General features: G+C 32.1%; 2 protein-coding genes across 5 annotated transcripts in view; one reads left to right on the top strand and one right to left on the bottom strand.

Annotated features, from left to right (window-relative positions):
* Positions 1-17140, bottom strand: part of LOC134685077 (oxysterol-binding protein-related protein 8-like) — a 62981-nt gene extending 45841 nt beyond the window's left edge. The window contains exons 1-8 of the mRNA XM_063544485.1: positions 17039-17140; positions 12614-12684; positions 10996-11090; positions 8465-8545; positions 7024-7212; positions 5877-5999; positions 4247-4331; positions 1654-1845 (exon numbers count right to left, since the gene is read on the bottom strand). Coding sequence (XP_063400555.1) covers positions 1654-1845; positions 4247-4331; positions 5877-5999; positions 7024-7212; positions 8465-8545; positions 10996-11090; positions 12614-12665 — 817 coding nt within the window. The 5' untranslated portion in view covers positions 12666-12684; positions 17039-17140. The remainder of the gene's footprint in view (positions 1-1653; positions 1846-4246; positions 4332-5876; positions 6000-7023; positions 7213-8464; positions 8546-10995; positions 11091-12613; positions 12685-17038) is intronic.
* A 17476-nt stretch (positions 17141-34616) lies between these two features.
* Positions 34617-54195, top strand: LOC134685076 (proton-coupled zinc antiporter SLC30A1-like). Of its 4 annotated transcripts, none has more exons than XM_063544481.1 (10): positions 34617-34802; positions 35187-35430; positions 38526-38818; positions 46299-46527; positions 47534-47728; positions 49170-49311; positions 50409-50452; positions 51049-51128; positions 51485-51667; positions 53733-54195. In XM_063544481.1, the coding sequence occupies exons 3-10, from the start codon at positions 38642-38644 to the stop codon at positions 53937-53939; spliced, it is 1257 nt and encodes a 418-aa protein (XP_063400551.1). In that variant the 5' UTR covers positions 34617-34802; positions 35187-35430; positions 38526-38641; the 3' UTR covers positions 53940-54195. The 4 variants fall into 4 exon arrangements, with proteins under 4 accessions (XP_063400551.1, XP_063400554.1, XP_063400553.1 ...); XM_063544483.1 differs by lacking the exon at positions 34617-34802 and adding an exon at positions 34812-35017; XM_063544484.1 differs by lacking the exon at positions 35187-35430 and having other exon boundaries at positions 34796-35017.
* The last annotated feature ends 17894 nt before the right edge of the window (positions 54196-72089 follow it).

Here is a 72089-nt window from a genome sequence, read left to right as displayed (position 1 = left end):
GTGGGGGTTTTTGAAAATATTACCCAGAATGCCTAAGATTCTCAAACAGTGAATTATGTTTATCCATTTGAGTATCTTTTTTAAAAATGTGTTGCAATTGACAAGAATTGATTGTGTGACAGTGTATATATATATATATCAGTGTTGGACAATGTGACAGGCTAGATGCAAACAGCTGCAAGGTCAAGGCCTCAATAAGTGAAGGATAAAGGTATCAATTATTATAAACTCGGGAAACTTATTTGAACCCATATATTATAAAATCTGAAAACTGATAGTGTAGTTGTTAAAATCTTTGAATGAAAACTTACTGAAGACTCAAATTTATTTTCTACTCAATATTCACTTTTTAAAAATTATCTCCTTTTTTTATTCAAAATATCATTGGTAATGTTTTTGAAGTCACAAAATGACTTTTCTAATTTTCAACAACAAAAATTGACAAAATATGTATACAAATAAATGATATATGACTTAACAGTTTTGTGATTTTACTTTTTACATTTACATTAGGCATCAAAAAGAATTATAACAAGAAAAATAAATTATATCTATTATAATTTTTGGTTGTTATAAAAATCATATACAATATCCCAAACCTTCCAATAACTCTTATCATATAAGGGGGAAAATTCTTTACCATGAGCAGAAATTCACATAAACTGAAAGAAGGGAATCAATCATGCTAACTAGCCTGTTCTGAATAATTCATTCTGAATAACTTAAGTTAGTAAGCAATATTTAATGTGATCACATGCCATACCAGGCAGGCAAACTAAAAAATCATGCAGAGGCAAAGAATTTATTCCTCTGCCATTCAACAACATAATACTGATAAAGATAAAACTGAATCCATGTTTATGTGAGAAATACCCAATAGCATGATCAAAAGAAAATTTCTGAAAGCCTGGCAAGAGTTATGGCCCATTACTGGGATCTGTATAAGCCAGAGGAAAAAGGAATTATCATTTTAAATGAACTCACCAAAAACAGATTCTAAAGATGAAAAATTCAGAAACTTTAACATGTGACAATAGATTTTGTCTTTTATTCTTTTCTTAATCTATTATTCAATAAAAATTTGGATTTATATTTTATTTATCCTTTTTAACTTTGTGTTAAACTAGTGATTCTTACAGCTGAACTACCTCTACTATTAAACAAAATTTCCCAGCCTTTCATGATTGATGATTTTAACCATGTACAGTGTTAAAATGTTACAATGTATTTTTTATCAGCATCAACAAACAAAATCAACACTGCATACATGTTAACACAGGTCCTAACATTAAACTAGCATTGAGGTTTCCATGCTAAAATACTGATCATATGGTAACAAAAATACCAGAAAGTATAAAAAAAATACAACACCATTTTTTGGATAACAAAGAAATTTTTCGAGGTCAGCATATAATTAGTATACTCTGAACAGTGTGTACTGAAACATATGCATAACTTGTTAGACTGGTTAATTACAGCAATTTGAATTTGTTATTTTTTACAATTTTTCAATATCACACAGATGCAACTCAGAGCATAGTTGTAATATGTTATATCAGCTATATAGGAACTGTAAAATGGTCCGTAAATCTGAAATCTTTAATTTATATCATTAGTCCTAAAATTTATAAAAAATACCCTTATCATCTATACCTTGGTCCTCAAAATGTTTTTCACAATCACTTTCATTTAGATTCTCGCTTAGCTGTTGGTTACTGTCAAAGTTTAAATCAGCATCAGGCTGACTGTCTTGTGATGTATCAAGGTCAATGTCTTTTTTCATTGACCTCATTAACAGATTTGTACATTTCAATGATAGTTCCAGTGCATCCATCCAGCATTTACCTAAAATTAAACAAAAATACATGCATTGCTGTCATAAGCATACTACAACTTGTAGAGGCGAGACAAAAACTATATAGACAGAGGCTGAAGGACGCCTTCCGGTACAGGAGTTTCTTGCTGCATTGAAGACCTTTTGGTGACCTTCTGCTGTTCTATGGTCTGGTTGTTGTCTCTTTGACACATTCCCCATTTCCATTCTCAATTTTAAAAGGTAATTAAATAGCAACAGTTATCTCCCCTTACACAAGGCTTAACAAAAGTGCACTCGCTGAAATGTCTCGCCTTCTATACTAACCATTGATATTATGTTGATAGTCCTTAATATGAGCTTTACTACAACTACCACATAACCTTATGATGATTTAAAGAGTTGATTTCAAGGTCAGATAAACCAATTGAGAAATAAATGTACACCTTACAAAAATTCAATTTCAATACACTAAATATATTTCACCTATTGCTTATCTATAATATTAAACGAGAAGACCTCATTTTGGGTGTCGCTTCTCTTCCTCCCACAATTAATATATCACCAAGCCTCTATGTCCTATAGGTACCGTCACGTGCATAGTCACATTTGTCATCCATTCTTATGACTATTCAGTTTGGGTTATTTTGGGAGAAAAACCAAAAAAAAGGCATCCGGAAATTGTTTCCGCAATCAAATCGACTTTTAAGTCGGACAGGAATTCCGGTTTTACATTGAGAAACAATCGTGTGATAGATTACAAAAATGAAAAATAAATTAGTCATTCAGAGAGTTGTTCATATCGAGGTTTTTAGATCGTAAGAACCACTATCAAGTTTAAACTTACACATAATTTTCACAAGTTCTTGGAAGGGGACAGAACAATTATTTTCGCGTTTATCTGCATGTATACTATGATTAATAAACATGTACTACAATAATATATAGAGACTCCCTATGTAATATAGCAGTGATTGCCATGGAGAAGAAACTTAGAATTAATAGTATATAGAAGATTAAATACACTTTTATATTATAGAGATACATATATTCATAGTTTAAAGAACACACTGTAAATATCTGAAACCATATATCCCCAATTGGGAGTGCTCCAATATATAACGGAGGAATCTACCTGAACAGAACAGAACAGAACAGAACACAGAAACAAATTAATAACGGACTTTGAACAAACGAGAGAGGGCTTAAAAATATTGTCCATGTACCTATATGACTTTTGATCTCATTTCTTAAATTCCCCAGACATATTTTTTTTACAAAAATTCATCCTAAAATACTTTCAACCAAGCTTAAAATCCCTGCAATTTCGCAGGACTTCCAGTTTTGAATCTGCTCATGAATTTCAGAAGAGTACTCGGGGACAGGACAATAATTATTGCGTGATAGAAGCTCTCTATACAATAAAGCGCATAGGAGAAGACAAAAACGCAAAAATACGGGAATTTAACGGGTGGGGTGGGGGGGGGGGGGTTAATAACGGACTTTGGTAAGCAAGGGAAAGGGCTTAAACCGTTTCCAAGTACCTATGCATTTTGATACCTTTAATTAAATTCTCCAGACATGAAGTCTTTTATCAAAATTCTCCAGACATCAAATTTTTTACATAAATTCTCAGTACAAAAGTTTACACAGTTCAACCAAGCTCTCACGCTATGCTGACCGAGTTCGCGGGTGTGTTCTAGTAGTTTCTGAAAAACAGACTCAAAGTGGTATGGGTGTCTTCCTCCATCTTGGACTGTAAAAAACAGAGAACCAACGGTCCAGATTTTCTATCAAGTCAGCAAAATTTGATGCAGGAATGCAGATATTTAATGTGAATTTCATTTAAAAGAACCAATTTGCAAATGTTGATTATTTTTGGTTGTTTAAAAAAAAAATAAAAAAATTGTCATTTTAAGGGGAGGTAACTCTAAAAATGTGCATTTTCTGACGGATTCTTCATGGAATTTTTCTATTTTGTATTTTAGCTGTAAAAAAAGTATGGTGAACCTTTCTTGTATTTTGATATTTGCAAAGCATTATTTGAAAGCTATCTTTTTCTGAAGTATTTAACAATTCTATCAATTTGTTTAGTTTTAAATCACAAAATGGTGTTTATTCCTGTAGCTTGTGAAAATGCGCGGCGACCTATCATTTCTATTATATTTTTCAACATAAATCGATAAATACTACGTTTTGGCAAAGTATGAACAAATTCTATCATTTTTATTTCACTCCCATACCACCTTAACCAAGAAATCTAAACACTTTCCAATGAACCCTGAAAACGAAAACATATGCATATCAATAATGAATAGGAATGTGTTTTTACTATACCACATAAAGCTTTAAAAATAAACTCAGACAAAACCTAATAAATCACGACTGAATATGACACAAAGATGTACTATACCACCAATTGTTAACCTTTACCTGCTGCTTCAGACAAAGCCCTACATATCAAGTAGGAATATGGCAGTGGTTGAACTATTGCACCAATTGTCTCCCCTTTTGGTCCCTGAAAATAAACAAATAACTATGATAATCAGAAAATGCATATTTTACAGGAAGAATAAGTTAAAACTAGAGTTGTCATAGATTAACCATTTAACCATTTGTACGACTGAATAACCAAAAAAGCTAACCAGTTAACCGCACTTTTTTTCCATTTTAATAGAATTGATATCATTAAATAGTTATGTTTTAATTTAAACTAGATGTGTCAAAGCGACACAAATGGCCGATCCCAAAAAGTTGAAAAATCTACAATTTCAATATAAACACATGTGGACACAAACAAGATGGTAGTCTCTCATATAAAAAATCAGCTCAAAATAGAGAATAGAGAAATATCTGTATAACTATGATTTTCAATATTTATCAGAGTCCAAAGCCCATAATTTCAGCGAAAATAGGTGGAGTGGAATGAAACTTACGCTTGACCTAAAACTCATCATGGTTAACTCACAAACCAAATATCAGCCCAATATCTGAAGGCGTTTAGAAAAAAAGTCTGTATAACTGTGATTTTCAACAATTTCTCAAAGTCCAAAGCCCGTAATTTCTGCAAAAATTAGTGGAGCAGAACGAAACTTGAATTTGATCTGTAACTCATCATGGTTAACTCACATATCAAAAATCAGCTCAAAATCTGGAGGGGAATTGAGAAAAAATCTGTATAACTGTGATTTTCAATATTTATCAAAGTCCAAAGACCATAATTTCAGCGAAAATAGGTGGGGTGGAATGAAACTTAAGCTTGACCTAAAATTCATCATGGTTAACTTACAAACCAAAAATCAGCCTAATATCTAGAAATAAAGTCCTTATAACTGTGATTTTCAACAATTTCTCAAAGTCAAAAGCCCGTAATTTCGGCAAAAATTAGTGGAGCAAAACGAAACTTAAACTTGATCTGTAACTGATCATGGTTAACTCGCATACCAAAAATCAGCCCAATATCTGAAGGCGTTTAGAAAATAACTCTGTATAATGGTTTGTTGCGGAATGACGGAATTACATAAATACAGAAAGACGGAATTTCGGACAAGGGTAAAACTATACGGCACCGACAACTTCGTTGCAGGGCCATAAAAATGTTGTTGTTGTAATTAATTTGACAGATCAATTGCCCAGTATATTGATTGCTATTAAAATTACATAAAATTAATTAGAACTTAGCACAGCTTGGGGTTCGACCAATTTTCGTGGTTTGAGGAAAACTTGCATATTTGTTGATAACTAATTTCGTTGTTTTGGCAAAGTGTGCATACATTCCTTAAAAAAAATTGTAATTCTTTGAACATTTGAATTCGTGGTTCACCTGTACCCATGAAAACCAGAAAAATTGGTACACAACAAATATATATGAATCCACAGTACTAAGTTTACACCTAATTATGTTTTTATACAGTGCTGTAACACATTAAAATCATAAAAGGAAATGTGAAAAAAAATTCTCAGCCCTCTATGTAAGTTGTTTCGATAATAATTTCAGTCATCATAAAAAATGACTTTAGTCATATAAAAAAGAATCATTGACAAACTATTTGTATTATAATACCTTAGTAGCCCAAATAGATTGATCCAGAGGATGAAATAATTTAAAACAGAATCCATCTTTCTTTGACGGCCTCTCTATCAGTCTACATGTATTCAGCAGTACAGTACCAACCCAGTGACTACTCTGCAATACAAAAGGAAATAGGATTCTAAACTTTTATCAATACAAAGCTTTGCATTTGCACTTTTAAATTGGCAAAATTTATTTTGGCGAATTTATTTTATCTGCGAAAATATGCAGAAGTTAACATCCTGCCAAAGTAACCCGCTTTACAGTAAAACATACCGTATGCCAGGTTATTTTCACTGGTGTAAAAATTCACGATTTTCATTGATTAAGGCATACATACAAAATATTTTGGTGGTTATTATTTTGGCGGATTCTAAACTTTTATCAATACCTTTGCATGTGCACTTAAAATTGGCGGAATTTATTTTGGTGAATTTATTTTATCTGCGAAAGTTAACACCCTGCAAAAGTAACCAGCTATACAGTAATACATTCACATAATAAACATGACTCAATTTGCATGTACAAATGACATTTCTAAACTAATATTTTTGTTGAAATTTTCAGATTTGTTTTATCTTTTATAGACTATTGCCTGCATTTTGTCTGATGAGGACATACATTTTGAGGCCAGAAATTGACCTCACTGTACACAGGTAAGAGTCAAGTGAAACATTACTTTTTATTGCATAGCCCAAATGCCATTTCTGGGAAATTATGAAAAAGATACACTCTATTCCAAAGAGGGGGCAGGACCTTTTTCGGGATGTCAAGATATTTAAGCTCGGGATTTCAGGATTTACCCTTTCGAGATGCAGAAATTCTTTTTTCGAATTTTAGGATGTTGGGATTTAAATTTCTTTAAATTTGGGACCGTAGGCCTTGAAGTCATGAAACTTGCGAGTTAGTTTTTTGTACTCATACTCCAAAATCAACCAATCAAAATGCTGGATATCATGTTTCAAGCATTATTTTTGTTCTCCTAACACTAAGCAAAGTTTTATGACTTCAACTCCAGTATTTCATGTTTTTAAGCCTGGAATTTCAGAATTAGGACACCTCTGACCCCTCCTCTTCCAAATATCTATTTTCATTGCTTGACTATAAATTTAAAATTATCTTTCATGTCTTTCCTCACCTTTTGTTTTTCACTTTTGTACAAGACAAGCAGACCTGGTTTAATCACACACCATAATTTGGTCCAACCTTTTAATGTCCCCCTCACTTTAAGCCAATCAGCCAACACAATGACAGAAGCATCTTTTAATGTACTCAGCAATTCTTTGGTCGCTTGTTTCTTTTGGTTCCTATAGTATTTCTTTTGTACCTTTATAAATATCATAGTAGGACATATAAAATTATATATTTTATTACATAAGCACACTTTATAAAAGTAATAATCATTAATTTAGAAATATTCATGTAGATTTTATCATTGCAAAATTTGAGACAGAATAGGCTTCTGTGGTTGTCATTTGTTGCTGTGGGACATATTTGTATTTCTTTCATTATTTTGTACATAAATAATGTTTTACATTTGTCATTTCAAGGTCTTCTACAGATATGATCTTTGCTCATTGTTGGAGGGAGTACAGTGACCTATAGTTGTTAATTTCTGTGTCATTTGGTCTCTTGTGAAGGACTGTCTAATTGGCAATCATATCACATCTTCTTTTAAATATTAGCAAAAAAAGATGCTAAGAAATTTTCTTCAATTTTGACAACATTATTTGTATGCATATATAATATTGACAAACAGATTATTCAACATTACTACTGTGGATTCAGTATTATTCGTTGCATACCAACTTTTCATGGGTTTCGTAGGTAGAGTTGAATCACAAATTCAACTGTTCACCGAATAACATATTTTCAATATGCTATGTATACAGAGATTGACAAAACCATGAAACCAAATATCCACGAAAATGCAAGTTTTCATCAAACCAAGAAAATTGATACCCACGAAAATAAATGAATCCACTGTGTAAGAGAATGTGATTTACCTACAAATGAACCAATAGAAGAAAGAATAAGGATGTATACAATTTATATTGTTCAGGTAAATTTTTGATATTTCTTTATACTGTAACATGTGTAAATCAACTAATTTTTGCGAGCGATTTATTTTCGCCAGTAGAAAAATATCACAAATATGAATCGCTGTGAATTTGTAAAACTTCGATTTTTCCTTCCTTGGCTACATCAAATAAACTTGAGAATCGCGAAATTAAATTGCCACGTAATAGGCTAGAAAGGGTTAATGCAAAATATATTCGCGAAATAAGTTGGTTTACAGTATTTGATTCATTAAATCTATTCCAAATAAATATAAATGGTTGCTGTGCGCTATAAATTCCCTTCTTATTTTGTGTCTTGTAAAACAGTTAAGTGTCTCTTGTGGATTATTTATTTTTCTTAGTATAAATTATTAGAAGATTGAGGAAAAATAGTATTTTTGTTGATACTTGACTGTGAGGTTTTTGCAAAGTTTGCATCTAATCCTGCCCGTATTTTGTAAATTCTGAAAATCAAAATTAATACTCCATGAATAATGACTCTACATTCATGTAATTTACCTTCAAAGATTCTTTCTTTAACAATTTAGACGAGCTGTTACCAGTTTTATCCTGGGACCCCTGAGACAACTTGGACTCTGACTGAAATAAAAAAGCTAAATTAGAAAAAAAAAACTTGAAAAGTCTTTGAAGACTAATTATTACTTTTAATTTGTAACATGATATAAACCTGATATTTTAGACTTGAATTCATAAGTGTTACTGTCAATTCAAAAATTATTGCCAGGTTTTTACCATTACAAATAATGCGATTGGATGGGTATCGCAAAAATAAGAGCTTGCATTTCTATAACTGAAACATAGATCTGTATGGAGTTTTTAGTCAAAATCCCGGATAGTTAAACTAGCATTATTGTCCATTCTTGAAAAATTGCAATAATAAATGCACACAATAATTTCTAAATTTACAGAAATACATTTGTTGTACATGTTATACATGTAATAAAACTTGTTTCAGATATAAATTTTGAAATCAAAAGCAAAAAGTTATTATAAATTAAAATACTCTAAAATGGCTTAATGTTACTTATATATATACCATTTAAAACAGGTAAATGGTATTATTTAAATGAGCACAAAACAAACACAAAATAGAAAATAACATATGCAACTCCAAAGTAACACTAATCAATGGTAAGCAAAAGAAATAATACTTTCAAACATTCCTGTATTATAGAACTCCAAGTAAAGAAAATCTGAAAATAAAAATGTGCTGGCCTACGAATGCTGGTCTTAGAGTAAAAGTATAAGGCCATAGTTATTATATTTTTAATTTTACAAATTTTTTTGACAAAACCAATGGGTAGGAGGACGAAAAAAAACCCAAAAAAAACTGCTGCTACTGATTTTTTTGTCAATATCAAAATGTTTTTTTTTTATTTCACCAGGAGATTTTCTACTAGTGTAACAACTTTTTTTCTTTTCTTGACAAGGTTTGAATTGAAAATCAATGTGCAACAACTTACTAAATCACCAAGAGCATAAATTTAGATTATTTCATGCAGTTATGAACTAAAATTTATTTTTTTTTGCATGAAAAACACTGGGTCGGAGGAGGAAAAAAAATAAAAATCAACATTTTTAATTTTAATATTTTTCCTATTTGGCAAAAATTAGGGTAGGAGGGTTCGTAAAAATAAAAATAAAAAACTACAGCCTAATGGTGACTGTATGAATGAATCCATTCATTAGTAGAAATTGAGTAAAATATAAAATCATTTTTTCAATTTAATTTAACTTTTTTCTTCAAATGCTTTTTCTTGATCTCAAAGATTAGATTATATCCAAGTTTTATAACAATTCACAACGGTAATGTTGGTTAAAACATTTATCATGTCAATAAAATCTATATGAGACTGTCTGTAAATGTAGACTGCAAAAAGCCAAGTACCTCGATCAGTAAAGAACTGAAATATGAAGTATCTTCAATCATATATAACTTAATGAGGAATGTGTCCATGGGCTACAGATGATGCCCCTGCTAGCATGTAACATAATAAAGGGACATAACTCAAGAACTGTAAGAGTGAAGCTACTAAAATTTGTGCTTAATCTGAGTTTTGTGGTAATAAGCATTGTGTATATGTTTCATAAATCATAACATTTGGTTGAGGCAAACTAAAGTTAGAGAATGGAAACGAAAATCCAGCAATTTTTCCTTTTGTAAAGGAGAATAACCCTAGAATTACAAAAATGACACCACCAAAGGAGTAGGTTCGGTCCTCAAATGGCCTCCCTTTTTAGCTTAAATTTCCAATTAGGAGTTATTGAGTCGACCAATATCACTATGAATCAGAGCTTAGTGACTAGATAGGAAATAAGCCCTTTTGTTGAAAATTGACGTTCCTGTGTTTAACTTTAATATGACGTCTCTTATCTAGACCTATTTGGATGTAAAAATTAAGGTTTTAGAATAAAACATAGACAAAAATAGTTCTGTTTACCTTTCTTACATGTCTTTAAGTCAAAATATTTTTTATATTGTAACATTGAACTTGATAATCAAGGCGACTTATGGCCCTTACTGAACTTACTCCTTTCCAACTTGATCTGTTTATTCTGGTAGTAAGCATTGTGTATAAGTTTCATATTACCGTATAGCGGGTTAGTTTTGCAGGGTAGAACATAATATAAATTTTGCCAAATTAAAAGTGTACACGCAAAGGTATTGATAAAAGTTTTGAATCCACCAATATAATATCCAAAATATTTCGTATAATTTATTCAGTAAATATTGTGAAATTTTACACCCGCGAAAATAACCCACTATTCAGTATTTTGTTGAGGCAAACAAAAGTTAGACAGAAACAGAAAACAGAAACAAAAATTTCATGTATGATAAACATTATTATACTGCTCAACTACTGAGGCAATTCTACAATGTTGAAGATAAGTAATGTTATACTTTCTATGTCACATGACAATGGTGAAAAAGGGAACTAACTCCATACAAATTACGTACTGACACTATTTGTTACCATGCAAAGAGAAATGATTAAGTGGACTTATTACTATTTATTACATACACTTACACTAGCTCTTGTTCTGGTAGGAGAAAATACAGGAGAGGATATCGACTGTGGTATACCGACAGATGACTCTAGGGAATGGTTGTCCTCACCGGTGCCTGAAAACAAAATGTGTTTATTTTAACCCCTTTCAAGTTATAATAAATCAAGTTATCATAAAGAGATAATAATACATAAGAGAACATGTTATTCACCAAGAGGTCATTAAAATAATTTGAATATCCTCATTTCTCCCCTTTATCATGCATTCTAAATTAACCATTAAATCAGATTGAGAACTGAATACTGTATAGCAGGTTATTTTGGCAAGATGAATTTTTGCTTGTTTTCATGGATGTAAGAAAAACACGAAAATAAATTCCATCAATTCAAAAGTGTACATGCAAAGGTATTGATATTAGTTTTGAATTCGCCAAAATAATAACTGCCAAACTATTTGGTATACCTTATTCAACAACAAGAGGCCATCAGAGAGACAGCAAACAGGATTTATTAATATTTATATACTTGTCCTGGCATTTTTCAATATCACAAGAACCATATAATGGATGCACGGTTTAAGTGAAATTCATCAGTAACAACATATTAAAATATAAAAAAAGCTTTGGTTGCATAGTTCATGAGTAAATGCAACAACATAACTGGTAACACAATTTTTCGATCTTTTACGAACCATAACTCCTCAATCGAAAAAGTGAAAATATCTATTATTAAACTTGACCTCAATTTTGTCATCAGTATCAAAACATTTGAACAAAGGTTCTTGGTTTGATTCCCGTTCCAGGATTAAAATTTCAGGGACTCAATTATCGGCTCACCCTTGACACAATTTGTGAGTATGGTCTTGAGGAAACGATGATAGATCGTCAGAAGGGGACGATAAATGGCTGACCCGTGTAGATTTCGAAAAAGAGTAGGCTAATGTCGCTACAAGGCAGCACTCGCACCCGCAAAGTGGAAAGGGATTAATACAAGTTGAAAAACTTGTTTCTCAATCCACTATAAATAAATATGTTTAAATTAATGCACAGACAGTACTGGAAATGCCATTTTTCAATCTTTCAAGAACCATAACTCCAGAATTGTAAAAGTCAAAATTGTCATTATTGAACTTGACCTCTGTTTTGTTGTCAGTAACAACATGTTAAAATCTTAAAAGCTTTGGTTGAACGGTTCATGAGTTAATTCACGGACAGGACTGAAAATGCCATTTTTCAATCTTTCTAGAACCATAACTCCAGAACTGTAAAAGTCAAAATCATGATTATTGAACTTGACTTCCATTTTGTTGCCAGTAACAACATGATAAAATTTTAAAAGCTTTGGTTGAACTGTTCATGAGTACGGACAACATTTGGCTGCCGCCCGACCGACCACCTGGCTGCCAGACAGACTGCCAGAATGGCTGCCCGCTGTACATTCGTACCCAAATCAATAACCGACATTTTTGTCAGAAAAGTCTGGTTAAAAATCTCCAAACTGACTGTATAAGAGAGGGGTTACTCCAGCCATGCTTCAGTGCTTCCCTATATAATCAGCCCACAAAAATGCACCAGACAAACCCACGCCTCATCCCCATTGCCACCCCCTAAATCTGCATTAGCTTTTAAAGACAACTTACCATTTACAGGATTTTTGCCACTCGCATCACCAGTGCTACCATGACGAGGCATACTTTGTGGTCTTCATTCACTGAAATATAAATGAATCTAATTTAGTTAATAGATATAAAAAAAAAAATACAATATGTTTTCATATCTTAAATGTCTCAAATAATTAAAAATCTTAGTTATGTCATACATACATGTATATATCATTAAAAATTTAATTACAAAATGGGGGAAGTCCGTAAAAAAACTATTAAAACTAAAAGCTATCATATTAACCCCTAGAAAATAACTGTCATATTCCTAACTTGGTATAGAGACATTTTATTATAACTTTTTAAAGTGTTTCCTTCCTGGCTATAATTAATAAAAAAATAATTTTAAATCCAAACATTTATTAGTATTTATTTTCCTTAAGCTTATTCCTTATTTATTTTTGTGTACATGCCACAAAAAAAATCATGTAAATTTATTTGACAACTACAACCCTACATAGTGCAAAATCTTAAATCAACCATCTAATGACTGTATTGATTTTATAAACTATAAAATATTTATAACAAACAATTTGTAATCCATTGTGAACATGGTGTACAAAGCTGGGAATAACTGTTTAATCATGATAATCAAATAATGCATAATTTATCATTTACACCTTATCAAAATGAGAGTCCTATCTGTACACCTTTAAACAGGTCAATACATGTATATAGCAATATATATCGTTCAAAATCAAAAGGAGAAGCATTTTTTTTGGTAAAAGTGTGTCATTTAGATAAATGTAACCTACAATGAAGCTCTTAAAATAAATAAGTGAAAGACATCTAGTCACTTGTATATATATAATATATACTAGTACATGTATATCAAAAGGATCAAGCTCTATAAACATTAAATTCCTTAGTAACAAGAATGTCTCCAAAGTGCCACAATCAATCACACAATCATTTTCTATGATCAGTGGAAATTGGGATAAAAACTCTAATTTGGCATTAAAATTAGAAAGGTCATCTCATACAAAGTAAGTTTCAAGTTGAGTGTACTTTAACTTAATCAAAAACTACCTTGAACAAAAACTTTTACATGCAGTGGGTAAGAGGAACAAACAGATGGATGAAGGGAAGTACAGAACAAAAACATAATGACCTTGGTCTGAGGACACACAAAACTAAATGGTTGTTCAGCTTTTAACTAGCATCAAACCATTTTTGTTTTGCACATATTTGGGTAAGATATAAAACAAGGACCATATGATTTGAAGAGAAAAAAGGGAACAGAGGGAGGGGACTGAGATGTATTTTCATTAACTAAAGGGATGGTAAATGTAAGAATGGCATATGAAATTACCTTTGATTTTAAAAAAACTAACTAAGACTTTACCAAATATGTGTCAAGAAAGGATTATTTCTTCAATAAACAAGAATGTGTCCATAGTACATGGATGTCCCACTTGCATTATCATTTTCTAAGTTCAGTGGAATGTGAAATTGGGGTCAAAACTCTAATTTGGCAATACAATTAGAAAGAAAATAGCATAGTGAAAATGTGTACTAAGTTTCAAGTTGATTGGACTTCAACTTCATCAAAAACTAACTTGACCAAAAACTTTAACCTGAAGCGAGACAAACAAAACAAAAGATGGACAAATGGATGCAGACCAGGAAACATACATGTAATGCTCCTCCTAATATAGGTAGATGGGCCATAAAAAGTTATAATTGGGATAATTATGATAAAGACATAGGTAATAACATGAATAAGAATTTCAATAAAGGGGGTAAAAAGATGATCAATAATTTGGAAGCAGCACATACATTTGGGCATGATGTTTTGACTTACCATTTTGACAAGAATAACATGACAGGTGTCACAAGTGTACCAGAAAGTACTGAACCTTCCAGGTAACCTGAGATCATTCTTTTTGGTAAGATATCTTCAGTTTTCTTTGTAAACAAGGACAAATTTTGGAAAATTATTAAGAAATGTATAATGAAAACTAACCTAATTAAAGAGGGTTAGCCATGCATGCATGACTAGTCTAAGGACCCCTTAGTAAGAGAGTTAGTGATCTTCATCAGTTTAAACTGAAATATCAGTGAAAAGTAACCTGAACCTTGAAAAATTATTACAAAATTAGAAAAATAGATTTTAATTATTTTAACACAACATGCATGACATGGGCCAGATAGTAATTGTCAACCAGTTGATGTTTTTCTGTATATAAAAATAGTGAAGAACCTTAGACCAATTTCGTTTGGCAAGTTTTCCTTGCAAATTTTTAATTAATTTTCCAGCATCAAAAATTATTTCAGAACAAATGTACAAAATAGTCCATTGTTTGTAATGTTTTATTATCATCTTTATCTTTTTGTTCATGTTCATCGTGTTCATGATGGTGTTGGTGGTTCTCTTGAAATTTTGGGTTTAAATTACTATTGTTGTACATGTAGGTGTAAATGTACATGTATTATTTTTTCTTTAAAAAAAAAACAAATTTAGTCATGTTAGTGGGGGATGGTTATAAATGCCATATCATGCATGTCATGACGAATTAAATAAAGAGTGCATCTAGCATTCTAGAAATCTTTTCAACATAAAAATAAAATACAATGTATAACATGTACAAGTAGTTAATGCTGAAAGTATGAGGGTTAAATTTTTTTTACAAATGATCTCTTTTCTTACAATTATAAAAATTCTACATGGACAGTAATTAATTAGAATAAAATATTGAAGTAAAGACAAAAACCAGTAGTCACAAGAGATCCTTCATGTCCTTCAAACTTTCAATTTCCTGCATTTATTTAAAAGTCAAGATTTGAATGAAGCTGTTGAGAACCAGGAAATAATGTATTATTATTATTTGTTAAAAGTAAGAATGAAATATTAAAATGAAGATAAAATGCAATAAGAGTATAGATTCTTTCAAATTTTCTATTTCCTGCATTTAGAATACATCATACTGTTGAAAAGTTAGTTAACAATGTATTGTTTAAGCCAATCTTCAAAAAAACTTTAATTTAAATACCTTTTTCCTGTTATGGCAACCCTTATATGAGTGGGTTATTGTTAATTATTAGTGTTAAGAATTTAGTTTAACAACATGAATCATGAATGTTAAATTATTTCTACAGCAAGTATTTCCGATTTTTCTATGAATTTTCCAATTTGATCTTTCGATGATTTTTTATGCCTTTTTCCCGAATCCTTTGTTGCTAGAAGACGCTTAATCTAGCTGTCAGTTGTTTCTAGGGTGCTCTATTCTAGGTCAGAGTTCTTAGTATGAATAGTAGGAAGCTACTCAGTTAGAAAAAAACACCTAAGAAAATCAACTACATATTGTGATTTTAAATTATATACTTTTTACAGGTTACACTAAAGACCAGAAAAGACCTGAAGTTTTTAATTTACAACATTTAAATTTTAATGAATTATGGATCATGTGGATATTAACAATTAAAAAAATTCCATCCAATAATAAAAAAGTTATTGCAATTTGAATAATTTTAATCGTATACTTTCGGGTCTTTTCAGGTCCACTTTCAGGTTTTTAGTGTAACCCACTTTTTACAGAATGAAGATGTATTGAGTGAAATTTAAATATTTATTCATCATTAAACACCATTTGAATGCATTTAAATAAGTTGGTTCAAGTTTGCATTGGTACAAGTTTGCAGTGATAAGAGTTGACATACAACTTATCGCTATTCCCAGCTGAACTGAGAATCAGTCCCGATTTATCTATTGACGTCAAATGTTACAATCGCTTATCCTTTTGTGGCATCAGATATTTCATGTATTTTGTGTATTATGACATCAAAATTTTACAGGAACCTGTGTGAAATCCAGTAAATTATGGGGGACAAATAACTATATTAAAGATGAATTGGTACAATTTGCAAGCCAATGGTACGAAATAACTATAATTCCATAAACATATTTACACTTTTGGTATTAAGCTGTATTTCGCCTCCGAATGACAGGCTTATATCCGAATAACCTTTTGACGTCAAGCAACAATCACTTTTTAGTTGTGACGTCATATGTTTTGAGTTATGAAGTCAAAGTTTACGGGAACCTGTGTGATGTTATGTAATGGAGGACAAATTTGCATACAAGTGTAAATACGTCTATTAAAAGTCATCATACAAAATTAATGTTAATATACACAATCGCAATATAAAATATGTACAAATCTAACTTGTATGATATGAAAGAAAAAAATGGAATTATAAACCAGTATTACAAAATGTGCACCAAAAAATTAACTTATGCAGAAAGTTGTGCCCATGCACACTCGTGCCATGATTAGCTTCATCAGCTCATGGGCATGGATGTCTATTTTTCCTACAATGACAGATTACAATTTCTGTAAAAATGAGAATAAATATGAACATGTCAAATGATTAAAGGTTGTGATAATTAGAAGTAACCCATACCAGCATATATACCAAGTAAAATAAGTTGTAAGTGATTTTTCTACTCCGATTTTGACAGCTTGTAAACAGGAAATCGATGACGACACCTAGTGGAAGATTTTGAGAAACCCAGTAGTTAGAACCAGTATTCGATAAGATTTGGCGCGTTGTAAAATGTGGAACTGTTATTCTATTGTTGTATCACAATATTTTTCACCTTGATAGATAGCAAGGATATGTATAGTGAGAAGGCCTTCTCACTATACAAATCCTAAAATAGATAGATACAGCTTTAAAAAAGTGCATCATAAATCTCGTAAAATTGTTCTTGAAAATAAATAAAAAACATGTTGCAATCAGAGACATATTAGTACAAGAATCATAATCTGCACAGAAACATGGCTAGACATGAATATTAAAAGCTCAGAGATTTGCCCAGAAAACTACACCATTTATCGGAAAGACCACACAAAAGGTGTTGGAGGAGGTGGCATGATAATTGTAAAATCATCTTTAAAATGCGACCATGCATCCGTACTTGACACAGACTGTGAATTAATGAAACTGCAAATAAGAAAAACATTTATATATGCGCAGTTTACGGGTTACACTAATGACTGGACCGAATGACAGGACCGAATGACAGGACCAAATGAAAAAAGCTAATAACTTTTTTATTATTCATAAGATTGATCTCAAATTTGAAATATAATAAGATGTCACCATTTGAAATTTAAAATTAAAAAAAAATCATATAAAATTTTATCAGAAAGTTGCAAAAACGTGACCTGACCATCGATGACAATGACAGGACCAATATCGAGAATGACAGGACCAAATGATAATGCTAATAACTTTTTCATTTCTCGAAGATTTTGTTTCAAATTTGAAATTTAATTAGATTTCAACATTTAATACATGAATATTAAAAGAAAATAAATATTTTTCTCCAAAAGCTTGCGAAAACGTGACCTGACCTACACCGACAATGACAGGACCAACATCGACAATGACAGGATCGAAAAAAATGCTGATAACTTTTTTATTTCAATTTTTTTTTATCTCAAATTTAAGTTATGATAAGACTTTAGCATGTTTGACATAAATATAATTAAAAAATGAGAGAAACAATATTTATAGCTTGCGAAAATGTGACCTGACCATGTTGACAATGACCTGACTAACCTCGGCAATGACAGGACCTAATGAAAATGCTAGATTTTTATATATAAATAGCATATAATAATTCTTTTTTATTTCTCAAATGATTTATCTCAAATTAAAGATAGAATATAAATATACGAGAATAATAAAATAATTTTTGATAACCAAAAATTGATATAACCAACGTTGACTACCAACGGTGTCCTGATCGTTGTACATAAAAATACATATTGTTGCAGTAAGGATTTGCTTAAAATTCATAAATCAGTACTGTTTATAATCAAATAAAAACAATACACCGTGGAAAAAAGTTGAGGTAATAAAACGTGATCTGGCCAATGCACACGTTGTCCATACTAATCTAATTATCAGTTTAATTAGATTAGATCTGATTTGATTACTGGCTTGTTAATCTAATTAATATCAATAAACATTCAATGTAATCAATTACTGATTAGATGGATAATTGGTGATCATTGTCTCAATAAAAGAAGAAAGGAAACTTGGTCAGCTTTTAAAATTTGAGTGAACTTAATTAAAAGAACTCATCAAGTTATAAATATGTGGCCTTTTTTTTCCCCTTTCATAAGTTTTCATAGTGCTATACAACCAGTGCTTTTTATCGTTTGGATTACTATATTGTTTTATATCAAATATTTTTGTATTACTTTCTAATATTTATTATTTTTGTATTTAATTGAGAAAAGACAAACATAGAATATAATATTTAGTGTTAATAATTTGAGACAAAGAAAAGTGTTAGGATATTTTTTGGTTGTTTTTTCATATTGTTCATTTCTAATCATGTCTTCATTTCCAGTGATTATTTGTGGCCATTCCCAGGCCAAGGGCAAGTATTTTGACCAAGCACCATACAAGAGAGCGCTACTCAGTACACCAACACCAGAACTTTCACCAGCACCAACTCCAAAGGTGTCGGCTGACACTCAGGTAATTGAAGAGTGGCCTGCTCTTCCAGAGGTATGTTGTCTTGTGTCTTCTCTTATTAACACTTCTAACCGTCAGTATGCATCAACCCCTATGGCTAACCGCTCGCATGCCTCCACTTCTTATCCTTCACCTGGTCCCATCTTTAACCGGTCGCATGATTCCATCTGTCATCGCTCTTCTGTTTCCACTTCTAACCGCTTACCTATTGCCACTTCTAACCGCTTACCTATTGCCACTTCTAACCACTCACCTTCTTCCGCTCCTAACAGTACACCTGCTACCACTTCTATTAGTTCACATGCTTTCATTCCTAACTCTCCATCACGAGTTTTAGTAGGTGGTGGTGTGACACTTTACACTGTAACAGAGCAGCTTTATCACAATGACATTGTAAGTATTTTGAGTAATCCTGACACATCTTGTATTTCAGACACGCCACCAGCGAAGCCGAAAGCCAACGAGGTCTATTTAATAAGATGTGAAAACTCCGATGATTGGAAATGTGATCAATATCCGTGGATACAATATGGGTTAAAAAAAGTGACAATTGGTAGTGCTGTGCTAGAAAAGAAATATTTCAAGATAAAACAACCAGGTTCTATAAGTCAACAATCAGGTAAGAGGAGTAGACCGGTTGGTTCACTTGAATTCAGAAGAACTGCGTTTTACTTCGAAGACAAGAAGAATTTAGTGCTAGTGCATTATGAAGGTGACGAGAATGTGTATACTCCTTTAATTCATGGAAACCGAAAAGAAAAAGAAAATGCACCGGAATATGTTCGTACCGCTCCCTCAGTGTTAAAAGCCATAGAAAAAGTTGTGCAAAAAGGTGACAAAACCGCTATGGATGTGTATAGAGACAGTATTTCAAACAGTGATATTCCTGGTGTACAACAAGGTGTAATGAACGCAAGAAACGTTAAACAGGTTGAAAACATTGTGCGAAAAGTGAACGAACAGAAGAGAATAAGTAAAGATGACATTTATAATCTGATGTTGTTAGCTTACCACATGGAAGGTTATATTCAAGAAATTACTGTGTTACCGGATTTAACTTCTATAATAGCTTTACCGGAGATGATATCTATAGTTAATCAGCTACTGGACGTAAATACTGAAGATGATCAACCGTTTCTGTTCTTCTACGATACAACATTTAAACTCGGAGATTTTTATGTGTCGCCTCTTGTGTTCCGTAATATTATATTTGAGGATCGCCCCATCATGCCAGTAGCATTTCTAATACATGGAAGGAAAAAAGAAAAGGTTCATTCGAAATTTTTCGATTTTGTGTCATCAGTGTTTCCGAAGTTAAATAGAAAGTGTGTACCGTTTGTGACTGACCGGGAACCAGGATTATCAAATGCAATAGAAAAGAATTTCCCAAACTGTGATGTGATAATGTGTTGGAACCATTTGATTGGTGATGCCAAATTCAACCTACAGAAGATGGGTGCAGATCAAACTAACATTGCATTTTATCTTTCTAACATTCGGGAATTACTGCGTTGTGAAAGTGATGAAGAATTCAAGGAGAAAAAGCAGTTGTTAACAGTGAAGTGGTAAAAACCGTTCGTCACATATTTCAACAAAATTGAAAAGGATATTTTATATCATTGTGGAAAGTGGATAATAAGTAAGTATGACAACCTTTATGATCCGTTTTCTGGAGTTACTAACAATCCGTGTGAGAGTATGAACGCCGTTATTAAACGACTGAACAAGTATAAGGAGCTTCCCGTTGATTGCTTTGTGTTATCCATGTACTACCTTCAGTGTTACTACTATACCGAAATTCAGAGAGGATTAGCAGGAGTGGGAAATAACCGTTTGAGACCAGTATTTATTCATGCACGCATTCCGAAAGACGAAATATGCATACCGAAACGTATTATTAAACCTGATGATATAGTGAAACATGTGATGTCCGAAATAGATTCGTTAAGAGGAGAATGTGTGGAAAAAGATCATGCAGAATCCGAAAATATATCTGAAAGTGTACCATTCGAAAGTGAAGAACAACATGTGAAAATTAATAGTGATGCTACCACGGAGCAATGTGAGACTATTCAGAGTAATGTTCCCGACTTTGAAGATATAGTGTCGTCTGAAGACGTTCCGAGTGTTGTGATTTCTAAGGATACGAATCTTTCACAAAAATCGCTAGCCCGTCTCACAGTCGAAAATGACAATGTTACATTTGTACAACAGCAGAAAGCATTTATGGTGAAGGGAACCCAAGGTACTGTATATGCTGTAACCTTACTGCCGAAAGAAACATGTCAGTGTCCATCGACTACGCAGTGTTATCATATAATGGCAGCAAAAATATTCATAGGCGATGAAAGTGAGAATAAACCGAAAATTATGAACATTAAAATGCTTACGAAGAGAAATTTGAAAAGGAACGACAAAAAGTCAGGAAGGAAAAAACCACGACCAAATGATTATGATGAGGTTATACCAGCTCCAGACTCAGAAATTGTTGAACAAAGTGTTCCGTCTGTTATGCCAGAAACACCAGGAAGGCAACCATCAACAACGGAAACCCCGAAATCGAAAAAGAAGCTTAAATTCAAACCCAAGGAACAGGATACCGATACGAATAGTTGTGCGACACCAAAAAAGAAAAAGATATTGAAATTTTCTGTGGATATAAAAGAGAGGAATATTCTATCGCCGCCAGTGTCCCCAACTAGTACCAATTCTTTACCGATGAAGAAACGTAAAGTTAATACAGACGTGCAGAAACCCAGTTATACGCCTTGGATTTCTAGTTTAAATTCTGAACACAAACTGATGTTGGAGAATAACTCATGGTTATGTTCTGAAATTGTGAATGTAAGTATAAATGTGATAGCGAAACAGTTTCCCCATATATCTGGATTTCAACCGACAGGATTATCGCCAGTTTACGATGAAGACAAACAGTGCTGGGTTGAAAGTTTCGGGAAATTCAGCAGTAAGGATACACCGTGTGTTCAAGTTCATCATACAGGAAAGTCGCACTGGGTAACCTCTTTTCAACATAAAAAGGAAAATGCCGTTTATGTGTTAGACAGTAAAAGTACAGAGTTTAAACTTACACCTTCGACGGAAATTCAGTTGTCAGCTATTTATGGTCATGGAAAAAGGAACTTACTTGTGAAACTACCTGACGTACAACAGCAAACAAATGGATATGACTGTGATGTCTATGCAATTGCCAACATGATGGAATATTGTGATAAAGGAAAATTCAACACTCAGAGACGTACCAACTTTATTGAGAAATATATGAGATCACATTTAATTTCTTGTTTAGAAAAGGGTCACTTTACACCATTTCCTCAAGGAATAACATCAAGTTCCGATTTTGTGAGAATATATGCTACTTAAGGTATGCCCGTGCCTTGTGCAGGATATCTTGGTAGTTTAAAATATTTTAATAAAGATAAATAAACATTTTCGCGGACTTCTTGAGGTATGCCCGTGCCTTGTGCAGGATATCTTGGTAGTTTTAAATATTTTAATAGACATAAATAAACATTTTCGTGGACTATTTGAGGTATGCCCGTGCCTTGTGCAGGATATCTTGGTAGTTTTAAATATTTTAATAAACATACATAAACATTTTCGTGGACTACTTGAGGTATGCCCGTGCCTTGTGCAGGATGTCTTGGTAGTTATAATATCTCATAAAAATAAATAAACGTTTTCGTGGACTACTGGAGGTATGCCCGAGCCTTGTGCAGGATACCTGTTTTAGTTTTAAATTTTCCCGAATGTCTATGAATTTTGCGTTTGTAAATATGTTTGATACTAGTTTACATGTATTACCTTTCAGTTATATTTTCAGGTAAGATTTTTTCCATCACATAATTTATTTTTAAATGCTTTCAAACATAGACGTATTTTTTATTGTGATATAATTTTAAGTTTTCAGTTTTATTTCTTGTTGATACATGTATATTTCTAATTATATATATTTGCACTTGTAATCCTACTTATTTTTATTTTTTTTATTTCAGGGTGGGGTACACTGCTAGCTAGGTCCTCGTCCTGTACCCTGGGATGACTATAAAAGTCATGCAGAATGTTAGCAAAACAGTTTAAATTATATTACAGAATCATTCTTTAGATTATACACAAAGTTAAAAAAGGAATAAAACTATTCTTGGCTTATGAATTGAATTAAAATGAATAAATTTGAAGTATTTTTTTTCTATTTTTTTACTAATATTTAAGTGTTAAATGTTGAAATCTAATTTAATTTCAAATTTGAAACAAAATCTTCGAGAAATGAAAAAGTTATTAGCATTATCATTTGGTCCTGTCATTCTCGATATTGGTCCTGTCATTGTCATCGATGGTCAGGTCACGTTTTTGCAACTTTCTGATAAAATTTTATATATTTTTTTTTTATTTTAAATTTCAAATGGTGACATCTTATTATATTTCAAATTTGAGATCAGTCCTATGAATAACAAAAAAGTTATTAGCTTTTTTCATTTGGTCCTGTCATTCGGTCCTGTCATTTGGTCCAGTCATTAGTGCTACTTATCGATGGTCAGGTCACGTTTTTGCAAGTTTCTGATAAAATTTTATATATTTTTTTTTAATTTTGAATTTCAAATGGTGACATCTTATTATATTTCAAATTTGAGATCAATCCTATGAATAACAAAAAAGTTATTAGCTTTTTTCATTTGGTCCTGTCATTTGGTCCTGTCATTCGGTCCAGTCATTAGTGCTACCCGCATATTACAGAAGGCATGCATCTGACGAAGAAAGCCTGAAATACTTTGAGTCATCAATCTCAAAAGTAAGTAACATTCCAAATTCAAACATCATTATTGGCGGGGATATGAATTTCCCAGGATGGGATTGGAAAAATAACACTCTAAAAGAGGGAACCCAATATGCACCCCTCCACCAATCCTTTAAAGATCTAATTGACAACCATCATCTTATACAACTAGTTGAAGAAAATACAAGGAAAGAAAACACACTAGATCTCATTCTCACTAATTCACCAAGTCTAGTTCAGAGGGTAGATGTCCTCCCGGGTATATCAGACCATGACTTGGTCTTCACAGAGTTTGACATGAATACCATCAAATTTAAGGAACAAGAAAGACTCATACCACAATATAAGAAAGCAAGTTGGGAAGGATTCAAAGAAGACCTTACAGCACTACATAGACAACTGAGTCAAATGTATAGATCTAAAATCATAAATGCGAATGACATGTGGGTCAGAATAAAGAATGCTCTGCTCAAGGGAATAAAAGATCACATACCACACAAAAAAACCAAAAAGAAAAATAAACACCCATGGATAAATGGAAATCTGAAAAAGCTGACAAAAAGACAACAACGGCTCTACAAAAGAATGAAGAAATCACAAGATCCGAAAGTAAAAGAAGAATATAAAGCCCTAAAGAAAGATGTACAAGGAAAACAACGAAATGCGTATTGGCAATACATCGAAGATATTATCACTCCTCAAAACGATGAGAAACCATTTGAGGGATCAAAGAAATTCTGGTCTTTTGTTAAACACAAAAGGAAAGAAAAGATTGGCATAACATCACTTATGAAAGAAGGAAAACTGTTCACTGAACCAGCGGATAAAGCGAACATCCTTAATGCACAATTTCAATCTGCATTCTCTGAAAAAAGCACTTTCACAAAAGATCAATTTATATCATCTAAGCGAATGAAAGCTAAGAATACATCACCAACTATGAAAAACATAACCATAACAACAGAGGGCATAGACAAACTACTGAAAAACCTGAACCCAAACAAATCACCAGGTCCGGATGGAATATCACCTAGAATCCTCAAAGAACTACATAGTGAGACAGCACCTCTCCTACAGTTACTGTTTTCAAAATCCCTAGATACTGGAGTGGTTCCAGATGACTGGCGTTCAGCTAACGTGTCTCCGGTTTACAAGAAGGGCCAAAAGTATACTGCTTCAAACTACAAACCAATCTCACTTACGTCAATTTGCTGTAAAGTGATGGAACATATAATTGTATCATCAATTATGACCCATGGTGAAAACAACAAAATCCTTTACAAATTGCAACATGGTTTCAGGAAAGGCAGGTCCTGTGAAACTCAGCTCATCGAATTTATTGACGACCTAGCTAATAACATGAACATGGGACAACAAACAGATGTGCTGATAATGGACTTTGCTAAGGCCTTTGATAAGGTCAATCACAGTTTACTAGTAAACAAACTACATACTTATGGAATAAAAGGCAACACAAACAGGTGGATAAAAAACTGGTTGAGTGGAAGAACACAAACTGTTGTACTAGAAGGATGCAATTCAACATCAGTCCCTGTTGACTCAGGAGTACCACAGGGCTCAGTCCTTGGGCCAAGCCTGTTTCTATACTACATCAACGATCTGCAAGAAGATTTAAATGCTACAGTTCGCCTGTTTGCAGATGATACCATCGCCTACCTGACAATAACATCAAAAGACAGTGGAAAATATTTACAAGAAGACCTTGATAAATTAGCTGAATGGGAACAACTATGGTGCATGAAATTCCACCCCGACAAATGTAACATTTTGAGGGTAACAAACAAGAAAACACCAATTCAAACATCATACAACCTCCATGGTCACAATTTGGAAGAAGTGCAGGCAGCCAAATATTCAGGTCTCACCATTCAAAACAACCTAAAATGGGATCAACATATACAACAGATAACTGACAAAGCAAATAAAACACTTGGATTCCTGAGGAGAAACATCAGAATATCATCAACAAAAGTAAAGAGCCAGGCTTATATTGGACTAGTAAGACCACAATTAGAATATGCCGCATTTGTTTGGGACCCAGCAACAAAAGAATCAATCTACAAAATAGAACAGATACAAAGAAGAGCTGCGAGATATGTGACAAATAAGTACAAACCAACTGCAAGTGTCACAGAAATGATAGACCACCTAAAATGGAAACCGCTGCAACAACGAAGAAAGGAAACCAGACTAGCAATGTTCTATAAAATAGAGAATAATATGGTAGCAATAGAGAAAGAAGGACGACTCACACCATCAGTAAGAAAAGGGAGAAATATATATTCTAAGGCATACCAAGTACCACACTTGCGTATTGATGCACACAAGACTTCATACCTACCACAGACTATAAGGGACTGGAACGCCTTACCACCAGACATCCCACAGGCAGAGACACTAGGTGCCTTCAAGGCCCTAGTGTCAAACCTCTAGAGCCTTGGAGGCTCCTACTGTTTTTAGCCAGTTTTTAAAAGTTTAATTTAAATGCACTGTATATAGCTAGTTCCACAGTCTTACTTCAACAATTTATTTACTTGGATGTCTTCTCCTGCAAACGGAACTCGTCAGAAACATATATAGCAGAATCTTCAGTTTGTTGAAGGAGGCTATTATCCGACAGAAACAGAAACAGAATATGTAGGTTTTGATATCCTTTTAACCTTATAAAATAAACCACTTTGATAAAAAGACGTTTTTTACACCTGAGACTACTCTAATGTGTTATAGCAGGAACATATATATTAACTGATATACTGTTCCCAGGTTATAGTAGTCTCAGATGTACATAAGTTGTATAAGGAAAACTATCCATTTAGTTTTAAAAAACATATGCATTTTTTTTTAATTTGAGGTTTCATATGACTTTAATTATATTTTTTTAAACGACAACTCAATGTGTAACTATATGTTTATGTTGAAACGTGAAACATGGACTGTCAAAATCATAAAAAAAGAGACAAAACTTTAATCATAATCTTGTATATGGCGGTGCAAGAAAGAATCAAAATTAATAAAAACATATTGTTCAGACAATGCATAGAAATCTAGCTATTGACAGAATTTACCATCTATGAATGTTGAACTTACATATATATGGACCTCTCAGATGGACCTACAGTCAGTAGTTTTTCTTCCAGTCTAAATTACAGTCTGCAGTTCAAGTTCTAAAAACATCTTTTAGATTCATATTAAAAGTAGACGAGACACTTGGTTCCACAAAACCATACGGTTTTTAAAAAAAATAATATTCCATTTCGTAAATACTTTTAAAAACATAGTCAGAGACATACGCATATGCATTTAATCTTGTATTTTCTTCAGGAATATATATCAGCATATATCTGTCCAATTTTAAAAGCTGAGGATCCATCTTAACCTGAAAACTACAGGGGTATAGCAATTAATATGTGTATAGGAAAACTATTCAATTCAATACTAAACAAAAGGCTTGATAAATATTTAGAAACAGATAATTTTCAAGTAAAAGTAGGGCATCGGATCACATGTTTGTATTAAAAACTATAATGGATAAGTAAACCAGTATGAAAGGTGGGAAACTTTATGCTTGCTTTGTTGATTTAAAAAGCGTTTGACAAAGTCAATTCATTTTGGTTAAAAATATTTCTAAGCTATTAAAACATATTCATTAAATGATATGATCATATAAGCCCTAATACTGATAAATCAGCATGTGCAATACTGAAAACGTTTCACTGTTAATATAAATCAAGTTTTTATATTGCTCTTCGAACAGGGTCAATACGGGAAAAAACAGGGTCAATACAGAAAAAACGCGTGGATAAAAAACCGTATTGGCTCTGTATTGATCACGGTTTTTTTTGTTTGTTTTTTTAAACAAGGCCAATACAGAAGAAAAAGCGGGGAAAAGCCGTATTGGTCCTGTATTGATCACTGTTTTTAATTTTCTTATAATCATTTAATAAAAGTGTTATGAACTGGCTGTTTCTGTATTGGCACTGGCATAGATTCTCGGTCAGTTGTATTGGCCCTCGACCCTACGTGTGACTGTCTCGAGGCCAATACAGCAAACCTTGAATCTATGCCACTGAGTGCCAGTACAGAAACAGACAGTTTATTAATAACACTATAATATAGGTGGTAACTTTTATACAATCCTGAGAGATATGTTAAAATAGGTGAGATGCTTACTCCAAATTTGTATTCTCAAATTGGAGTAAAGCAAGGGATGTTTTAAGTCCAAACCTTTTCAAGATTTTTATAAATGATTTACCGGATGCATTTAAGGAAAGCCCAGAGGATGTTGATATAAACGGTCGCAGGATTGACGTCTCATGGATGCAGATGATATTGTTATTTTTTCTAGTTCCAAGGCAGGTCTTCATAAACGACTTGATGATTTATCCAAATTTTGTACTAAATGGTGTTTAGAGGTAAATCTATCTAAAACCAAAGTTATTATATTTTACAAACCTGGTAAACTTTTAAGAATATTTTTATTTCGAAAAAGATACAATAAAATGAGTTAACAATTATAAGTATTTAGGTTTAAAATTTATATCTAGTGGACTTTTTAAGAAAGGAAAGGAAAGGAAGAATTATACAAAAAAAAACTTAAAGCTGTATTCAAATTGCAAAGATCTTTATCATCTCCCAAACAAGTATTTCTACTCTAATACTATTACATATATATATGACCATACAATAAAATCCATTTTAATGTATGGCAGTGAAATTACAGGTACGTTTAAAACTAGCTCTGCAGCATGTCAGAAAGAAAGATTTGAATGATTTTTTAGATAAATCCAATTTAAGATATATGAAGTATATATTAGCCTACGGTGTAAACAAAAAGTCTCCTAATCTAGCTGTGCTAAGAGATCTTGGTAGATTCCCTTTATATTTTTCAGTTGTATTATCAATGCTAAAATATTGGTTTAGAATAAAAAAATTATGAAAGATGGTTTACTGTATGATACCTTTATGTGTATCAAAACATGTTTGATAATGATATTGAATGCTGGTTTTCATCCATACACTTCATTTTTAAAAATCTGAGTATTCATAATTTGGAGATGAAGCTCAAACTTTTTTATCAAGTCAGTTAAGCAAAAACTTTGTTATAATTTGGAAAATTTTGGAACACAAAAAGAACAGGTACACAGAGTAGTAAATTAAATACTTATTCAAACTTGAAACTTGTTTTTCGAAAGAAATGTATCTATCTTTAAACAATTTTCAATTGAGAAGTGCCATATGTAAAATTATAATCAGTGAGACCAAGGCTTTGTAAGAAATGTACTCTAAATCTGGTTGAAGATGAACAACATTTCATAACTAGTTGTCCAGCATACAAAAATGATAGGGCAGATATTTTTCAAGGAGATAAACTGTATCTGTCCTAATTTTATATATCTTTCAAATGAGGCAAAATTGGTTATTTACTAATGAAAATTTGTCAGTACTTAAATATTTAGGGAGCTATGTTATTACATGTCTAGATATTAGACGAAATGTTTATTAATGTATGTAAAAACAATGATAATTGTAATGATTTTATGATTCTGATCCTGCCTGGAATTAAATGTATATATGATTTGTATAGAATGAAGATAATAACATGCCTGAACTTTTTTTAGTGTTTCATTTTAACATGTTTAATATATGAAAATGTTTTTCTGTTACAAATCATGATGTATTGTTTTAAGTGTACATGTTATGCTGCCCTAAAAAAAACTTTTTAAATTGTACGTTACGATTTGCATACTAGAATAAAGTAAGGATTTGTCAACGTGTCACCAACTTGATCTCAATAAGGCTAGTATTTAATTATGAATAACTTAAAAGGTCAACCGAGGCTTATAATGTTATTTTTGAAGTGTTCAATAGTCGTCCTTGACATGCATGACATGTTTGCCACTGAACGCCATACTAACAAGATCAAACAACAAAATGATCAATTTAAAAAAACAATATTAAATATTAAACACCTCGAATAACACTAGAGACATATAAGAGGTCATATAAATACATGTCTCTGATAACACCGATAACCTTCTGCTGAACTAGAAATCGCTTTTTACGTTAACTTGAACATGCGCCGCGGCTATGAAATATTGTTTGCATAAAAGTTTACAACGATGTACACACTATTCATGTAATTTAATACTTGCTGCATTTCATCACATGAATTTTATTGTTGTAATTTTTGTAGTCATGCATGCATGCCTTGCGAGATGCACGCATGAATAAAACCATTTCAGGCCTATACCCTTAGATCTACTGTTTCATTTAACTAGAATTTGATTCTTATAAATATCATTTTTTCGCAGGGTTTGACCGGAAATTGTATAAGTTTTTGACGGGTAGTTAAAGGTCAGTATATAGACTGGTGACGTGGTTATCTCGTGATCAGGGTCAGAGGCATAATTTGTAACATATTGTATGTCTATGTGCAGGTGGAAGAAAGGTCCGCGTATGTAGGACTTAAGGTATCTTGCAAATAGTGTCCCCTATGCGTAGTAATAATATGATCTAAAAATAGAATAAACTAAAAATACATTATTCTATTTTCTAATTACACTGATATTTGGAAACATAAAAGAAACAATCCTAACGTATATAATTCATATAGTTATGCTATAATAAACTCATTTCTTCAATCTAAATGTAGAAATTCGTGAACATTATGGAAATTACGAAGGAGTAGGTCCGGTAAGGACCGATTTTGGCCTCAAATTTCAGTTCCATCTGGCGAAAGAATTTGACCACTTTTTAAACACTTAAGTGTCTATTTCATTTGATTCAGTTATTTTTTTGTGAAAGATTTTAACTCATTTAGTCATAAAAAACGATCCGATTCAAGGTAAAATATGAAAATCTACCAAATATACGAAAAAATGTAACTTTTCAGATGGTTTTTGTCAAAAATGAAAGTGGCCGCATCCGTGTTCATCCTCAATCTTTATATATGATATGTATTATCATCAAGTACAACTTCCATTTTAATATTTTGGATGAACACGAATGCGGCCACTTTCGTTTTACACGAAAACCGTCTAAAATTTAACTAAAATGCTTGAATTTTGAAGATTTCAGTAATTGAGCATGACTTAATGGTGCTAGTATTAAATATATGTGCATTGTATTGCCAAAAACAGCCAATATTTATGTAGCAGAACCATTTTACTATCCAATAAATAACTAAAAGTTTATATTTTTACAATTTTGTAAAACAGCTTTATTTTGGGGCCAAAAAGGGCTCTTACCGGACCTACTCTTTTATGTCATGTATTTGGTAAGTGACCTCAGGTACCCTTGTCATGAAAGACTGATGTATTAAAAAAATACGCATTTAAAAAAAACCAACATAGTATACCTATAATGCGGTGACAAGAAGAAGAAGAATGAGCACGATGGACTTTGCATACTGTCATGTATATTTCATAATGTGAACTGAATTAACTGGTAAATATGTTGGTGTTTTTTTGTGGTGACCTAAGGTACCCCTGTCATGAAAGTATGGCCCAGAAGTCCGACGTTTAAAATAAAGAAATCAGGATCGGATCCAGTCATTTTGAAAGGGGGTCCTAACCCAGAGTGAAGGAGGGTTCCAGCTATATGCTCCCATTCAAATGCATTGATCGGACCAAAAAGGGGGTTCCAACCCCCAGACCCCTCAGTCCCCGCCTGGATCCGCCAATGGAAATTAATCTTTTACAGAATAATCATATGAGGTTATCTTAACAAATTTAAATTATGACATAAACTGTATATATTTGCAATGTTCATCATGTCCATGAAGTCCCCCAGTTAGAATGAAGACATTTGTTTACTACAACATAATATATACCATAGCATAGTATGTACTTTTTCTTAAATTACGGAGGTTACCTGAGTTCCCCCCAAAAAAACATAAAATACAATATATAAATAACAATTGATTATCAACTTAAGTTTGATGCCCATATTTCCAATATTTGTAAAAAGGCATTATGACAATTAAAATGCCTGTGCCAAGTCAGGAATATGACAGTTGTTATCCATTCGTTTGATGTTTGTGGACTTTTGATTTTGCCTTTTGATTTTTGATTTTCCTTTTTGAATTTTCCTCGGAGTTTAGTATTTTAGTTTTTTTAAACTTTTACATCGTGTACTTAAACGTATTGGTAAACATTTAACAAAATCAGGTAGACTCACTATTTATTATTCATTTATAATGTCAATTTTAAATTATTGTTCTGTAATATGGCACTTCTGTGGTGATTGTAACACCAGAAAAATAGAGAAAATGCAGGAGCGTGCCCTATTATTTATATATGAAGACGGTATGGTATCTGGATGATTCGTTCCAACTCCGATTCGACCCAACAAATTCGTCCCAAGTTGCTTGGACAATTCGTTCCAACTTTTTCCAAAACTGGTCAGTTCGTTCAAACTTATTCAAGAACAGTATTAAACAATATTAACCATTTACATAGCCTTATTATCTTAATTTATAATGCTGTACTTATATATATAATGTATATAAATACTTAGCTTTAAAAAAAAATCTAAGATTTGTTAATTGGGAAGAAAGATATATTGGGTATGATATATTGATAATAATTAATTATAAAGTATTTCATGACAATTTAATATTTTAAAAATGAATAAAGTACTAACTATAGTGTTATTTTCAAAATTCGTTATCATTATAATTGATTATTGTATTTCAATGATGTGCGCATAATAGTTGTTTATGCAGTCATCAAAAGAATAATATCGTACTTAGCTTGGGTCATAGCTTGGGTCCTGATTGCTTGTTAATAATAAGTGAAGCCATACCACATTCACTATGTTTTTCTTACGTGCATCTAAATGAACAAATATTGTACATATAAATCTGCGTTTTTCAACCTAAATATCTGTTAAAATCGAACCATAAAAGCCTTCAAAGATATTACTGAAAAACAATCTTTTAATATGAAAATATCAAATATATGATAAAAATTGACAAGAAATTGATGATTTTTGCCGTGAACTATAGGTTGAATTACACAAATACACATCTTCGCTAGCCAAGGGTTACGATCCACTCCCGCTCTCTTCATGTGAAGAGAGCGGGAGTGGATCGTAACCCTTGGCTAGCGAAGATGACAAATACAGTGATATACAGACATAAACAGTATAATGTTTATTGAGGGCCTCAAGCATTGTCAAGGTAGATTAGCGAAAGTTAATTGAGTCACCCTCTTTAAATAAAGTCATTACTTACTTACTTACTTACTTCATGTACTTATAAGAAAGTTGGAACAAATTGTCAAGACTGATTGAAAAACGATCTATTATATGAAATATACATTAAAAAAAATACAAGGAATTGACGATTTTTGCCGTGCACTGTGGGTTGATTTACACAAATACAGTGATTTACGGACATATATACACATTATAAAAAAAGTTGGAACAAATTGTTAAGTCTGATTAATAATGAACTTAACTTCAGTTGGAACAAATTGTTAAGTCTGATTAATAATAAAATAAATCAGTTGGCACGAATTGACAATTGACTTGGTACGAATTGTCCAAATCTGGAACGAACTGGTTTGGAACGAATCGGACTTGGAACGAATTGACTAGCATTCGTGAAGACTATTGTAGTACCTATCAACATCTATTAATTAAATCAAAATTACCAAGCTTAGAAATCAGAAGAATTAGAATGATAGCAATAGAAGTATACAAAATTATTTATAAACAATCCATTATATCTACATGAACTTATTGAAATTAAAAAATGTAATTACTCTTTTAGAAATAACAACATAGCAGATGTTCCCAGGGTAAGGACAACTACCCATGGGCTACACTCATTTAGATATGCAGGAGCCAAACTCTGGAACGAACTGCCAAATAAAATGAGGGAAGAAATGCCATTGGGTCAGTTTAAAAGTTTGGTTGGTAATTGTGGGAGGGCAGTTCGTGTCACTGTTCCTCCTGCAGATCTCAATGAGCTGTAGGTCTGTTTATTTATTTATCTTGTATATTCTGGCTTTTAAATTATTTGGCATACTTTTTCATTTGTGTTCTTAATGCTTGAATTACTTTTAGTACTTTATAATAGCTATTGCATGAATGTTAGTTTATCTGCATTTTATGTTTGCTTATATGCTTTAGTTGTGCTAATCAGAGACATATATGTCTCTATGCTAATTAATTGCTGTATGTATTGTGCTTGTCCTATATGTATGTTGGATAAAAGCTCTACAGAGCCTATGTTGTATTGTTATATGTATATTAAACCGACTTTAAATAAATCTTATATATTATGTAATACAATAGTTATCAAAAGTACCAGGATTATAATTTCATACGCCAGACGCGCGGTTTCGTCTACATAAGACTCATCAGTGACGCTCAGATCAAAATAGTTCCAATTCCTCTCCAATAAACTAAGTTTACCCTGGGAACAGTATATCTAACAGTTAATATATATGTTCCTGGTTTACCTTACAAAAAAATTACATAACACATAATTTAAAATGAAGAAATAAGTTAATTACAGCATAATTATATAACCAAGAATTGTATTTATTTCTATGGTTCTAAGTAACATTTAAAGTGAATCAATCAATGACTAATCCCCCGATACCCGAGGGCACCTGATACCTTAGGTCCTACATCAGCGGACCTATCTTTCACCTGCCGTCTATGTCTATGTCAGGGTCAAGGTCTAGATGAACTAGTAGTGTCTATTAATAGCTAAACCATGCCGTTTATATGCAAGTAACCGATCGTGCAAGGGTTGCATGCTAGTTCATCGTCATCTCCAACTAAAACTGCTATGACATATGACATATGATATGTTACAAAAGTTTTAGTCGCCAAGGGAGATAAAGTGTATGTTATCTCTTAACACCATTTGATAGGTCAAACTAGGGCATGTGCTCACCGGTGGTCAATAGTTTGAATGTGCCGACAGTCTCACACTTGGACTTAATGCTATAGAACGTGATTATTCTTATATCAGGAAAGTGAACATTTTGTGTAGTGCAAACATTTGTTATGCTGATATCAAGAATTGTTTAATGCGAACAACACGTTTACAATTTACAGTAAGCCTTATCTTTTTGAATAGTTGTCTCCCCTGTACATCTTCTTTGATAGAAAGATACTAAAATTTATCAATAATTTGCACCTACAAAAGTCAGCTGTTTTACATTGTTTTTCGTTTGTCTGTGCGTTATTGCATTGGTAGCTGAAATTAAATTTTTTTTTTTACAGAAATCACACGACAGTAAGGCAATGGACACATTTTCTTCATTGAATTTCAACACATAATTGCTGTTCCGGCGTAGCAACCCACGAAAATTTTGCACACTGAACGTTTGAAAATGTAAAAGGCCGGGTGCATATTTTAAAATTTATTCATCATGAAAGGTGTTTTTGTGCAAAATAGGAATTGAAGAATTGGAACATCCTGGTTTGATTTTAAGCTCTGGAAATTTATTGAATCTGAAACCATTTGGTAAGTTATCCGAATTTAATGTCTTTATCTTCAAACTTGTCTAAATTATGCATTGCGGTTTTGGTTTTGAGGCCACTATCGTCTACAGTCAAGATGTATATATTTCCTGAGACTACTATAGTATAACACAGATCAATATACTCCTTATTCTGTGATTGAAAAGTATTTGAGTGCATGTCATGTACATTTTGTATGTTGCATCTTGCATACATTCTATATCGTTGTCAGCTTGTAGGGTAAAATATTTTTAACAATACAGAAATAATTATCATGAATTTTGCAATTTTTTTATTCTCAATGATCCATATTCTTCCTACATTTTTGTTTGTACCTTTGTGTTTAATTGTTTAAAATGCGTATTGCTACATGTTCATGTAACGTTACATGTATCTGGTTACAATATATACATGGCATATATATAATATTTGGAGTACATGGAGTAGGTACAGTGACTTATAGTTGTTAATGTCTGTGTCAGTTTTGTCTCTTGTGGACAGTTGTCTCATTGGCAATCATACCACATCTTCTTTTTTGTTTTGTAAGGGCTGTATAGCCAGTCATGGTCGTAAAAAGCTTACATCATAGTAGGTCATGTAGGTACATGCTTGGCAGGTGGTACCTTTAAAAAAATATTTGCACACAGAACCCTGTTAAAATGGGAAAGGCTGGGTGCATATTTCAACAAAGAACCCTTAATATCTGTGAGAGGCTGAGTGCATAATTATAAACCTAAATTTTTAGATCTTTTTTTTTAAACTTACATGTACATTTTTGACTTATCAATTGTACAAAAATATGATATACATTTATACATGTACATGTAATTTATTGTTTTATAATCATGTATGAAATGTATAATGAATAGTAACATTATGCATATCAAAATTGTCCTTAGCCATGTTAGCCATAGGTAATTTCTGTTCTAGATTACACACATATATTTATTTTATTTGATACTACATGTAGCTAGACTATCCAACTAATGTAAATTGCCTTGATGCAAAATCAGTACATGCTGTTAGTGGTATTAAGTCTAGAAAAAACAGAAGTATAATATTGAAAATTGATTAACTGTCCTTTATACTGAGATGTTAAAGTTGATAAGTTAAAATTGACATACACATAACCTAGCTTTGAAAGAAAATCATACCCGTAGCCAGGCGGGTTCAAACGAACCCCCCTTGAAAACAAATAAGCACTGTTAAAGTCAATGTTCTGTTCGAATTGTGACTGTTAAAGTTGAGTTTGTGAGTCCAACGAACCCCCCCTTGTAAATTCCTGGCTACGGGCCTGAAAATACTATGTGTACAATTGTAAAAGAAGCACGAAAGATATGAGGGACATTCAAGAATCTTTGAATATTTATCATGTTTATGATTCTGGTTAAAATGTGCCATCATCACCAAATTATACATTCAAATGACATTGTAGAAAGTTCCCATAGAAAACTGATAGATATAGTATAAAATGCTATAGCTAGAGATATATTTCTGAATTAAAAACCTGGTAAATAAAATAAATCTTCAATTTAAAAGTAAAATAAAAATGCTTAAAAATTGTTCTTCTGTGACATAAGATTTATCATGTTTATTTTTATCATGTCAGCAATCTTACTACAATTCAATGTATTGGGATTTTCCCTTTGCTAAAAATAGCCCTGTTTGAAATACAATCAATTTCTCTTTAACATTTTTAACATGCACTTCAAACTTCCTGATTGTACATTGTATTCCATGTATAACTTATTTATACATTTGTACATACATGACATACATGACATACCATAGCAATAGTCAAAGTATACAATGTAGATAAATTATGATAATATAAATATACATTTTGTAGATGATGATTGGTATCATTAATTATTAGTACCACTGAAAGTACCATTAAATAAAATGCTGAGACAGGTACCATATGACTATACAGTGATATTGTTTGCCTTAAACTAGTGAAGAATAAATGCTTTTTCCCCTGGAGAAGAATCCCAATTTGAAAAAAATGGCTTAAAATTATTCCCAAAAAGACAACTTTTTTCCCAAACAGTGCAGTCTCTGTAGTAATTATGTATGGATACAAACTGAAAAACACTCATTTAAACAATTTTCTTGTCTGAAATGACTATATGTGCACATTTGAGGGTCTATTTATGTATCATAACTGACAAAATGGGGTCTTATTTTAAAACAGGGTTTGACTCTTGAAAATGGGTCTGTAAATTGAAGTTTCAGTCAAATTCATGGTTCATTTTAAATTTCCCAATTTGATGAAAATGACACATATTTTCTCAATAAAAAAGGGTAGAGGTAGTTTTGAATAAAAGCCAACAATATCACTGATTATACTTGTTCAGGATAAACTTCCATAATAGTGTTGATTGATTGGTTGTTGGTGGCCACTTTCATCATGTTCAGTACTAGCATGACTATTGGCTACATACTGTGTTTGTCAGCATGGTCAGTTTGTATTGATGGATGAAGCTGCAACGTCCAGAAAGAACCACTGATCATACTACTGCAGAAAAACTTCCATATCAATTCATCCATTTTAACATCATATAATCAAATAATTTTCCTCAAATATATTTTCAATTATTTAATGCACCCGCCATAAACAATGGGGTTGTTAAGTGTAACCCTTTACCTTCTTTCCTCCTGTCTGTCATGTCTGTCCAATTTTCATTTCTCTTTAGGTTGCCTCATGTAATTTTTTATAAAATCTCTATACACAATGGTATGAACCAAAACTTGCAAACAGAGTTCAAATTTGGCAATGATTAACTTACAATTCTACTGTTATGCCCCTTTATAACTTTGAAAATTGCAATATTTTTGTTTCCACACTATAACTTAAGTTTTCCTCATCCAAATTTTATTTAACTCCTTCACATGATAAGTACACATGAAACAGGCAGACAGAGTCCGCAATTTGTTAGCCAATTAACATTCTAGAGTAATGCCTCTTTTAAACTTGGAAAATTGCAAAGCTTGTGCCTGGGCATTCAAATTCTAAGACACAATCTTCTTGTATTTTATCAACATATTATTAAATAACATCATTTTGATAGTTCATTATGAAGGTTACCCTCTTTTCAGGTGAACAATTGAAATTAACAAAACGGAGGTAAATAAGAAGAAGATAAAAGAGACCTGTAACAGCAAGAAAATAAAGAAGAAATATATTTAAACTGTACAGCAAGAAATAGAACAAAATGGGAAAATACTCAGGAAAAACCTGTCGATTGTTGACAATGTTGGGAATGACGGCATCGTTTTTCCTTGTTGAGATTATTGTGGGCTACGTAACAAATTCAATAGCATTAGTGGCAGATTCCTTTCATATGTTATCAGACGTGGTGGCTTTGATTGTAGGCTTTGCCTCTGTGCGGGTAAGTAACTTTATGTGTAGTTTTTTTACTTGAAAGGCATGTCAGACATCTGATCATGTACATACATGTACGACTGTTCCAAAATTAAATGACAAGTTTTATGTACATACTTTTGCATTAGATCGATTGTAAACTTAAGAAAGATGGATTTTCAAATTCTAAAGTTTGTTTATAATGTGTATAGTCTATAGACTCTTAGTTCAGACACTTTCCAATGAATTGTGCTGGGCTCAAGCTCTCTGTTTAGAATTTTTTTTATGCCAAATATTGGAATCTACAAATGTCATGAATGTAGCTAGCTATATGTATACAGTATTTAACCCCGCCACATTATTTATGTATGTGCCTGTCCCAAGTCAGGAGCCTGTAATTCAGTGGTTGTCGTTTGTTTATGTGTTACATATTTGTTTTCCGTTCATTTTTTTACACAAACATGACAAATAAGGCCATTAGTTTTCTCGCTTGAATTGTTTTACATTGTCTTATCAGGGCCTTTTATAGCTGACTATATGCGGTAAGAGCTTTGCTCATTGTTAAAGGCCGTACGGTGACCTATATATGTTAATGTTTGTGTCATTTTGGTCTTTTGTGGATAGTTGTCTCATTGGCAATCATACCACATCTTCTCTTTTTATAGTGGTATGAAGTGAAGACAATATTAATATAATCATTTATTAGAATGCACTTTTATTTAATATTTGTTGTGCAAGTCTTCATGATAAACCTTCGAATCAACAAGTCCAAAAACTCAATTTTAAGAAAATTTCAGTTGGTTAATGTTGGCTTGTAGAGAAGAATTTTACTTAAGCCGGAAAGTAATTTTACAAGCCTGAGTCTTGTGGTTAAGCATGAAGAAGTGTTTTTATGAAATAACAAGTGAAACTGCGAGCTACTGCTCACTGATGATACCCCTGCCGCAAGTTGATAATATAAATAGTGTAAAAATATGCAAGTGTTCGGTAAACAGGAAGTTGTCGAGTGATGAATCTGAAAACGCGTCACAGGGTATAGCTGACTTATATAAATCCTGAAACCAAATTTCAGAAATCTTTGTATTGTAGTTCCTGAGAAAAATGTGATGAAAATTTTCAACTTGGCTATCATGTGTAAAATCATACAAGTGTTCGGTAAACAGGAAGTTGTCAAGTGATCAATCTGAAAACGCATCACACGGTATAGCTGACTTATATAAACATTGAAACCAAATTTCAGAAATCCTTGTATAGTAGTTCCTGAGAAAAATGCGACGAAAAATATTCATGGGACAGACGGACTGACTGACGGACTGATGGAAGGACAGACAGAGGTAAAACAGTATACCCCCCTGTTTTAAAGCAGGGGTATAATTAGCATTGTACAATTACATGAATTTACATCCTTTACATGCATGACATGTGCAAAAACTATGTGCTTAAGCACAAGACCACCAATCATGCAAAATATATGACAGTTACATTAACTTGTACATATATTTCAGTTATAAACTCTTTGTAAAGATAAATTACAAAGCAACATGAATAATGTCTTATGTCCACCTTGTATTGACTTTTTATCATATTTTGTATTCCATTTTTACCTACGTGTTAAATATATATGTAGGAATAAAATTAAACTGGTTTACAGTTGTATAGATAATGACATAACATTTGTGTTTCACGAACCACTGGCACATTGGAATAACATTGTCATTTCACATGTTGCATTCAACATTTCCAAAGGATATGAAATCCACAATCAGCAAGTTTAAAATGTATGAAATATAAGCTTCTGACCATTTACATAATCAAGATCACAGATACTGAACATTTTTTGCACACATATGATATGCAAATGATTCCAAATCTATTTGGACTTCACTGTACATGCTGTAAAGGACACATGATCTTTTTAAATAACTAGAATGACTGGACTTTATTTCTTTTCAAACGGAAAATTCTGATTTTTTTTTATGAAATTAGCAAGCAATGGGTGCCACATGTGAGGTCGGCTTAACTTTCGGGGGCACCGCTGAGAACACCCTTTTTTTGGGGGGGGGGGGGGGGGGGATTGTTTTGCCCAGTCTGGTTTATGTCACACATTCCAATTCAACATTTTCATTTTACTATATGTATAAAAATTACATTAAAGTGAGAAATATTTGTGCGAGTCAGTGTCAACAGTTTAATTTTTATGTGTATGTAGTGTTTAGTCGAAAGCTGTTTTATGTGTATGTAGTGTTTAGTGGAAAGCTGTTTTATGTGTATGTAGTGTTTAGTGGAAAGCTGTTTTATGTGTATGTAGTGTTTAGTGGAAAGCTGTTTTATGTGTATGTAGTGTTTACATGGTTTAGTAGAAAGCTGTTTTATGTGTATGTAGTGTTTAGATGAAAGCTGTTTTATGTGTACATGTGTATGTTGTGTTTAGTCGAAAGCTGTTTTATGTGTATGTAGTAATTAGTCGAAAGCTGTTTTATGTGTATGTAGTGTTTAGTTGAAAGCTGTTTTATGTGTATGTAGTGTTTAGTAGAAAGCTGTTTTATGTGTATGTAGTGTTTAGTAGAAAGCTGTTTTATGTGTATGTAGTGTTTAGTCAAAGCTTTTTTGTATGTATGTAGTGATTAGTCGAAAGCGGTTTTATGTGTATGTAGTAATTAGTCCAAAGCTGTTTTATTTGTATGTAGTGTTTAGTCGAAAGCTGTTTTATGTGTATGTAGTAATTAGTCGAAAGCTGTTTTATGTGTATGTAGGGTTTAGTTGAAAGTGTTTTATGTGTGTGTAGTGTTTAGTCGAAAGCTGTTTTATGTGTATGTAGTGTTTAGTCGAAAGCTGTTTTATGTGTATGTAGTGTTTAGTAGAAAGCTGTTTTATGTGTATGTAGTGTTTAGTGGAAAGCTGTTTTATGTGTATGTAGTGTTTAGTGGAAAGCTGTTTTATGTGTATGTAGTGTTTAGATGAAAGCTGTTTTATGTGTATGTAGTGTTTAGTCGAAACTGTTTTATGTGTATGTAGTGTTTAGTTGAAAGCTGTTTTATGTGTATGTAGTGTTTAGATGAAAGCTGTTTTATGTGTATGTAGTGTTTAGTCGAAACTGTTTTATGTGTATGTAGTGTTTAGTTGAAAGCTGTTTTATGTGTATGTAGTGTTTAGTTGAAAGCTGTTTTATGTGTATGTAGTGTTTAGTCGAAAGCTGTGTTATGTGTATGTAGTGTTTAGTGGAAAGCTGTTTGTCTTTGCATTGTTTTTATCTTCAAAGATATATTTTAAATGTTTGGTTATGAAAATTTCATTAATTGCAAATATTGCCTTAATCATTTGATATGATGGATAGACTATACATAATGGTTCTGTTCTTCATCATGTTTATGTGAAAAGGTACCAACATCAATTAGGGATGTTGCAAGTATATGTTTTACTAAACTCAGTATATTAAGGCATTTATAGCATGACAACTCTTTAAATGCAGTAATGACTTTCATTTACCCTCATCAGCATAATTATTTTGAAATAAGTTATATTTGCCTAAAACTAAAAGTAAGGGAATGTTAGATTATAAACATGATAAATAATATATGCACCTATCTTGAAAACAAAAATGTAAAGGTCAGGTTTACATGGTATAAGTTCTCATACCTGTATTTTAGTTTTTTGTGTTTTTTTCAGTATTATGACATAAAAGTTATATAAATCAAGTAAACTTTAATCTTTTTAAAAATTACTAGGCAGCAATGACCCTTAAAAATGTTAGATGATAGTATTAATATTTGAAATACTTTTTCTGAAGGACTTTATACATGGTATATATATATATGACAAAATTAACTTTATCATTTAAAAATTTCAAGGTCAATATATACAGATGTAAGTTCTTAAAAGTTAGCGTGGCTTTTTTAAAGTAAGACCCTGAACTATATATACTAGTAAAATAAATATGTATTAAGTAATTTAATTGATCTGATATTAAGTATGGGGAAGTACAATGGCTAATCCTTTTAAAATCTTTGTATTACAATATTTTTGAAGTGACATGACATCACTTTTTAAGTACATGTAACCTTATAATGACTGCCATTTCATTTAGGACACTATACACAATTGATTCAGGTACACGTATACTGTAACAGTATCTTTTTGTTGAATTCTGTTATCAGTATATCATAAACATGTATATTTAATGGCAAAGTGTCATTTTCATACATACACATGTACATGTACATGATATGAAATTGTTTGTTTTCAGATTATAAAATGAAATACATTATCATAATAAGTAAAAGGGGGCTCAGTGGTCTAAGTAGTTACTACTATAATCACTAAGCCAGTCAATACTGAGGTTGTGAGTTAAAAACCTTGCTCATGCAGGTGTATTTTACTTCAATTTTAATTTACTAGGATCGTCAGTTTTCCTTGGGCTGTTGTTTTCCCTGTGACTCAATCTCCTCTACTCATAGAAACTGACGACCACAAAAGAGACCAAGATAGGCACTTAAAAGTGGCATCAAACCAACAACAATCAAGCTTTTGTGACACATTCTGCATTTCTTACATTTTGTCTTTAGTGTTCATAGGAGTTGGCATATGCAGATCTAGATGAGAAGATGTGGTATAATTGCATACATAAGTGTAGGGTGTGATATAGTACATGTAGTATGCACTCTGTGCTTGATCAGTGTTCCAGCTAGCATGAAATGGAGGGGCGCCGCGCCCCGCCCCCGAAATTTTGCGCCCCTCTGCCTTTTTTAAGCGCCCCTCTGTGCCCTTTTGAAAAATAGTTTAAAAAACGATCTTTTTTCCTCACATCGTCGCCATTTTGTTGAGTTCTTTATACACACACTTCATTAAGACAACAGATTAAAATTGTTGACACTTGTTACCTGATTATAATCACCTATTTGATTAGAGTCAATTACTTAATCAGGTGAAATTTACGACCCTGTCTAATCCCTTTACCCTGAAGCACCAAACATCGAAGTTAAATAAATTGATTATTTTAACACCTGACGATGCAAAATATAATTTATAAAATAAATGTGAACGGTGTTCATTTCTATTGTATTTGTTATTTATTATGTCATTTAAGAAGAATCATTCCAATAGGTCAACACGCAAAATGCATGAAACATGATGTTACTTTGACCTCCGTAGCAGAGTTCAAAAAATTTATGGGTCACTGAATATTCACAATTCAGATCGTTTTTGTTTTGATGTTTTTATTTTTGAAACTGATCTTTCAAACTAGTTTTAATCCAGAAGAAAGTAAAAACATTGCTTGACTGTACCTTAAGTTGAATATCTATGTCCAAATTAAATTAATTAAAACTGTAATCCATGATCACAAATTGAATGCTTTGTTTACAATTGTTCAAAGCCATGTGCTTTTTGGCGGGAAAATTCGGGAAACCCCTTATTAACAGGAAACAGTTACATTTCATTGTTATTTATAGACAGTAGGAATTTCATTTTGGAAATCATTTTGATTACAACTTCTTAGATTTATTCATGAAAAATTATAATAATTTCTTGGGGTGAAACTAATAATACTTTTTTTTATTTATTAAAATAATTCACATCTAGTGGTATGGAAAGGGGGGCTGGTTTTTTTTGTTTTTTTTTCAATAATATTACAAATATATATAAAGTTCACCAGTCTGAAAATACATGGTTAAATGGAGGATTTTAATTCTGAAAAACTCATGTTTATTTAATTCCTTTATTATTTTCATCATAATAAGAAACAAGCTACATGTATAAGGTATTTCAAACATATATTTTTGGCTTTTATATAAGAACATTCAAGACTATTAGTATGTATGTGCCTGCAGTAAAAACAAACCTGTTAGAGCCTAAAAAATTCTACAGGGCCCTTGAAAAAACTTTTGAATCCAGGCTGGCCTTCAGAGAAAATGTTAAGTATTGTTCCTGACTGTATTGCAGATTTATGTGAAGTTTTTAAACTGACATGCACAATTCATTTCACAAGTGTAATAAAAATAATTCTACAAAACAACGCAGCGCATTGCGTTGCAAATTCATCTTAGACCCACCATGCATCAAGAAATATGTCTTTATGTGGTAATATTAAGTATTTGATTTTTTTTCAGTGAGAACGCGCTAAAGTGCCCTTTTTAAAAACGCGCCCCTCTATTTTCAAATCCTAGCTGGAACACTGTTGATCACACATATTATACATAAGTGTAGGGTGTGATATAGTACATGTAGTATGCACTCTGTGCTTGATCACACATATTATACATAAGTGTAGGGTGTGATATAGTACATGTAGTATGCACTCTGTGCTTGATCACACATATTATACATAAGTGTAGGGTGTGATATAGTACATGTAGTATGCACTCTGTGCTTGATCACACATATTATACATAAGTGTAGGGTGTGATATAGTACATGTAGTATGCACTCTGTGCTTGATCACACATATTATTTACCACTATTAAGTTACTTTAGCCTTTAATCATGTTAATGAAAACATATTTAAGGTACAAAACAATGTAATGTATGTTAATTTCTCCCCTATAGTGAGAGATTTTAGTTTTGAGTCACTGATAAAAATATAGATAGTGTATGTTTTATAAAACTTACTGATGTACATAGCTCCTGGCTCTATAGTATTGGCCATATTGTACATTGTTGTAGGTTCAAAAGAAGCATATATAGAAGTTTTATGCTTAACATTTTATTGTAGAATGAAATAAGATGTAAACTTTCTATGCCACAAACAATATTCTGTTGCAAATACATGTATGTTTCTTTAGAACTGGTGATAGTATTTCATTTGCAGACAGTGATTCAAGATCTGTCAGAAATTTTGTTTTTTAATAAATCAGAATTTTAATCTGACTTCTTCATACATTTGTGTCCGTAACATTATTACAAAAACAATTCTAATTTGAACACTGCACCTTACACATGTTACAAGTAAATGAAGTATGACAAAGGAAAAAATTATACACATATTTCAAATTTGATGTTGCAGTTTTTACATGTTTTACTAGTTTTAGAATTAACACAATGCCTAAGGAATGTTTAACACTTTTGGGAAACAGAATTTATATTCAAATTAAATTCTGTTTGTCTCTAGTCTGATAAATATGCTTTTTATATTTTATGTATTTGTCATCATCAGGAATTAATTAAACTTTATTTCTATTTTATAGGAGATTTCTAGATTATTTAATATTATGTCACTCAACTTTCATGACTTTCTATAGAAGTTTGTAACACATGTACATGCATGTCATGTATATGTAATATGTGCTAATTAAAGAGTTAACCAAAAAGAATTTAAGCTTAATTAAGCAGTGTGAAATACAAAATAATAAATCAACTGTTTGAAAAAAGGTGCCCCTTTCCCCCTCAAAAATGCATGATACTGTTTAAATACATATATATAACATAATCATTCCTTGTATATATATATAGTTTCTATGTGTTGTATAATCACTCTGTCATGTCTGTAATACATAGTTGATTTGTATATTTTTCAGATATCAAAGTGGCAAACTCACAAGAACACGTTTGGTTGGATACGAGCAGAAATTCTTGGAGCATTTGTTAATGCTGTATTCCTGATAGCGTTGTGTTTTTCCATCTTAGTAGAATCATTAAAACGTTTGGTTGAAATAGAAGAAATCAAAGACCCTAAATTATTACTTATTGTTGGAAGTTTGGGACTAGCAGTTAATCTTATTGGTCTTTGTTTGTTTCATGAACATGGTATGTTTATATAAGAATAAGAAAATGTGGTATGATTGCCAATTAAACCACTCTTGATCAGAGACCAAATGAAATACTGTGGATTCATTTATTTTCGTATGTATCAATTTACGTAGAATGCTGAAAACTTGCATATTCGTGAATATTAGATTTCGTGGTTTTGCCAATTTCTGTATACAAGGCCTATTGAAAATATGTTATTCGTTGAACATTTTAATTTGTGGTTCACCTTTTCCAACGAAAACCACAAAAAGTGGTATCCAACGAATAATAATGAATCCACAGTAGCGGGTGACAACTGTAGGTCACAGTTTGGCCTTCAGCAATGAGCAAAGTCCATACAACATAGAAACTTATTTTCCAACCAGTAAATCTTAAAAAAGCATTCTAATTGGCTCACTCTTCTAGAGAGCACCAATCAAAATCCAGGATTAGTGACTTGTATTAATTTTATAAGTTCAAGACCTTGTGATTAGTAGGGATTGGTTACCATGGTTACAGGAATAACCTGATTTATTTGGTTTTGCAAATCATGAGAAAATCTATTTCCTTACTTTTAAACTTTATGATGCCATCTGTTGGCATTCTGTCTCGTGGAGGTAATTTTAAAAAAACGCTTCTCTTTAAAAAATAATCTTTTTTTAGTAATTTTAGCTATATTTATTTTAAACAACAAACAATATGTAGAGAGAAATACTAAACACCATAATTGATAAGCTATGAAAGGTCTACAAAACAGTTGCACGGTGGCCAAATCGTTAATTAACTCCTAATACATTGTAATAGGAGTAATCTGTCTTCAAAAATAATTGTTCCCTTTTTTTGCAATTTTGGTGAAAACTGAAGAAAATGATCTTGACCATGTTGACTGAAAGTTTAAAATATATACCATAAAAAAAAATCAACTGCAAAAAAAATATACAAATATGATAAAATCAATTAAATCATTAGAAAATTAGAAACTTACTTATAATAAATCATTGATTGTAGTTATGCTTGTTTTTAGGACATTCTCATGGTGGTGGAAGTCATAGTCATTCACATGAAAAAGTAGCTTTAGTGGACAAAGCTGAAAATGGACATGTCAAAAATTCCAGTGTTAAACATTCTCATGGTCATGGTCATAGTCATACAAGTGTTTTAGAAAACTCAGCAGAAATTGATGGGGTTGTCATAGAAATGGAAGATGATCCTCAAACAGGTAATATTATATTTTAAGTTTGGCTTCCATAACACACCCATGTTTTCTGGTCTCTGCGTCTATCCGTTCGTTTTTTCGTTCGTTCACTCGTCCGTGCGTATCGCTTCAGGTTAAAGGTTTTGGTCAAGGTAGTTTTGATGAAGTAGAAGTCCAATAAACTTGAAACATAGTACTCATGGTCCCTATGATATGATCTTTCTAATTTTAATTCCAAATTAGAGATTTCCCCTCATTTTCACAGTCCACTCAACATAGAAACTGATAGTGGGGATGGGGCATCTGTGTACTGGGGACACATTTTTGTTTAGCAAATAAAAGTAGAAGGGTTAATTTGAGTCTGTATACTATTGCCATGAAAAACTTTAATAACATGGCAATCATATAACTTTTCCAGGTTACCCAAGATTTAAAAAAGAACATAAACTGCATGCAATTTCTAAGCAATCTGTGGATGATAAAACTTTAAAGATGCATACATATTCCCACATACTCCTTTATTAGCAGAAAGTGAAACAAACATGTATGCAAAGTCCACTTGTTAAAAACCAATAACTTTTGACCCTAGGAGCTCATCTTATATCTAACATGTCTAATGCCTCAATATATTTTCATAAAGAAGTTCTTGTATATTTTTATGATTTTAGAATTTAGATATGATATACATGTTCAATGAAAACAGCAATTAGAAAAACTCCTACAATAATACAAGTTTACTAAGATAACTCATCTGTATCTAATTATATTTTAATAAGTAGGTTTATCTTTACCATTGATTACAAGTACACAAATGAAGGAGGTACATGCATTGAATTTATATTTACAAGTAGGGATGATTAAGTAAAAAAACATTTTTCTACAGTCATGACAATTCAACGTGAAGTAAATTTTCAATTGAAAAAAATTGTACCAACAAAATATTGAATTCTTATATGTGTGCTGTTTATTCTGTCAAGTGTGCTTATATTCTTTTTTTTTGTATTTTAATTATCAAGTCAATTAAGGTGGTACCTAACACTACAGGGAGATAACTCTGTAAAATTAGCTAAACGTTTTTATTATGTTGTGTTGTTAAGTGAATATTAAGCTTTCTAATGAACAAAATTAGTGTCTGTCAAACTGCTATATAACCAGTGTAATTTTCCTGATTAAATGGTTGGTTCATACTTTTTGAAATTTATATATTTTTGTCAAAGGGTTAAAGTAAACACTTTGTCAAAATTTTATGAAAATTAAACGAGCCAAATTAATTTTAGTGAAGGTGTTTGGTACCACCTTAAGAGCTTTACAGAGCTCATGTCTACTATTTATACACATCATACCTGCATGACTCTAAATTGAATTTACTTACATGAAGATCTAGATGTCAGAGTAAATTTCATTGTGAAAATTTTCTCCTTTAAATTTTAGTACATGTATGATGATTATACCTTTGATTTTTTAGTATCTGGTGCCCAGTTAAATATGAGAGGTGTGTTTTTACATGTATTGGGAGATGCTTTAGGTTCTGTCATTGTCATCATTAGTGCCTTATTGATATGGTTTGTAGAAGCTGACTGGAAGTATTACATGGATCCAGCTATGAGGTAATAATCACCAAAAAGTTCTAATTCCTTGGTCAAAAATCAATTAGCATGTTTAGTACTGGTATAGGAAGATGTGGTGTGAGTGCCAATGAAACAACTTTCCATCCAAGTCACAATTTATAAAAGTAAACCATTGTAGGTCAAGGTACTGTCTTCAACACGGAGCCTTGGCTCACACCAAACAGCAAGCTATAAAGGGCCTCCCCAAAAATACTAGTGTAAAACCATTCAAACGGTCTAACATATATAAAAAAATGATAAAAAAAAGAAAAGCTCACGAACCACCTCAACAAACTCTTGAACATCAGAGTGCATGTTTTTCCACTTAATGCTTTGAATAAAAAATTGAAATTTTTGTTAAATTTTTTAAACAAATAAATGAGTTTCATGTGCAATTAGCATGAATTGTTTCCATTAGATAAAAAAAATATTACATGCCATTTGCTCCCTTAAATAAAGAAATTTTGATGATGAAAATATCCTGAATGAATAATTATGTATTGGGTTTTTCTTCTTCTCATAAAACATATTTCTGAGACTTACAACAATAACTTACTTTGGTGGATGCACTATTAAATCAAATGAGCAATGAAGTATGAATAGCAGCTTACAAAGAGTTAGGATGTAGTACATATAAAAAAGAAGATGTGGTATGATTGCCAATGAGACAACTATCCACAAAAGACAAAAATGACACAGACATTAACAACTATAGGTCACTGTACAGCCTTCAACAATGAGCAAAGCCCATAACGAATAGTCAACTTACTATAAATATAAAGTGAACGCTTTATGCAACTTTTCCGGTGACTTTAAGATCTGTTCTTTATGCAGTATGAACAGCGCTAACGGTTATTTGTCATTTGAATAATGATCAGAATTAAGAAAAAAGATGCACCATATCAGTGCATGTGTTTACCCTGAGTGAAAGAAATAAATTTTGAGTTCTCCATACCATTGATAATTTATAGCAAGTATTGTTCTCCATACCATTGATAATTTATAGCAAGTATTGTTCTCCATACCATTGATAATTTATAGCAAGTATTGTTCTCCATACCATTGATAATTTATAACAAGTATTGTTTGTTTTTCAGTATATTGATGGTTATTATCATACTGAGTACCACAGCTCCATTATGTAAGTATTACATGTCATTATTGAACAAAAGAATAAAGCTAGGACCAGAATTACATTTGGCATGCAGAATCTAGGATATTCATCAACAAAAGCATATTGCATGTATTGTAAGATCATAATTTTTGTGGTCCTATGCATGAACTAGAAATGATGAAATTTACAGCTAACAACATTTTCCTTTTCCTTAAAAAAAACAATGTTTCTTAGTATGTACACAAGTAATTTATGTATAGATTGGTTGTTTCTTTGTGCTTTGGTCCTTGTTCAGCAATCTTGATCAGTTGTCTGTGTTTGTTTACACAGCTACATCAGTTATATAAAAAAAGATGATGATTTCAAATGAAACAACTTTCCACCAAAGTTAAAATGAAGTTAATGTAAGCATGTATGGGCAACCATATTGCCTTCAACAATGTGAAAAAAACCATACCATATACATTGTTTAGTCAGTTATGAAAGGCTGTTTACATGACTACAATTTTCTTGTTAACTTTTCTTATATGTCTATATGATATATGATGTATATTCCTTACAATGAAGATGATTCTATAACTTTTACATATCTCGATGCATAAAATCCTCTTATTTTATTTCAGTGAGAGATTCAGGTTTAATACTGTTACAGACTGTACCAGGACATATAAGAGTACATAAACTAAAAGAAGATATAGAAAAGGTAAGATTTAAAGCAAAAGAATGATGATATGGTTTCAATCAAATGTTTGAATTTATAAAATTGAGAATGGAAAAAGGAAATTTGTCAAAGAGACATCAACTGCACCAAAGAATGAAAGAGCAGATAATTTCTATTTTTTATTAAAATCACAGAATTTATTTTTATCTTATACTTTTTGTTTTGGCCAAACTAATTAGAAATGCTTGAAGTGGACAGCTTATATAATTACAAATTTAATAGACAAACAATAAAACTGAAAAAATGTTCCTATGCTATGCCTTATGGGTTCTTTTTGTTTTCTGGTTGCTGTCGGATTCACATACCATTATTCATGTCACATATTTCCTATATTACAGATAGAAGGTGTTTTAGCGCTTCATGAATTCCATGTGTGGCAGTTGGCTGGTAATAAAATCATAGCATCAGCTCATATCCATGTCCATAATCTACATGAATATATGGTTGTGGCAGAAAAATTAAAAGATATATTTCATAAAGCAGGAATACATTCTACAACTATACAGCCAGAGATTATAGATGTAAGATAATTCACATAGCTAATTTCTAATAAAACTTCAACCTAAATAATTTCTAAATAAGAATTCTTAGATATAAGAAGATGTGGCATGAGTGCCAATGAGACAGCTGTTCATCTAAGTCACAATTCATAAAAGTAAACCATTATAGGTCGAAGTACAGTCTTCAACACTGAGCATTGGCTCACTCTGAACAGCAAGCTATAAGGGTGTAAAAAGGACCAGTGTAAAACCTCATTCAAACAGGAAAACCAATGGTCTAATCAATATAAAAAACAAAAAACAAAAACTCTTATAAACTGCATCAACAAACAACAACTGAACATCAGATTCCTGACTAAGGACAGGTACAAACACATGCAGTGGGTTTTATTGTAAGTATCAACCTTTAAATTACTCTTATCTGAAACAATACTGTAACATCAAAACATAGAAAATGACACACTATAAAATGTCAATTGAATGGCTTAACTCAATTAAAAGACATATTAACGTTTATGTTATAGTCGTATGAAACGAGTGAGTGGTGAACAATAATGTTCGTCCAATTTTTGAACCAATGCATGTATACATCATAAACTTAGTCCTCTGTGCACGATTTTATCATTATTTTCGCAAATATATCATATAATCGTCAATTTTTTTCTGTCTGTTTGTTATGATTTAACTGAAATGGCTGCTCATTAAATGCCGTGTTTTGAAGCCGAGTTTACCAATTGTCACCTTATAGTAAACAAATCACAAAAAGCATGGGTATTGAGCACATGTTTAACATGTATAATCAGATATTTGTTTATTTCAATGAAAGATCCATGCTTATTGTGGTCACCGGATTTTTACGAGGAGGGTTACGCTCGGGTCATTATGCATACGGAAAATATGTCGGCAAATTGCTTGCTGGAAGCAAGCAATTAAAAATAAGTAAACTTCTTCTAAATGTGGACAAATTAAAGAATTTTCATCAGAAAAAAGTATATGTACATAAGTTGTATAATGAAAACTATCCATTTAATTATAAAAAACATATGCATATTTTTTTTTAATTTGAGGTCTCTTATGACTTTAAGGCTGATACTATGAATTAAGATGCTAATAGATTCGTTTCTGAACATGCATTATCCTATATTTGTATTTGCCCACAGTTGTAGCTTACAAATATGCCCTTTTTATAAGCCCGTCAAATTTTGACGGGACATATTATGTTATACAAATGTCTGGTGTCCGTCCGTATGTGTGTCTGTCTGTCTGGCGTAAACATGTCGCACGGTAACTTGAGAACGACTTATCCAAATTTCATGAAACTTATTATAGTTGTTTCTTATGATGGTCAAATGATCTGTATACTTTTTGGTGAAAATAAGTTTTGAGTTACGGCACTTTGTAACTAAAACAGGGGTGTGTTTTTTTCACATGTTGCACCGTATATCAAAAATGATTTTTTATTTTTTGCTTAAAACTTTACACACTTAGTTATATTAATCTTAAGATCTGTATACTTTTTGGTGACGATTCAAAATTTCATTTTTGAGTTATTGGGTATTTTGTAAAAAAGGGGGAGGGGTTTTTTACATGTCGCACCATATCTCAAAAACGATTTATGATTATTGCTTAAAACTTTACACACTTCTTGCTTATATTAATCTTAAGATTCTTATACTTTTTGGTGATGATTCAAAATTTTATTTTTCAGTTATTTAGTATTTTGTAAAAAAGGGGGAGAGGTTTGTTTACATGTCGTGCAGTATCTCAAAAAGAATTTATGGTTATTGTTTAAAACTTTACACACTACTTTGTTATATTAATCTGAAGATCTGTATACTCTTTGGTTTTGATTAAAAAATTTATTTTAGTGATATTCAGTTTTTTTGAAAGAAAAAAAGAGGGGAGAGGGGGATTCATATGTCCCTCCGTATCTCAAAAACAATATATGATTTTTTCATAAAACTCTCACAAGAAGACAGGCTATCATGCACTCATGGCGCAGCTGTTTATTATAATATGAATTTACAAAGTTTTGAACATTTATATACATGATATATTATGCGTTTTTTCTTTAATATTTTTTTAGGAATTTGATGCAGCAGATTTTACAAAGAATCAAAATTGTTCATTAGAATGTGGACCAAATAAAAATTGTTTGGTAGACACTTGTTGTGCGCCAAAAAGTAAACAAGAACTAGCAAGGCGGAGCAGTAAAGAAAACAGTCCAACACCACGCAGCAGTCCGAATCATAACAAACTTAAAACATCTGCTTCATCTCCATGTTTTGATTAGTATGACTTTAAATTGAATTGTACAAATGTCTGAGGACCATGATTGCATGAAAACATGGAAATCATGTTGTCATTCAATGAACTTCATACATGCAAGCGTGTTACAGTTCCAAAGTCGTTCTAAAAGCTAGTGACACAAGAATGGTTTAAGACTTTTTATTCCAAACATCATGTTAGAAAGTATGAAAAAAGTTGAAAATATGTTGCCATACAAATCATTGAACACAATTTAACTAAATAAAATCTTTGAGTTCTTTTACTGTGTTCAAACTTTTTAACTTTGATTTATTATTCCTTTTTTGCGTCAAAGAAGGTTTAGTACAAAGCATGGTTTGATGATTATATCCATACACATATTATTGTCCTAAATAAATATGCTTGTAATATTTGATACTGGGCTTTTAGCATGATCAGTCATTTTATCTGCAGTAAATATTGTTTACTGTGAAACATGCAATATCCTACACATATTTTGATATTCCCTAAACTCTACTTCATTTGAACACTATTTTTTGTACATCATGTGTTCTTGTAACATAACTTGAAATTTATTGTATTGGGAAATCTAATACTGTTTTTTTTACATTTTCCAAGCAGATACATTTGTAAATGCATTATTAGCCAGCAGAAAAACTATAAATTCAGAGTTTATTGTAACCAGTGATTATTTCAATTTTGACATGGTCAACCAAGTTCTGAGATTAAATATTGCGATTTCAGCAAAAGCTACATACACATGTTTGAATCAGGTTTTATAATTGCAATACTCACTCAGTCGCAATAATTTTTATACTTGACAGTAAATAAATTGAGGACCAATTATAAATTATATGGTTGTGACAAATGATTAAGACTCTGCCTCTTCAAGTTTTTAAGGATTTCAACGTTCAGAGTTATTGATGGCATGCTTCAATTTTACTATTCTATATATAGTGGGGCACTAATTTACAATTATAATATAACATGATTTATAAACAGATCAAAATTTTACAGTTTTAATTATATTTTATTATTTATACTCAACAAATATTATGTTTGGCTTTATAGTATAAAGTCATTTAATTATTATGGAATTTTAAATCTTGAACATTTTTACGGTCACCATTTATGTGTTTGTCTTAATGTTTGTGATATATATGAATAACTATAAGTTCACACCAGCAAAGTTAGTGCTAAAGTTCTGTACTAAAATCTGAATATGTTGATTTCTTGTAACAAAAATGTACTAAGGGAAAATTTATATTTGTTTTTACTTTATAAGAACAGTCTTGGCAGAGATTATTTGGATTTTTTTTCAAATTTATGTATATTAAAGATATTGTTTTTTTAAAGGAAGTACACATTTCAGATGGTATGTTCAATAAAAACACATCAAAGTGCTTGTGATATTTTTAAGAAATCTTGAATACTACAAGTCCAGCAAGTTGGGTTTCATAATATTAATAATTTTTAATGTTTTTTTGTATTAGGAAAAAAAAATCAGATTTTTTTTATACTCACCAAATATGCCTTAATTAAAATAAATGTCTTTAGAATCCTTCAAATTTAACAAAAAAGACAAATATGTTCTATAGACCAGAATAACTAAGTATTATTATAAAACATGTGTACAAAGACTGTCTTTTGAAAGTAATTACAACTTATGTAAAAATCCTGGGTTTTGATTGGTTGATAGCCAGTGTATTTTTCACCAATTTACTGTTTTCAAATAAATATCGTTCAATTTTAAACTCTGCCGGGGTATATGCAAAAAGGATATGCCTTTTTTACCCTCTCTGCTGTGGTATTTGCCAAAAAATACTCTATCCGACTGGACGCTTCTAACGATCATCAATGAGTTTTTGAAAGTTAACATTCGGTGTTAAAATAACAGTCTTGAGAATGAATTTCCCTCACCTTATGGCTTGTGAAATTAAACATTCTCTCGACTAGTATTTTTTGCAAACACCTCTCCTTAACATGATATTTCTGTTTAAAATTCCTTTGTTTTATTCAAATGTTAAGCAATGTACTGCTATGGAAATAGTGTCTTTCCATTCTCAATTTGGCATTAGCTTTTATTGATGCAGTAACAAGTAACATGCCATCTTCCATTGAAAATCCAGCTATCACATGGTACAAGTGAGATGAAAACCCTATGATTGGAAAAAAGTAAACAAATATGGCCACAATTCATTGAAGGAAAGAAATTAGAAGCCAAAACTTTTTTTTAACAAAAAAATCAAATGAAATATATTTTATAGATTATATTTAATGGATTAGAAACAAACATGCACATTTCCCTTAGTTTAGGATATATGAATGTTCAATAATTTTTTTAACATTAAATCACTAGAAAATCATTTCATATTGCTTTCAATGCATAGGTGCTATTTGTATTTTTTAAAGAATTTTTAAGTGTATGGTCAGTTTAATCTAAATGCTTCATCCTTTTCTTCATTTCAATTAGATTTCATTTGTATACATTGACATTTCAATCCTGATAGACACAAAACTTGATCAATCGAAATCCATTATAGTGGTTATTTTAAAGACCTCTTTTAGATAAGACTAATCAGGACAGAAATACGTTTATCTTGATTTGTTGTTTTAAAGATATTCATAATTAAGCCAAGGTGTTTTCTAAACACAGTTTCTTAAGCCAAAAAAAACCAAAAACTGACATATTTTAAACTTTTCAGTTTGCTAAAATGTTAATGAAATTCTTTTTATTTTCTACTATAAATGTCAACATTGATTTAATCCATACATTCAAATAAAGCTCCAAAGAAATTGTTTTCATGCCAAAACCTAATTTCTTTCAAATACTTGTATCTGAAAATAAAAGCACATGGACCTAAATTTTAATACAATCCATCACAAATTACTGTACATTCTAAGTGAATTTTTAGTATAAGTAATTTGTTCATTTTAAACATTTTAAATTCATTACCATTGGCTTAATCAAAATTTATTTTTTTAATATAAATTTTAAATAATCTTGTGTATTTAGAATTTTCATGTTTCAATAGATTAAGCATTATTTAAGCCATGTTAACGGATGCATCATCAACAGTGAATCAGAATACATTACACATATTGATGGGAATTTCATAGAGAAAAAATCTTAAAATCAAAAAAGAGATAGTTCAATTGAAAGTAAAAAAATGAAAGTTCAAACAAATTCTGATATAACTTTTTTATACTCAGTGTAAAGATAAGTGTACAAGGAAACAATGAGATATATAATTATAATGGAATTAATATTCCATGGAATGTGTTTGTTGATCATTATAATATCCTGTTTCTATGACAACCTAAAATATGTTACTTATTTATTGTACAGTTATTTATTGATTTGTTGACAATTGTACAAAATAAATTTACATATATTATTGTAATTGTCAAAGTGGCATATAAATAGTTTTATACAATAAAACATGAGACCATTTAGTTTTGTACACAATTTTGTAATGTCTTATACAAACAAATATCTATTAGCCCAGTCTGTCCTTCCGTCCGTCAGTTGGTAACAAATTATATCAACTCTGTATCTAGAGAAGTGTTATTATTTCATACTTTACTATTGACATGTATATTAAGCAACACTAGAAGATGTGTCATAAAGTATGTACAACTTGTTGGTTCAAATTTAACACTAAAAACATAAGACATATTATAAAATCACTCTAAGCACATGATGAGACTGTAATGACTTAAAAAGAGTGCTTCATATTAGTTTGTCCATGCAAATATTTGACCACATGTTACATACAGCAGGCCCCACAGTGATGGCTTACATGTCAATGATGATTGATGTCTAGAATACCCCTGCTATGGACAGTATATAGTGATGGAGGAGATTGTCTGTTCATTCATCAATTCATTTGTTTCGTCTGTCCCATTTCTGTATTAGTCTAGTCTGTCTACAGCAAATAATGCATAAATCAAAACAAATTGCAACAGAAATGGTTTCAACAGTTTTATAATACCAAAGCATGACACAATTATATATTCAAAGTCTAGAAAAATTGTACGATCGGAAATCCTCATTCTAGGCTAAAACATTAATTTTAACCAAAAATCGATGAAAATTGTGAAAAAAAATTAAAAATAGGAATTTTAGCACTATGTTAGCCAAACAAATATAAAAAACGAATTAAGATGAATGAGATAACTACAAAGAACATTTCCAAAGTAAAATTTACAATCCAGAGTTAAAACTTATTGGTAGAATTAACCCTTTTAATGATAAAATCACAAAAAAATGCAAAAAAATTGATATATTTGAGATTCATATACGTTTTATTTTGAAGGCAGCTTTAAAGTAAAAACATTAAACACAATATTACAATTACTTGCGAACAGGAAAAAGAAAACAAACAGTAGTTTTAATGAAAATCTATTTATCTACCATCGAAATTAGCCCAAAATTACCCCTCCCCCAAAATAAAAAAGGAATAAATTTCTAAATAAAATGTATTAATGTTAGATTTGTTACAACATTCATTGAATTAATATTATAAATTTCCTAAACTGTTCAATAATTTTGTTTTAACTTGGTTACTTTTGTTATCTTCAAAAAGTATTAGAATGGTAAATTCAATTTCTGCAAAAATTTATCTTTGAAAATATTTTATTTTGTTTTAATTTAACCAAAAAACAGACAACTTTGATATAAGTCTTCCTAATGTATTGTTAAATGTATCTGCAATGTACATGCATATTGATGCAATCACATATCGTCAAGTTCATCGGCTTCTGTAATGTTACTTGTATTGGAACAATTCATTCCCCGACATTCCCCACATGCTGGGGAACAGTCTATTCCGTGTTTACGACATGAGCATCGTTTTGTGTCACAATTCAATTTGCAATTACATCTGATTATCCTAAGAAGCTTTTCGGGAGCCGGTGGTAGTAATGCTCTAATTGGAAGCAATTTATTGTCCTCAACATGCCAACCCCAGTCCTTTGGATCTAATTTATCACCTTTCCCAATCCAAACTTGTGTTTGATGATAAAGTCTCATGCAATGTAGCTTAGCAGCGTCAGATGTTGTCGGGAGAGTGTGCACTTGTACATATATATTTCCAACGCAAACTTTAGAGGCAAATATTCTGTAACGTAGCATATCTAATGTTTCAACATCTTGTAATCCTCCATATAATACAACAAATATTTGTTCTCCTGCTTTATGAATGCTCTCAACATTGGACTCCTGGCAAAAGACAGCTGCATGATCTTGTATTTTAATGTTAGTACTAATTTTCTTGAAAACTGCCCTTGCCTTGACCAAAAATACGAGATGTTGTGTCGCATCCGCTAAAGGCGTGAATGAATGGCAAAATATTGCAAACAAGTGGTCCAATTTTTCTCCTTGTCTCTGTTATGTCCCAAATCTTTATTTTGTGAGTGTTTTGCTTGGCTTCTGATTTGAAGTAAATCTTGTTTATGGCATCTTTTGAATGATAACAGAGCAGTATGAGTAGGTCAGTGTCCTCTCCTATGACGGAAGTTGTAAGTTGTCTCGACTTTTCTATTGCTGTAAGCACAATCTTAAGATCAGCATCATCTTCTGCATGGATAACTTGAACATGTCCGTCTTTAAGTTTTTCTCCAAGGGTATTGATAAAGTGCTGATTATTTTCTGAATTCGAAAGAAATTCGTCTTTTTTTGTTTTGATTGGTGTGTCATTGTTAAAATTGACTTTTGGAGATAGGATTCCTTTAGTACGTCTGAAATGAGTTACGTCTTTTGTAGTTGGAACTGATGGATATCCGTCAAACACAACAGTTGCATCTGTATAGTGATTGTTAACATAATTGACGTAAGTCATACATATGGTGTCAACTGTAGCTCCTTTTGCCCATGGTAAACGGTGTATAAGAGAACCACCATCAAGTACAAAGTGGGTTTCAGTTGGTACTTTTGGTTTAAGTCCAATCAAATTCCACATATATTCGGCAAGGGTTGATTTTTTAGGCTCTCTTGGAAGGCCAGTGGTTTCAAATATTGACGAAGGAACTCCACATAATTCAAATTGAAATATCTCTGAAATATCTTCGAAAATACCATGTGCCGCAGTGGTGCATCTCTGAAAAAGGAGCTGTGAATCGATTCTAAGAGGTTCGCCGTCAAGTTTTGCCTGAACTTTGTTGCCAAGAGTAATGGCTTGTTTCTTTCTCCTAAACGTGTGGTCAGCTATGTTCTTTCCTACTAGTTCTTGTAGAATGGAAATCCCAACCTTTTTGGCATCATCCACGGTTTTATCAGCTACTACTCCTGTCTCAATGTTTCGTAGTGAACGGTCTACCTCTGAATCAATGAATGGATTACGACTTTTCAAGAACGTGAGAAGAGTTTGAATGTCATTAGTTTCCTTTTTTTGTCTGGCATGAGTTTCGTCTTTGTGTTGTTCACTAGAAAAGTATCCTACTCCGGACAAATCCTGCATAGCTTGATTGATCTCAGTACATGCTGGCATAGACATAAGCCAAAGGGAACGCTGGCTTTCAGTCATTCCTCGTCCTCTCGTCAATCCACCCGCTGTTTTCACGCTTCTCATTAGAACTTGCTCTATAAATAAATCTAAAGATATACCAGCCCAGTACCTATTGCTGCGTCTGATGACATGATTCCCATTGATGAAACTAGCATAAACATCAGGATGGTCTTCGTCTAAAGATTGCATTGTCATTAAGTAGACGTATGCTGTTTTCGTGTACAGATTATGTCCAGATGCTGCCAAAAAAGGCAACATTTCTCGGATGCTTTGTAAATGAAGAGGCCAGTTACCGGTTCTCTCTGCTTTGATAAATTGTCTTAAAACCTGGACCATTTCTGAATATTGCAGCCACAACTTTGCTGTACGACTTTGCTTTAAAATTTCCTGTTTTCTCTGGACCGTTGCTTCTAGGTTTTTCAAGGTATCTGATTCACCCGCTTCTGTAGCGGACAGCTCTCCAGAGGATAATTGAGAATATAATTCATCAATTTCCTTCATTTCAGTTGTTTCAAGGGTTCTTCCAAACGTTTAGATACGTCAATATTAAATATACCTGCAATCAACAAACAATAAAGTGCTATATCCACCAACATGTGACCTCTAAACGCTCTAGCTACAGCTTTTCCACTAAGAATATGCGTGACGGCATTCGGAGCGTATATGAGTTCTAACATCTCTTTCAAACCAGTATTACTCATAAGATTCCCTATTGAGCCGAGGAAGCTCATCTCTGTGTGGAATGGTCCTAATCGTAAAACCATAGACTTCAAGGTGCTTCCTGGATTTTCGTTTTCAACAATTGATAAGGCTTTCCAATACAGTGGTTGATCAAAATTCAAGATCGCTGTTATGTCATAACGCTTTGCTTGGTTGGCGACGAAGTTCAATGTAGAATAAATACATGTCATGTCCGAAGCATTCAAATCTATCATAGGCGGGAATGAAACTGATGATTTTCCCGTCTGAACCATCTGCATGAAGCCAGACCACATTGGTATTGGATACTTTAAAGGCCAAATAATAACCGACAGCAGATCAAGACGGAAAGTCTTATCCAGTGTGTTTAGGTTTTTCAACTCAGCATAACTTAATTCAGCCATACGATCTGATTGAGGTTTGTAATATTTCATCTCTATCTTTGCTAATGCCTTTATTTCATCAGTAGAAAAAGCGATTCTAGGAATGGGTTGTGTTCTCTTCGTACCAGGCGTAATTCCAGCTATTATGCCCATGCCATGAAAAGTGTTAAGGCCATCTATCGTTCTTGTGTTGTAGTCAACGTTATCTGCTACAAATTGTACAAAGCTGCTGCTTATATCGCCTGGAAGGTCAACTCCTTGTACAGCTGCAGCACTTGATTCAAACTTCTGGACTTCATATTATGAGGAACAAAATCCTAAGCTGTTCAATGTGGACACAATAAATCGTGAAGCGAAGTTGTGGTGCACCTGTACTCCTAGACCGAGTTGAAGCGGTGTTATAAGTGCTCGAGGTCGTGAGGCTTGCATTACTGCTTGTCATATGGAAGCTTTTTTCACCGATGGGTCTTTCTCAGAAAATATATTAGAAAGAAAAAACAGCAGGCTTTCGGGTAAGTATGATAGATTATTATCAACTGATGCAATGTTAGCTGAAGTTGGATAGATAGACTTTGTGGTATCTACAGATCGAATGTCGCTTTTTATCAGTTTGGCAGCTGCCCTGACCAAAGCTCTCTTTTCGTGATCTGGATTTAAATTGCATGGGTTCTTGTAATAGTCCTGAAGAATACAAGTCACGGTCTCACGTAGAGTTACAACACTTTTTCGACCTGGTATGTCTGTAATAATGATTTCGTCTCCAAAATGTTGCTTCAATCTTTTCTTTAAATACATCTGACTATAAGCATTCCCATCACACATCTCGTCCATTTTTTCAACAAGATCTGATATGGAAATCTGTTCGTCGTCATGATGTTTAAGGAAGTCGACTATTTTGTAGAAGCCGTCTTCTTGTAAAGCTGGCCTTCCTCTTTTGTTTTCAGGCTTTGCGTCTGGTGATATGGGAGAACGGAATACAGGAGTGTTTTTGCACGTGCGGAAGTTTACACTACATGCCTGGTGATAAACAGCATCCGCTGCATGGAGGTCGCTTACGCTCTCCAGTCTTCCGCGAACCTCGGCTGCCCAATCATCATTCCGAAGATCACAAGCATCTTGCATACGACTCTCAAAATCATCAGTTCGAACCTGAAATACGTTTTTGTCTTTTTTCTTGGAGTCCGTTGCTTCATTTCCACAGAATAAACAATGATGTTTAAAATCAAAATGGGACTTTGATCGTAATTTTGGTGTATTTGTATTAATTTCTCTCAGAACAAGTTTTTCCTTTTTGTATTTCTTTATGTCATTTGGATTGGTATATGTTTTCCTGCAGAGTTGATGGACAAAATTACCCTCTAATGCGGACAAACAGTCTCCTCTTTCCTGACTAGCTTTGATGATTCCAAGACAACTTTTTTGTCGCAATTTGATCAGTGTTGTTGGGTGGTCACCTTTTAGGCACACAATACATTTCTCCATAGTATAGATGTAGCTGAAAAGAAATAGTACACAAATCATTTGTTGTTCCATATTACATCATTATATATGTCATATAACATATCCATACACATTAAAATATTTTTTCAGAACAACAAGAATAAACATCATCGACTCTTAATGAATAATGTTTTTTTTTGTCCGTGTGATGTTTCTTTTTTAGTGTGTCTATACACTGTAATTCATTTGTCCATTTCTCAACTTCTTATGAATTATAGCACTACTTAGTTTAAATTTAATTGATTTTATGTAAAGGTAGTTGATTTTATTTATTTTCTTTGAAATAAACAAAAAAATAGTGATCTTTGTCGTTTGACCTGCGTCAAGAACTTTCGTATGTCCAATTCATTTCTTGACGCATTTTTGAATATCTAAATACACGTAAAACATAAGTGTATGTTAAAAAAACACTTACCAGCATACTTTTATAATAACATAAACTTATGTAAGCGATTCTTTCAGTGATATCAGCTTCTCAGTTGGTTTCTATGAATTCACATATGTAAGAGTCTTCCCCCTTTGTCAATATGGCGGATCATTTCTGACATGAATCGGCAGGCACATCACCGATATTTTTATGTTCAATTTTCACCGATTTCCGACCGTACGATTTTGTTAGACTTTTTTTAACGGTAATGTGCTATGATTATCTCATATGATATATAAAAAATCTTTTCTGTTGCAATTTGTTTAGATTGATTCTGTAGACAGACTAGACTATATCTGCACTGAATGCTATTTCAAAATGTTTTGGGTAAAAACTGCACTTTTGCTGACTTTACATAGGAGCTTTAATGACGTACTACATGATCTAGATATTGACTACGAGTGTCGACTGAGAACAAAACATTTCGAAAAAAGAGATGATTTCAGTTTTCCAAAGAAATGCAAACATTTGATGACAAAACATGTACAATATATGACAACTACAAATTCAAAAAGCCATTGCGTATCAGAACAACCGTTTTATTTTCCCTGTATCTATCATTTTATAACACTTTTATTTGGCCGAAGAGTGTGGTTCGTGTTTGTTTTTAGATGGACATATTGGTATGCAGTTGTATTCGCATTGGAACATCTTATTTTTATGGAACCTATTTTACTCTGTCCCCTCAGTTATGGCCTATTCACTATTTAAATTTTTGTTAAGTTTACATGCATTAATTTTGGATTAGGTCAGTCCAAGGGGAGAGTAGTCATGATTTATTGACTGTGAATGGTATATCTGCAATGTTTAAATGTTCAAATATTGCCATATTAATTTCAACATTTGCATTATACTATGAAAATTACTAAAAAGCCAGACTTATTTCTGAGTCAACAGTTTATTAGTAACCAGATGATAGATATTATTGAATAGTTATTTGTTTTTGATTACAATCATAAAAAAAGATGCTGTCTGTTCTCGCTCCATTTTGAATTCATGCGGTTCCTCAAGTTTTTTTTAGTTACATTAATTTGTCTTCTAATTCCAATTATAAGATTATAACTTCAAATACCTTTTGTTCTGTTCCTTTAAACAAATTAGATTCATACCTTAATTAAATTACATAATCTATTAGCATCACGTCTTTCTCTTTATCTAGTACATATACAGCATTATCTTTTATTCTAACCAAAGGCATATATAGTAATTGATAATGTTTATTGTTCTTGTTAAATGTAAATAAGCTTTGGATTAATACATAAGTACAGTTTCAAATATATTTTCTGTTAATAGTCACTCGCCCTTGGAAATGGAACAATAAAAACTATGTAACGTGAAGCAGAAGATGACAAGACATCTTTAATTATGTGCAATTTATAAAACAATGCAATAATTCGATACAAATAAAACTTTATATTAGAAATTATCAAACACAGTCGTACGTCATTGTCTTATGTAGTGCTTGCACACGATTATCGCTGGAGGTGGAACACAGCCGATGCTGTAGTGTTGCATATATAATAATCATCAATAACTAGTGTTATATTGTCATATATAACTGAGCTTCGAAAATACTGATAACAAATAAAGGCAACATAATTATACCGTTGTTGTTCGAAAGTCATGAATCGATTGAGAGAAAACTAATCCGGGCTTCAAACTTAAGCTGAGGTAAACAGATCTAATATAAGAGGAAAACAACTAAGAAGAGGGAGGAACGACACCAAAGGGACAGTCAAACTCATAAATCTTAAATAAAATTTCAACGCCATGACCAAAAATGAAAAAGACAAACAGACAAACAATAGTGCACATGAAACAACATAAAAAAACTAAAGAATCAACAACACGAACCCCACCAAAAACTAGGGGTGATCTCAGGTGCTCCTGAAGGGTAAGCAGATCCTGCTCCGCATGGTGTACCCGTCGTGTTGCTTATGTGATAACAAGTCCGGTAAAAAGTTTTATTCGGTAGGTCACATTCATGAAGGGGAAGGGGATTGTAGGGACGTAAGGAACATATCCGATATCATCTGTGAAACGGTTATTCCGTAACGGTCAACCAACTCGTGATAGCGTCCGTAAAATTTAACTTACAGGACTAAACAACAGAAACGTTGAAGTGCAACATAAAACCAAACCAACAATGCAGCACGCAAACAAACTATAAGATAACAACTGCCATTTTTCTGACTTGGTACAGGACAATTTAAAATGGTTGTTGAACCTGATTTTTGCGGCTAACCTAATCTTTCGCTGTTTTTGGCACTGTTAGATATACCACTAAACTGATAACATTATATGACAGGAATACAGTACAAACAAATGCAAGAACATTACGGACAGAGACATACGCAAATAAATATTTCAATAGGACATTTCGACATGATTATGGTTATGAAAGGTACCAGATTTACAATTTAATACACCATACGTGCGTTTCGTCAAAATAAGAATCACCAGTGACGGCAGATCAAAATAGTAAAGAAAGCCAATTAAGTATAAAGTTGAAGAGCACTGATGACCCAAAATTCCAAAGCAATGCGAATTGCGAATAGCGTTAATAACAAGAATAATGTAACTTCAGGTACTATCTTTTCAGTAATCCAATATTCTGTTTAAAATTTTTGTATTCCTCTGTTCGGGTCTCACTAATTAGCGACAATAAGCGACAGGAAGCGACAACAAGAATTAATTTAGCGACAACAGGCGACAAGAAGACTATTTAGCGACAAGAAAACATTTTTTTTTATTACTAGATATAAAGAAATTTGAATGTAATGTGGTTTTTTAAAATATACGAGCAGATATGTCTTATTAAAATGTTTTATTATATAGATAGACGAAGACATGAAACATTTGTGAGGAAGAAAGAGATTGTGAAGTTTATATTAGTATATTGGTAGATGAAGAAATTAATATTTGTGAAGAAGAAAGAGATAAGGGGGGATAGGAGGGGTCCTGATCCCGAAATCCCTGGCTTAAAAACACGAAATCCCGAAATCTCGAATTTAAATAGAGTAAATCCCAAATTATAAGATAAATAATATGTTCTAAAACACAAGGAAAAGTAATATCATATTACAATAATTAAACGTAATACTGGCTGTTATACATTATAGATGATAAAATAAATATGTAAATAATGTTTCATTTTTGTCTATCAATTTTAACTTTCTTGTCGCTAAAATTATTTTCTTTTGCATATTCTTTTAATATTTATTGCAATAATTAATTTTCATTAAAAAAAATATGTTTTCTTGTCGCTAAATAGTTTCTTGTCGCTTGTTGTCGCTAAAATAATTTGTGTTGTCGCTTCTTGTCGCTTGTTGACGCTTGTTGTCTCTAAAATTCTTGTTGTCGCTAATTAGTGAGACCGCTCTGTTCACACCCATAAGGCTCATCATAACCTTTTGGCTAAAATGGCCGTATTTACACCCCAAATTTTACTCTGAGTACAGACTAACCTATACACCTGCAACAGTTTTAAGGGATGGCAGGAACTAGATATATAAATTTTAAATGCATTTTATGTTTCAGAAAATTATAAACTTTTCTAGATTTTGCTATCCATTTTTTTTCGTTCCTGCAGAAGGTGCAAAAATTAACTAAGTAGTGAAAACGATCGAGAAGCTCCCCTCATATAATCAATGTTGTGAGTAATATTGATTTAAATGGACAATAGATGGACAATAGACACCTGTAAACAATAGGTGATTTAACAGGTTTAAACTGTGTAACTGAGTGGACCGTATCAAATGAAACTCGGGTGTTTGTTTATTTTGCTATCTTCTGCAGACTGGAAAAAAATGCACATCCAAATGCAGGTAAGTTTTTGATTTTCTGAAACGTAGACTTCATATAACTTTTATATATCTAGTTCCTGCCATGCCTTAAAACTTACCTAGGTGTACCAGTTTGTCTGTACTCATAGTAATTTTTGAGGTGTAAAAACGGCCATATTTTTCAATTCCTTATGATGAACCTTAACTAACCGTGATTTATTTGAACCACATAACCTATTACTCATTTCAAAAACTGATAAATTGAAAGCTAAGAATACCGATAGATGTACCGAACCTACACGAAAAGAAATACGTAAACAACACGTCTTACATTTCATGGGTCCGATGCGTTTTCCTGGATTCACCATGATCAAGAACGCTAAATATCAAATATTGAAAATCATAGGATTTGCAAGAAGTGAAAAATGCCAAATCAATCTAAGGTCACCTTATTCTGAAAGAGTTGCAACTTTTGTATCTGAACTATTTCCAAATTTATAAGCACTTAATTTGAGAAAGGTTTGTTATACACCATGTCAGTACCTCGGTACTGACTGCTGAACAGATTGACAATTAACTTCTGGGACTGATAGTCGACCCAGTGCTTTAAAACCGAAAACAACTCGTTTTAAATTTCACGGGTTCGAAGCACGAACTTCTTTGTAGGAACGTTTGAAGTATTTACACAGAAACTTTTTGGCTACCTTGTGGTTGACATGAGTGTCCAGAATAGTTGAGACTTCGCATGCTAGTTTGACTCAAATCAAAAGACTTAATTTACCTTTCCTAGTCTATTGCAGCTTAATACAAGGAGAACGAAGAACGTCATTGTGGAATTAATTAAATGTTATTAAAAACAAATATTTTCTTTAATTTCCAAAGCTGAAATAAAGCTGATGAATAGAATTGTATTGTGTTACAACAGCGCGTATTGTCTCAGTTTACTGCCTTAATTTTTTTTCTATGTAGCTGATTTGTTATAAATTTGATTCTACCGACCATGTTTACCCCTTTACACAGCGAACACTATACATGTACCAAAAGTGAGATAATTGCAAAAAAAAGTAAACAGAAACAAGTAACCACCAGAGTTTATATGAAGTGGATGTAAGGAATTAGTTGGTTTTTTTTAGATAAAATTCTGTAAAGGTGTTTGCATTATAAATTACTGAAGCCATGAAGAATGCGTACAATTTATTAAATTAATTGATTTATAATTTTCATAATTCTTTTAATTCCACAAATATTAAATCACATTCACGTTAAAAGTTGCCTTTTAGTGTTTAACTGTCAAATACACCTAATTTGATTTCAAAATACCCGACTGAAGCATATTGATTTCTAAACAGATGTACGCTTCTGTTTCAGTATTTCTTAATAGATTGATGAGTTTTCTTGTCTTTCATTTTGCTAATTTGCGTTGTCTAAATGCCTTTTTGTGTTTCTTTGTTATATATTTGATTGTTTTATAGTTTTGCTTTATTAAAACGCACTGTTGACTCCTGTACCCCAATTTTATCAAATTTGTATCTATTTCCTTTGTTTGTTTTGTTCACACATTGTTGTCAATATAATGGAATTTTATGCAACAGTCATACAAGTGAGGTGTTTAGTTAGCTATAAAATAAGTTTAATCCACCATTTTCTACAGACGAAATTTCCATAAACCAAGTCAGGAATAAGACAGTTGTTATCCATTTGGCATTAGTTTGATGTGTTTGAGGTTTTGATTTTGCCATTTAATATCGGACTTTCAGTTTGATTTTTACCTGGCGTTCAGTGTTTTTGTTGTGAATTATGAATATAAACTATCTAAATCAAACCACATTGGAATAAAATGCAACCAAATCTGTTTTTTTTGTATTAAGATGTATGCATTTCTATATTTTAGCGTTTTTGAATTGTTTTCATGCACTTAAAAAACAAGAATTATAGAAAACACATTTGCTGATCTATATATACATCCTTAACTTACACATAAATCATAAAAGAAAATTAGATTGAATATTTATTTCTTGATTTTTGCACATTATTCAAATTAAGTATCACAACAATCATCTGCACATATTCTGATTCCTCTAAATGTTTTTTTTTTTGAATTTCCAGAAATTTATTTAACAGGACACAGCCCAAGACTTGCCTATATTTTTTTCTATCTGTTCATTCACAAAAATGTAAATATATCTGCCTTTACTCAGTGTTTGTATAATCAAATAAATACATAAAAAACGTTCTGACCTGTTCCATACACTTAATGAAACGTATAATTGATTAAATTCTGACCGAAGTCTTCAAATGATGTTCAATCCTTTCAACCAAAAAACGACATCAACCTTTTCTTTATTCTGAAATTGCATAAAATTGAAAACACTCAAATGGTATACTTATTATTTTTGAAACAAGAATCGAGAGTATACTAATAAAATCATCATTAAAATCAACAGCAGTATACCAGTGTTCAAAAGTCATAATTGATTGAGAGAAAACTAATCTTGATACAAATTTAAACCGATGGAAACACATCAACAGGAACACTAACGTGCAACAAAAAAAAACCCAACGAAAATAGAGACGAACCATCTGATAATTATTGCCATATTCCTGTCTTGGTATAGGACATTTTAAGAAAACATGGAGAGTTGAAACTGGTACAATGTCTAGCCTAACATCCCGTTCGATGACAATGTTAAGAAATATCGTAAATTGACAAGACCTCGTGACAGAAATACAGACAAACACATACGCAAGAGCCTTCAGCCCAAAAAAACGGACCAACAAATAATATCAAAGTTATCACAATATGCAAACCCAGAACAACAACGAACATATATTCAAGACGGACACCACGAAATACTTTTGATTCATTTATTTTCATGGATATCAATTTTCGTGGATTAAGGAAAACCTTCATTTCGTGGTTTGCCAACCTCTGCATACAAAGCCTGTTATAAATTTATAATTCACGAACATTTATTTTCGTGGTTCACCTGTACACACGAATCCCACGAAAGTTGGTATACAACGAATAATAATGAATCCACAGTATCCCAAACAGTTACGCACTTACGTAACTGACATATAACCTCAAACTTTATAGAATTAACTTAGTATAATGGTAGAAGCTAGAAGTCTTTACCAACAAAATTGTTTCACGAAAGTGGTGTACTTTACAATAAATATTTAAACATAGAAAAACACCTAATAATTTACAAAAATATAAATGACAATAAAGTATCAATCTGCTAAAATGAATTATTTCATTCAATTTTGTAAACTCCATCGCTCTAGTGGTCAACAGATCTGTTAGTCAAACCCAACTACTCTCCAGAGGTCTCTGTTGTCGCTATTCTTGTAATCTTCGTCTGTTGCCGATGTACTCTAGTCGATTCATTTCTTGATCTGGATAGCAGTGTTTTACATGTTAACAATCCCTTTAAATTGTTACGGAGCTCCTCGCTGGTTGTCAGATAAATGAAAAAAAGCGATCCCATCCCAGTCTCTAAAATAAGTCTTTGGTACCGGAAGGCTTCAGAATACCACTTGGATTCAAAGACGTCAGGAAGGCCAAATACGAACACGAGAAGAGGAGAAATAATAAGGACGAAATCAAGAATCTCAGATATGATAAATACAACGGTGATTATAACCACAATTATCGATACTCTGCGAAACCTTTGACGTGCTGCATCGGAAATCTGCACCATGGAGATACTTGATCGACAACAGGTTAGTTTCCCTACTATGAAACCGGTCGTTGTGATCATTGTGATAAAAGCTGTCAAATATATAATCGGAAGAACCCACTGTCCGACGACACTGTATTCATAAAAGTATGCCGAGTAGGCTTCATTGTTGCAACACCAACCATCGAGATCTGATCGAAAAGAAAAGGTCAACACTGGATGCATTTCCAAGCTAATACTGGTGGCCAAAAATATAAGTGACATAATTGCAGGAATCCTCTTCCCAACGTTGATTTTGAACCAGATTGGGAATTGTATCGCCAAAGATTTTATCACTCCTAGCATGGTTGTGAAGAAGATGGACACATCGTGTATCGCAAAGAATAGTGGTCCTTCGGCAATGATTAGGAAAGTGCAATATTCATACCTTATCTTAGAGTTCAGAGTATCGATCTGTGAAATGTAGTTCATCATTATTCCATAATGTCGAGGTAGCGACAGGAAAAGTGCTGATAAAGTATCTGTGAACGCTAGGCCGATGAAAATTATAGTGGTTGGTGTGATATTTTTTGTCTTTATAAACATGTAGACGACGAGAACATTGAAAATCGTAATGATGTAAGCCATCGCGGCTCCAACATGAAACGACCAGGATCCAATGGTATCTAATGTATACATGTAATATCCATCTGGACAAGTGCTGTTTAAGTCGTAGTCACCGTAGTTATAATACTCATCATTGGCCATAGTTGTTTTTTGTCTGGTCAGATGAAAAAAGTATAATAGTTGACTGCATACATTACACATATATATACTACAGCTTCTAATTACCTTTCGTCATCTGATAATGTTATTGATAAACTGATTCGAAGTAATATCCGTTGCAATGGTCAAATTTCAATGATGTAATTGATATAAACATATGAAGTTCCAATATTGGACGGCAAAATTTGATCGTTAATAAACTTTTAATGAACAACAATCTACTTAATAATATAACCAGTAAGATAACCAACTTTGCCTCAAACAACATCATGGGTTACTTGAACTTTTCGTTTTAAAAGACCAGCTTGATAGGCATTGTATTGCTGGCTGGACCTTGCTCATTGTTGAACGCCAAATTGTTAATTGCCCGGTTCTATGTTATTTTATACTAATTTTTTGTTTCATTGTTAATAATAATATATGC

Source organism: Mytilus trossulus, chromosome 9 (genome assembly GCF_036588685.1).
Source record: "Mytilus trossulus isolate FHL-02 chromosome 9, PNRI_Mtr1.1.1.hap1, whole genome shotgun sequence".
In the NCBI taxonomy this organism is placed as follows: domain Eukaryota; kingdom Metazoa; phylum Mollusca; class Bivalvia; order Mytilida; family Mytilidae; genus Mytilus; species Mytilus trossulus.
Note: the sequence above shows the minus strand (reverse complement) of the source record. Positions and strands in the feature narration are given on the sequence as shown.

What these genes read in the sequence shown, in the direction of transcription:
- LOC134685076 (XM_063544481.1), top strand. Translation starts at nt 38,642, where the DNA reads ATGGGAAAATACTCAGGAAAAACCTGTCGATTGTTGACAATGTTGGGA. An exon ending in TTGTTTGTTTCATGAACATG is followed by an intron (nt 46,528 to 47,533) that starts GTATGTTTATAT and finishes GCTTGTTTTTAG; the next exon opens with GACATTCTCATGGTGGTGGA. An exon ending in GAGTACCACAGCTCCATTAT is followed by an intron (nt 50,453 to 51,048) that starts GTAAGTATTACA and finishes ATTTTATTTCAG; the next exon opens with TGAGAGATTCAGGTTTAATA.